We start from the raw sequence: 72,089 nt of genomic DNA, 5'->3' as shown, positions 1-72,089 counted from the left end.
GGCGGCCCAGTCCACCCGGATGTGGTGATCCTCGCAGAAGTCTAGGAACTTTCTGCTGGTGAACTGGGTGCCATTGTCGATAATGATGGAGTTCGGGACCCCAAAGCGATGGACAATGTTGGTGAAGAACGCCACCGCCTGTTCGGACCTGATGTTGTTTAGGGGTCGGACCTCGATCCACTTGGAGAATTTGTCGATGGCGACCAGCAGGTGCGCGTAGCCCCTGGGTGCCTTCTGCAAGGGACCAACGAGGTCTAGACCCCACACAACAAACGGCCAGGTGATGGGTATTGTCTGCAGAGCCTGAGCGAGCAGGTGGGTCTGCCTTGCATAGAATTGACACCCTTGGCAGGTGCGGACAATTCTAGTGGCGTCGGCCACCGCGGTCGGCCAGTAGAGACCTTGTCGGAAGGCGTTTCCAACAAGGGCTTGAGGCGCTGCGTGATGACCGCAAGCCCCCGAGTGTATTTCTTGTAAGAGCTCCTGGCCTTCGGTGATGGATATGCATCGCTGGAGGATGCCTGAGGGGCTGGGGTGGTAGAGCTCCTTCCCGTCCCCCAGCAAGACGAATGACTTGGCGCGCCGCGCCAATCGCCGAGCTTTGGCTCGGTCGAGGGGTAGCTCTCCTCGGTGGAGATATTACAGGTACGGGGTCTACCAGTTTCGATTAGACGTGACCCCGCTCCGCTCTTCCTCGACGCGCAGTGCCTCACCCTCGGGGGCCGAGGGTGCCTCGGGCTGGGCCAAGGCCTTCTCGGGCTCGGGCGTGTCGTCGGTCTTGACTGGGGGTTGATGTAGGTCTCGGGAGAAGACGTCCGGGGGAACCGTTGTTCGCCCCGAGGCTATCTTAGCCAGCTCGTCCGCGGTCTCGTTGTATCGTCGGGCGACGTGGTTGAGCTCGAGCCCGTAGAACTTGTCTTCCAGGCGCCGAACCTCGTCGCAGTAGGCTTCCATCTTCGGGTCGCGGCAGTGGGAGTTCTTCATGACTTGGTCGATGACAAGCTGCGAGTCACCGCGAGCGTCGAGGCGTCGGACCCCTAGCTCGATGGCGATGCGCAACCCATTAACCAGAGCCTCGTACTCGGCCACGTTGTTGGACGCCGGGAAATGGAGGCGCAGCACGTAGCGGAGGTGTTTCTCGAGGGGTGAGATGAAGAGCAGGCCCACACCCACTTCTGTTTTCATCAGCGACCCATCGAAAACCATGGTCTAGAGTTCCGGTTGGATCGGAGCCGCTGGAAGCTGGGTGTCGACCCATTCAGCTACAAAGTCCGCCAAGACTTGGGACTTGATGGCCTTCCGAGGGGCGAACGAGATTGTCTCGCCCATGATTTCCACCACCCACTTTGCAATCCTACCCGAGGCCTCTCGGCACTGGATGATCTCCCCCAGGGGGAAGGATGACACCACAGTCACCGGATGAGACTCGAAATAGTGTTGCAACTTCTGCCGCATTAGAATCACCGCGTACAGCAGCTTCTGAATTTGTGGGTAGCAAATCTTGGTCTCGGACAGTACCTCACTAATGAAGTAGACCGGCCTCTGGACGGGCAATGCATGCCCCTCTTCTCGTCTCTCAACCACGATCGCGGCGCTGACCACCTGAGTGGTAGCGGCGACGTAGATCAAGAGGGCTTCTCCGGCAGCGGGGGGCACCAAGATGGGTGCGTTCGTGAGGAGCGCCTTCAGGTTCCCGAGGGCTTCCTCGGCCTCAGGGGTCCAAGTGAAGCACTCGGCCTTTCTTAAGAGGCGATACAGGGGTAGACCTCTTTCGCTGAGGCGCGAGATGAAGCGGCTCAGAGCCGCAAGACATCCCATGACCCTCTGTACGCCTTTCAAGTCCTTGATGGGCCCCATGTTGGTGATGGCCACGATTTTCATCGGGTTGGCCTCGATGCCTCGCTCAGAGACGATGAACCCCAAGAGCATGCCTCGGGGTACTCCGAAGACGCACTTCTCGGGATTGAGTTTTACGCCTTTCGCCTTGAGACACCGGAATGTCGTTTCAAGGTCGGAAAGGAGGTCGGAGGCTTTCCTCGTCTTGACTACGATGTCATCGATGTAAGCCTCGACCGTTCGACCGATGTGTTGGCCGAACACGTGGTTCATGCACCTTTGGTATGTCGCACCCGCATTCCTCAAACCAAATGGCATAGTAACGTAGCAGTACATGCCGAAAGGTGTGATGAAAGAAGTCGCGAGCTGGTCGGACTCTTTCATCCTGATCTGGTGATACCCTGAGTAGGCATCGAGGAAAGACAGAGTTTCGCACCCAGCAGTGGAATCCACGATTTGATCGATGCGAGGCAGAGGGTAGGGAACCTTTGGACATGCTTTGTTTAGACCAGTGTAGTCTACACACATCCGTCATTTCCCTCCTTTCTTTCTCACAAGCACAGGGTTGGCAAGCCATTCGGGATGGAATACCTCTTTGATGAACCCTGCTGCCATTAGCTTGTGGATCTCCTCGCCTATGGCTCTGCGCTTTTCTTCATCGAATCGGTGCAGAGGCTGCTTCACGGGTCGGGCTCCAGCTTGGATATCCAGTGAGTGCTCGGCGACCTCCCTCGGTATGCCAGGCATGTCCGAGGGACTCCACGCAAAGACTTCGGCGTTTGCACGGAGAAAGTCGACGAGCACCGCTTCCTATTTGGGGTCGAGCTCAGAGCCGATCCGGATCTGCTTGGAGGCGTCGTTGCTAGGGTCGAGAGGGACGGATTTGACCGTCTCTGCTGGCTTGAAATTGCCGGCATGGCGCTTCACGTCTGGCGCCTCCTTGGAGAGGCTCTCCAGGTCGGCGATGAGGGCCTCGGATTCAGCGAGGGCCTCGGCGTACTCCACGCACTCCACGTCGCATTCGTACGCGTGCCGGTACGTGGGGCCGACGGTGATGACCCCGTTGGGGCCCGGCATCTTGAGCTTGAGGTAGGTGTAGTTGGGGATGGCCATGAACTTGGCGTAGCATGGCCTCCCCAGCACTGCGTGGTAGGTTCCTCGGAACCCGACCACCTCGAACGTGAGGGTTTCCCTTTGGAAGTCGGAGGGAGTCCCGAAGCAGACGGGTAGATCGAGTTGTCCGAGGGGCTGGACGCGTTTCCCGGGGATGATCCCGTGAAAAGGCGCCGCGCCCGCCCGGACCGAGGACAGATCGATCCGCAGGAGCCCGAGGGTCTCGGCGTAGATGATGTTGAGGCTGCTGCCTCCGTCCATGAGGACCTTGGTGAGCCTGACGTTGCCGATGACGAGGTCGACAACGAGCGGATATTTCCCCGGGCTCGGCACGCGGTCCGGGTGGTCGCCCTGGTCGAAGGTGATGGGCTTGTCGGACCAGTCTAGGTAGACTGGCGCCGCCACCTTTACCGAGCAGACCTCCCAACGCTCTTGCTTGCGGTGCCGAGCCGAGGCGTTCGCCACTTGCCCACCGTAGATCATGAAGCAGTCGTGGACCTTGGGGAACTCCCCTGCCTTGTGATCCTCCTTCTTATCATTGTTGTGGGCCCTGCCACCTTCCGCAGGTGGCCCGACCTTGTGAAAGTGGCGCCGAAGCATAGCGCACTCCTCAAGGGTGTGCTTGATGGGCCCCTGATGATAGGGGCACGGCTCCTTGAGCATCTTGTCGAAGAGATTGGCGCCTCCGGGAGGTTTCCGAGGGTTCTTGTACTCAGCGGCGGTGACAAGGTCCACGTCGGCGGTGTCGCGTTTCGCTTGCGACTTCTTCTTGCCTTTCTTCTTGGTGCCGCGCTGAGTGGACGCCTCGGGGACATCTTCCGGCTGGCGGCCCTGGGGCTGCTTGTCCTTCTGGAAGATGGCCTCAACCGCCTCCTAGCCAGAGGCGAACTTGGTGGCGATGTCCATCAGCTCGCTCGCCCTGGTGGGGGTCTTGCGACCCAGCTTGCTCACCAGGTCGCGGCAGGTGGTGCCGACGAGGAACGCGCCGATGACATCCGAGTCGGTGACGTTGGGTAGCTCGGTGCGCTGCTTCAAGAATCGCCGGATGTAGTCCCAGAGAGACTCTCCCAGCTGCTGGCGGCAGCTTCAGAGATCCCAGGAGTTCCCAAGGCACACTTACGTGCCCTGGAAGTTGCCGGCGAAGGCTTGGACCAGGTCGTCCCAGTTGGAGATCTGCCTCGGAGGCAGGTGCTCCAACCAGGCTCGAGCGGTGTCGGAGAGAAACAGGGGGAGGTTGCGGATGATGAGGTTGTCATCGTCCGTTCCACCCAGTTGGCAGGCCAGCCGGTAGTCCGCGAGCCACAGTTCCGGCCTCGTCTCCCCCGAGTACTTTGTGATAGTAGTCGGGGTTCGGAACTGGGTCGGGAACGGCGCCCGTCGTATGGCCCGGCTGAAAGCCTGCGGACCAGGTGGTTCGGGCGAGGGACTCCGATCCTCCCCGCTGTCGTAGCGTCCCCCACGCCTGGGGTGGTAGCCTCGGCGCACCCTCTCGTCGAGGTGGGTTCGACGGTTGCAGTGGTGGTGCTCGTTGCCGAGGCGACCCAGGGACGCAGGCGCTGTGTTGCGCGTGCGCCCGGTGTGGACCGAGGCTTCCCGCATGAATCGGGAAGTCGCGGCGCGATGCTCCGAGGGGTATCCCTGCCTTCGGGAGGCAGAGCTTTCGGCCCGTCGGACCGCGGCATCCTCCAGGAGATTCTTGAGCTCTCCCTGGATACGCCGCCCCTCGGTGGTTGATGGCTCCGGCATCGCGCGGAGAAGTATCGCTGCTGCAGCCAGGTTCTGGCTGACCCCACTGGAAGCCGGTGGTGGCCTTGCCCTGACGTCGTCGGCAATGCGGTGCTGGATGCCCTGGGGTGGATGACGCGCTTCTCCGGCCGGAGCTTGGTCTGCCCATTCCTGCCCGATGTTCCGCCGGAACGGCTCAAGTGTTCCTGCTCCCTCGTCGAGCCTGGCCTGCATCTCGCGGATTTGCTCGAGCTGTGCGTCCTGACCCCCCGCAGGGACTGGGACCACAGCTAGCTCCCGAAGGATGTCAACGCGAGGCGCGGGCCTAAGGGGATCACCGTTTTCCGGTATACCAAGATGGTTGCCTTCGCCGGGCCCCCTAGATCGACGTGGAAACATTCACGACTTGGGCCGCAGTCCTCGTCGCCGAGGCTGCGACTACCGTCGGAACAATCGGAAAGGCAGTAGTCGCATGCGGTCATGAAGTCCCGCATGGCGCTGGGGTTACCGAGTCCGGAGAAATCCTGTAATACCCAAAATGTGTAAAGTTATACCATATTGGATCTCCATATTTTGTGTGCCATCTTTGCATCATAAAAAAGCATACATATAATTAAGAGTGATTAATTAAAACACATGATACAAAATAAAAGAATGGTGCATCATGTTGGATTTTAATTGCTTGTGCATTTAATAATAAAAATAATTATAATAAAAACACATTAATAACGAAAATGAGGTTTGACCTAATTTAAAGCTTGGAATTTGGAAAAGAGAGAAAAGAAAAGAAAAAGAAGGGAGTATAAAATATAAAGGGAAAAATATAAATATACTTTTAAAATTGGTATTTGGTAACATGAGTTTGAACTTCACACAAAAATGGATTCAAATTTGAAATCTAAATTTGAAAAGGAGAGAAAGGGAAACATAAAATAAAAAGAATAAAGAAAACAGTGAACAACCTTACCTGGGCTTCGGCTACCATTTTGGCCCACCAGGGAAAACCCCTCTGCGCAGCCCATCTTGCTCCGCAGGCGTGCGCCGACACGCTGGGCCCACCGGGCAGTCTAACGTGCTCGGTTGTGATCTCTTTCCCTCGCTGCTCTGCGGGCCCCATACATCAGCCACTCGTTGTCCGCGGCTCAGCGCGTGTTGCGCTCGGTCACTGAACTCGGGACCCCACCTGTCACCCCCTTCCTTCGCACGGCTGCGTCAACAGCGGTCGCGTGATCCGCGGAGAGCACCTTCCGGGGATCTCGCCGACGTCGTTGCAGCTGCGGCTCAGCCCACCCCTATATCTGTGGCCACGATCCATTGCCTCTCTCCGTTCCACAGTTTCCCCTAGGTCCATCGCCCTAATTTCCAGTGCCGCCCTATCGCCGAGTGTAGAGAAAGCGCCGCCGCGACGAATTCGCGGAAGTCCGGCCCGGCCGTTGCGGCACTGCCCCCGTACGCATCCATATAGGTGCCACGACCCCGGACCCCCCGATTCCACCTCTTGTCTTGCCTTGCGACCACCGCTAACCTCACAAATCGCCGCATCCGCACGGTGGGTGCCCGCCGTCGGTGACTCTCCCCTGTACACGCGCTCGGGTTCGCGCGTGCGGTTGAGGGCGTTCGTCGGGGACCCGTGAATCTGACCGCGCCATCAATTTGAACTGCAGGGCCTCGGGGCGACTGTAATCGCTCGCCGTAGTTCGACTTCTGCCGCGTATCCGCCTTGCGTCGCGGGCAGTGAGGTCGTCGCCTCTAATTCCGGTAAGAAAACCGTCCAAATGATTCGTCTTCATCTATTCGTTGTGTAGCACCCGTCAATTTTGGGCTTGGGGCATTGGGGCGTCGAATCGCGGGCGCGCCGGCGGGTCTCCGCCGCAAACACTGCGCGGCGCCACCGCGCCTCGGGTCGAAGGGGGGAAGAAGGTTGTGCACCGTCCGATCCACGTCAACGGCCACGATTAGATGTTGGATACCGTTTCGGTTCAACGCCACGGAACCGTCCGATCTAAATCGTGTGCACAGGAGAAGAGCAGGTGGTTCAGGAGGAGCCACAAGGCGAGGAGTATGATCTGATCTAGGTGGCGTATCTCAGTCGACATTGGCGCCGACGATCCTTAGTTCGTTTTATATTCATTATTTTATTTTGTAATAAGTCTTCCGCTATGTAATAAATACTCTGATGTTTTATGTCATTTATCTCTATACACTCTGTTATTATATATGTTGTCTTCTTGGCGCATGTATGAGATGCACCCGGCTTTGTTCCTTAAAGCCCGGGTGTGACAAAAGTGGTATCAGAGGAAATGTTGACTGTAGGACGAAACCTAGATAGAAATGGACTAAACCCTTCAATACTTACCTTACTCTGATTCATTCTATACTTACCTCGTCTTGAATTGATCTCATCTTTTGCTTCTCTACTCTGATTACTCTTATCCTTTCTACTCTAAGACAAGATGGATTTCACACCTTGGAATCCTATGACTATGATCTTCTTAAGAGATAGGGAACCTAAGACAAAATTAAAACTATTTTCTTTGTTTAAAAATGTTGTTTGATTGTTCTGATGATAAATGTCTGATTTGCTTCTTTGATTGATTGAAGTATTATATATATATGGACATCCTAGCATGTACCACCATAAGGTAATGTATTAGCTTTAGTAGATAACACACTAATCTACTTAGCTAATAAATCCCCTGCAGTAACATTTCTCGTAATTACTCGCCTTGTCTACAAATCTTCCTTTCTTACCCTATGTTTCTAACCTAGATGAGCTACCCCTATAGTGTTAGAAGAGAGCACTATAGACGTGATCCTTGGTATGTCATGTTAATAAAGGCAAAGGCAGTATATACACTGTGCTAAGGGAACCGTAGAACTCACCAGTTCCAAAGGACAAAGATTTGAAGTTGAAGTTGCATATCAATTAGAGCTGCCCAATCATCTTGCGGATGTACATGATGTATTCCATGTATCTCAGCTGAAGAAGTGCCTCAGGGTACCTGAGGGGCAGCTACCAATGGAGGACCTTAGTTTTCAAGGTGATTTGACTTACACGGAGTATCCGATCAAGATTCTTGACACTTTGACTCGAGTTACAAGAAATAAGGTGATAAAGATGTGCAAATTGCAATGGAGTCACCATGGAGAAGATGAAGCAACATGAGAAACAAAAGAAGAGCTTCACATAGACTTTCCCCATCTTTTCCCTAGATCTTCTTAAATCTCGAGGACGAGATTCTTTTTAAGGGGGGTAGGATTTGTAATACCCAAAATGTGTAACGGAGTATCCGATCAAGATTCTTGACACTTTGACTCGAGTTACAAGAAATAAGGTGATAAAGATGTGCAAATTGCAATGGAGTCACCATGGAGAAGATGAAGCAACATGAGAAACAAAAGAAGAGCTTCACATAGACTTTCCCCATCTTTTCCCTAGATCTTCTTAAATCTCGAGGACGAGATTCTTTTTAAGGGGGGTAGGATTTGTAATACCCAAAATGTGTAAAGTTATACCATATTGGATCTCCATATTTTGTGTGCCATCTTTGCATCATAAAAAAACATACATATAATTAAGAGTGATTAATTAAAACACATGATACAAAATAAAAGAATGGTGCATCATGTTGGATTTTAATTGCTTGTGCATTTAATAATAAAAATAATTATAATAAAAACACATTAATAACGAAAATGAGGTTTGACCTAATTTAAAGCTTGGAATTTGGAAAAGAGAGAAAAGAAAAGAAAAGAAGGGAGTATAAAATATAAAGGGAAAATATATACTTTTAAAATTGGTATTTGGTAACATGAGTTTGAACTTCACACAAAAATGGATTCAAATTTGAAATCTAAATTTGAAAAGGAGAGAAAGGGAAACATAAAATAAAAAGAATAAAGAAAACAGTGAACAACCTTACCTGGGCTTCGGCTACCATTTTGGCCCACCAGGGAAAACCCCTCTGCGCAGCCCATCTTGCTCCGCAGGCGCGCGCCGACACGCTGGGCCCACCGGGCAGTCTAACGTGCTCAGCTGTGATCTCTTTCCCTCGCTGCTCTGTGGGCCCCATACATCAGCCACTCGTTGTCCGCGGCTCAGCGCGTGTTGCGCTCGGTCACTGAACTCGGGACCCCACCTGTCACCCCCTTCCTTCGCACGGCTGCGTCAACAGCGGTCGCGTGATCCGCGGAGAGCACCTTCCGGGGATCTCGCCGACGTCGTTGCAGCTGCGGCTCAGCCCACCCCTATATCCGTGGCCACGATCCATTGCCTCTCTCCGTTCCACAGTTTCCCCTAGGTCCGTCGCCCTAATTTCCAGTGCCGCCCTATCGCCGAGTGTAGAGAAAGCGTCGCCGCGACGAATTCGCGGAAGTCCGGCCCGGCCGTTGCGGCACTGCCCCCGTACGCATCCATATAGGTGCCACGACCCCGGACCCCCCGATTCCACCTCTTGTCTTGCCTTGCGACCGCCGCTAACCTCACAAATCGCCGCATCCGCACGGTGGGTGCCCGCCGCCGGTGACTCTCCCCTGTACACGCGCTCGGGTTCGCGCGTGCGGGTGAGGGCGTTCGTCGAGGACCCGTGAAGCTGACTGCGCCATCAATTTGAACTGCGGGGCCTTGGGGCGACTGTAATCGCTCGCCGTAGTTCGACTTCCGCCGCGTATCCGCCTTGCGTCGCGGGCAGTGAGGTCGTCGCCTCTAATTCCGGTAAGAAAACCGTCCAAATGATTCGTCTTCATCTATTTGTTGTGTAGCACCCGTCAATTTTGGGCTTGGGGCATTGGGGCGTCGAATCGCGGGCGCGCCAGCAGGTCTCCGCCGTAGACACTGCGCGGCGCCACCGCGCCTCAGGTCGAAGGGGGGAAGAAGGTTGTGCACCGTCCGATCCACGTCAACGGCCACGATTAGATGTTGGATACCGTTTCGGTTCAACGTCACGGAACCGTCCGATCTAAATCGTGTGCACAGGAGAAGAGCAGGTGGTTCAGGAGGAGCCACAAGGCGAGGAGTATGATCTGATCTAGGTGGCGTATCTCAGTCGACATTGGCGCCGACGATCCTTAGTTCGTTTTATATTCATTATTTTATTTTGTAATAAGTCTTCCGCTATGTAATAAATACTCTGATGTTTTATGACATTTATCTCTATACACTCTGTTATTATATATGTTGTCTTCTTGGCGCATGTATGAGATGCACCCGACTTTGTTCCTTAAAGCCCGGGTGTGACAAATCCCAACACAAGTCGGGCTCGTCATCTTCCTTGGAACCCGAGGGTCCGTAGGTCGAGACGGCCGTCAGCCGGTCCCAGGGTGACCGCATACCGTACCCCGGAGGGTTTGGACACGCCTCTATGAAGGCTTCCACCGAAGCGAAGTCGCTTGGTGGGTCGAGGCTGAATCCAAAAGGCACGAGATGGGAATCGGTCGGTACCTCCTGGTCGACGGGCGGTGACGAAGTCGCGTTAGGGGCAGACTGCACCATTGTCTCGGGTACGAGGGTGACGCCCAGCAAGTCCTTTGCGAGCGTGCTGGCGTCGTCCGTCCGCTTGGAGTTGGCGTGTTGCGGGGAAACGGCGCTCGTCTTCGTCTCAGACGTGAGGTCGATGCTCGACGTGTCCCCCGTTGGGGCGCCGGTGCCGTCGACTCGCTCGACAGCCGACGAGGTGCCGCCTCCTGCTTGGCCTTGGTTGCCCCGCCTCCTCCTCCGTCGGCGGGGGAGGCGACGGGACAAACCCGAATGTTGTTCTTCCGCCACGTGGGGAAGACATCGTCGATTCCGCCGCCGGCGGGCGGGTTGTCGGCCGCCATTGTCGTTGTCGCGTGGCGGAGGAAGGAGTATCATGTCGTAGCTGCCGTCGAGGGACATGAACTCAAGACTCCCGAAACGGAGCACCGTCCCGGGCTGGAAAGGTTGCTGGAGACTACCCATCTGGAGCTTGACGGAAAGTTGTTCGTCAACACGCAGCAGGCCCCTACCTGGCGCGCCAACTGTCGGCGTTTCGACCCCGGGGGGTCCCTGGACCGACGAGTAAATTGTCGCCGCGTGTCCCAGCTCAGATGGGTCGGCGCGAGACGGAGCACGAAGGGGGGAAACAAGGAGACATGCGTAAAAGGGGAAACCCGCGGCCTTCGTGTTTGTCCTGCGCCCAGGTCGGGTGCGCTTGCAGTAGGGGGTTACAAGCGTCCGCGTGGGAGGGGGCGAGAGGCCTGCACGCGCCGTCCCGTCCTCCCGCGCGGCCAACCTTCTCATAAGAGAGCCCTGGACCTTCCTTTTATAGGCGTAAGGAGAGGGTCCAGGTGTACAATGGGGGGTGTAGCAGTGTGCTAATGTGTCTAGCAGAGAGGAGCTAGTGCCCTAAGTACATGCTGTCGTGGCAGCCGGAGAGGTTTTGGCACCCTGTTCATGTGATGTCGTGGCCGTCGGAGGAGCGCTGGAGTCTTGCGGAAGGACAGCTGTCGGGGCTGTCGAGTCCTTGCTGACGTCTCCTTGCTTCCGTAAGGGGCTGAGAGCCGCCGTCGTCACGGAGTACGCGGGGCGCCATCATTATCTGTTCACCGGGGCAAGCCAGATGGGACGCTGGTCTTGTTCCCTGTAGCCTGAGCTAGCTAGGGGTAGGGTAATGATGGCCCCCCTATGACGTGGTCGGTCCGAGCCTTGGGTCAGGCGAGGCAGAGGCTCCTCCGAGGTCGAGGTCGAGTCTGTCTTCCAAGGTCGAGGTCGAGTCCGAGCCCCGGGTCGGGTGAGGCGGAGACCATCGTCTGAGGCCAAGGCCGAGTCCGAGCCCTAGGGTCGGACGAGGCGGAGTTCATCATCTTCCGGGGCCGAGGCCGAGGCCGAGCCCTGGGGTCGGGCGAGGCGGAGCTTCCTATGGCACATGAGGCCGGACTTGGCTGCTGTCAGCCTCACTCTATCGAGTGGCACAACAGTCGGAGCGACGCAGGCGGCACTGTCTTCTTGTCAGGCCGGTCAGTGGAGCGGCGAAGTGACTGCGGTCACTTCGGCTCTGTCGACTGAAGAGCGCGCGTCAGGATAAGGTGTCAGGCGATCCTTGCATTAAATGCTCATGCGATACGGTCGGTCGGCGTGGCGATCTGGCCAAGGTTGCTTCTCGGCGAAGACTGGGCCTCGGGCGAGCCGAAGGTGCGTTCGTTGCTTGAGGGGGCCCTCGGGCGAGACGTGAATCCTCCGAGGTCGGCTGCCCTAGCCCGAGGCTGGGCTCGGGCGAGGCGAGATTGCGTCCCTTGAGTGGACCGAGCCTTGACCTTAATCGCACCCATCAGGCCTTCGCAGCTTTGTGCTGATGGGGGTTACCAGCTGAGATTAGGAGTCTTGGGGGTACCCCTAATTATGGTCCCCGACAAGTACACCCTTGAAAGCTAATGAACCATCACTTCTTCTAAAGACAGACACATCTACATTTGTGAATAGACAGTTATATCCCATATTACAAAGTTGACTCACAGACAACAGGTTATATGAAAGCGACTCAACTAAGAACACATTAGAAATAGAGTGCTCGGATGAAATAGCAATTTTTCCTAACCCTTTCACCTTGCCTTGGTTCCCATCACCGAATATGATTGAATCTTGGGGATCCTTGTTCTTGACGTAGGAAGAGAACATCCTCTTTTCCCCCGTCATGTGGTTTGTGCATCCGCTGTCGATAATCCAGCTTGAGCCCCCGGATGCATAAACCTGCAAGGCAAATTTAGGCTTGGGTCTTAGGTACCCAACTCATGTTGGGTCCTACAAGGTTAGTTACAATAGTCTTAGGGACCCAAATGCAAGTCTTGTCTCCCTTACATTTGGCCCCTAATTTCCTAGCAATTACCTTCTTATCCTTTCTACAAATAGCAAAGAAAGCATTGCAAGCATAATAAATTGTAGAAGATTCATTCATTACTTTCCTAGGAACATGAACAATATTTCTTCTAGCCAAATTTCTATCATGCATAATAGAAGAACTAGAAGCAAACATTGCATTTGAATCATAAGCATGTGAAACAACATCATTGCAACTTCTATCATGATGAACTTTCCTAGAATATCTCCTATCATGGTATAAGAAAGCATGGTTCTTTTGAATACTATTTGCCATAGGGGCCTTCCCTTTCTCCTTGATGGAGATGGGAGCCTTATGACTTGTCAAGTTCTTGGCTTCCCTCTTGAAGCCAAGCCCATCCTTAATTGAGGGGTGTCTACCAACCGTGTAGGCATCCCTTGCAAATTTTAGTTTATCAAAATCATTTTTGCTAGTCTTAAGTTGAGCATTAAGACTAGCCACTTCATCATTTAGTTTAGAAATGCAAACTAGGTGTTCACTACAAGCATCAACATTAAAATCTTTGCACCTATTGCAAATCATAACATGTTCTTCACGAGAGTTTGTTTTACTAGCTATTTCTAACTTAGCATTCAAATCATCATTTATGCTCTTTAAACTAGAAATAGAGTCATGACATGTAGACAATTCACAAGAGAGCATTTCATTCCTTTTAGTTTCTAAAGCAAGGGATTTTTGTGCCTCTACGAACTTATCATGTTCTTCATACAAGAGATCCTCTTGCTTTTCTAATAACCTATTTTTATCATTCAAGGCATCAATTAATTCATTAATCTTACCAACCTTAGTTCTATCTAGGCCCTTGAATAAACATGAATAGTCTATTTCATCATCACTAAATTCTTCATCACTTGAGGAAGCGTAAGTACTAGTATTATGAGTGCTTACCTTCTTTTCCCTTGCCATGAGGCAGGTGTGATGCTCGTTTGGGAAGAGGGCCGACTTATTGAAAGCGGTGGCGGCGAGTCCTTCGTTGTCGGAGTCGGACGACGAATAATCCGAGTTGAGAGCACCTAGAGGGGGGTGAATAGGTGATCCTGTAAAACTTAAAACTTAAGCCACAAAACTTGGTTAAGTGTTAGCACAATAATCACCAAGTGGCTAGAGAGAGGATCTTGCACAATACGATAACCACAAAGAGTTCAACACAGAGATGACGCAGTGGTTTATCCCGTGGTTCGGCCAAGTACAAAACTTGCCTACTCCACGTTGTGGCGTCCCAACGGACGAGAGTTGCACTCAACTCCTCTCAAGTGATCCATTGATCAACTTGAATACCACGGTGTTTTGCTTTTCTTTTCTTATCCCGTTCGCGAGGAATCTCCACAACTTGGAGCCTCTCGCCCTTACACTTTTGATGTTCACAAAGAATCACGGAGTAAGGGAGGGATGAGCAACTCACACAAGACACACAAGACCCAGACTTGAGCTCAAAATACTAGCACACTAGAACGGGGCTCAAATCACTAGAATGTCGAACAAGTGCGCAAGAATGGAGTGTGAGTGATCAAGAATGCTCAAAGGATGCTTGGTGTTCTCCTCCATGCGCCTAGGGGTCCCTTTTATAGCCCCAAGGCAGCTAGGAGCCGTTGAGAGCAATCTGGGAAGGCAATTCTTGCCTTCTGTCGAGTGGCGCACCGGACAGTCCGGTGCACACCGGACACTGTCCGGTGCCCGATTTCTTTCCTTAACTGGCGCAGCCGACCGTTGGCCGCCAGAGAGCCGTTGGCGCACCGGACATGTCCGGTGCACACCGGACAGTCCGGTGCCCCCTTCTAGCCGTTGGCTCGGCCACGTGTCCCGCGCAGATCGCGCGGCCGACCGTTGGCTCGGCCGACTGTTGGCTCACCGGACAGTCCGGTGCACACCGGACAGTCCGGTGAATTATAGTCGTACGTCGCCGGGAATTCCCGAGAGCGGCCACTTCGCTCGCACCAGCCTGGCGCACCGGACACTGTCCGGTGCACCACCGGACAGTCCGGTGCTCCCAGACTGAGCAGAGTCTTGGCTGCTTGAGCCAAGACAATTCCAATTGGATTTTTCCTCTTTCCAGCACTTAGACATAATAAATTAGTCCATAAAACAATGTACTAAGTCTGAGAAACACACCTTTATCCTTGGTTTGTACTTTGTCTACCATTTTACATTTTAGCACTTGTGTTAGACACTAAATCACCAAAATACTTAGAAATGGCCCAAGGGCACATTTCCCTTTCAATCTCCCCCTTTTTGGTGATTTATGCCAACACAACATAATGCAAGTAGAACAAGTACAAAATCACTTCAAATAAGAACTCAAATTATTTTGATTCAAATTTGATATATATGGATCACTCTATGCCACCACTTGGTTTGTTTTTGCAAATCAAACTCAAATTCCTATCTCTAAGTCAAAACCACTTGTAGAGACATAAAGAAGGGTTTTCCAAAGAAATTTGATCAAGGATTCCAAAAACTCCCCCTTTTCCCATAATCAACACTTCTCCCCACAAGAGGCCAACTTTTGACATAAGAGACAATAAAAGAGTTTTGACAAACCAAAAGCTCAAATCTACTATTTTCAAGATTTCTCAAGTGGTAGCTGATCCATCTATTGCTTTGGCCTTTATTTTCTCCCCCTTTGGCATCAAGCACCAAAACGGGATCAATCTTGGCCCTTTAACCCCATTGCCTCACCAAAATCATCAAATGAGAACACAAAGGCAATAGGAGCATAAAGATGAACTTGGAAAAGTTACTCTTTTCATCGGAGTGCAGTGGAAGTCTTTCATGGTCCAAGTCCACCTTTTCCCTTTCAATCCTCCTTTGAGGCTAAAACAACCAAACTCAAGTACATGGTTAGTCTCAAAGGGTCAAGTTGTAGCACAGCTCCCCCTAAATATGTGCATCACTTGCAAAAAAGACTTGTGAGGTCCAGGGAGTGTTTGTACAACTTGAGCACCACAATAAGCAACAAAATGCAGAATGAACATGATCAAAGGCATAAACACATGTATGCTACAATTCAATCCAAGTTCCGCGAATCTAGGACATTTAGCTCACTACGCAGCCTGCAAAAGGTCTTTTCATCTAAAGGCTTAGTGAAGATATCGGCTAGCTGGTTCTCGGTGCTAACATGAAACACTTCGATATCTCCCTTTTGCTGGTGGTCTCTCAAAAAGTGATGCCGGATGTCTATGTGCTTTGTGCGGCTGTGTTCAACAGGATTTTCCGCCATGCGGATAGCACTCTCATTATCACATAGGAGTGGGACTTTGCTCAGATTATAGCCAAAGTCCCTGAGGGTTTGCCTCATCCAAAGTAGTTGCGCGCAACACTGTCCTGCGGCAACGTACTCGGCCTCAGCGGTGGATAGGGCAACGGAGGTTTGTTTCCTAGAGTTCCATGACACCAGGGACCTTCCTAAGAATTGGCACGTCCCCGATGTACTCTTCCTATCGACCTTACATCCAGCAAAGTCGGAATCCGAGTACCCAATCAAGTCAAAGTTAGACCCCTTTGGATACCAGATCCCGAAGCAAGGCGTAGCGACTAAATATCTAAGAATTCGCTTCACAGCCACTAAGTGGCACTCCTTAGGATCGGATTGAAACCTAGCACACATGCATACGCTAAGCATAATATCCGGTCTACTAGCACATAAATAAAGCAAAGAACCTATCATGGACCGGTATGCTTTTTGATCAACGGACTTACCACCTTTGTTGAGGTCGGTGTGTCCGTCGGTTCCCATCGGCGTCTTTGCGGGCTTGGCGTCCTTCATCCCAAACTTCTTTAGCAAATCTTGCGTGTACTTCGTTTGGGAGATGAAGGTGCCGTCCTTGAGTTGCTTCACTTGGAACCCAAGGAAGTAGTTCAACTCGCCCATCATCGACATCTCGAATTTCTGCGTCATCACCCTGCTAAACTCTTCACAAGACTTTTGATTAGTAGAACCAAATATTATGTCATCGACATAAATTTGGCATACAAAAAGATCACCATCGCAAGTCTTAGTAAAAAGAGTTGGATCGGCTTTCCCGACCTTGAAAGCGTTAGCAATTAAAAAGTCTCTAAGGCATTCATACCATGCTCTTGGGGCTTGCTTAAGTCCATAGAGCGCCTTAGAGAGCTTACACACGTGGTCGGGGTACCGTTCATCCTCGAAGCCAGGGGGTTGCTCTACGTACACCTCCTCCTTGATCGGCCCGTTGAGGAAGGCGCTCTTCACATCCATTTGGTACAACCTGAAAGAATGGTGAGCGGCATATGCTAGCAAAATCCGAATTGATTCTAGCCTAGCCACAGGAGCAAACGTCTCCTCAAAGTCCAAACCTGCGACTTGGGCATAACCTTTTGCCACAAGTCGAGCCTTGTTCCTTGTCACCACCCTGTGCTCGTCCTGTTTGTTGCGGAACACCCACTTGGTTCCCACAACATTTTGCTTGGGGCGAGGCACCAGTGTCCAAACTTCATTGCGCTTGAAATTGTTGAGTTCCTCCTGCATGGCCAACACCCAGTTCGGATCTAGCAAGGCCTCTTCTACCCTGAAAGGCTCAATAGAAGAGACAAAAGAGTAATGCTCACAAAAATTAACTAATCTTGAACGAGTAGTTACTCCCTTGCTAATATCACCCAATATCTGGTCGACAGGATGATCCCTTTGAATCGTCGCTCGAACTTGGGTTGGAGGTGCCTGAGGTGCTTCTTCCTCTTCAACTTGAACATCCTGTGCTCCCCCTTGATCATGCGCCTCCACTTGAGGTACCTGTTCGTCATCTTGGGTTGGGGGTTGCACCATAGTTGAGGAAGACGGTTGATCTTGCTCCAATTGTTCCTGAGGCCGAACATCTCCAATCGCCATGGTGCGTATCGCGGCCGTTGGAACGTCTTCTTCATCTACATCATCAAGATCAACAACTTGCTCTCTTGGAGAGCCATTAGTCTCATCAAATACAACGTCGCTAGAGACTTCAACCAAGCCCGATGATTTGTTGAAGACCCTATACGCCTTTGTATTTGAATCATAACCTAATAAAAACCCTTCTACGGCTTTGGGAGCAAATTTGGAATTCCTACCCTTCTTCACTAGAATGTAGCATTTACTCCCAAATACACGAAAGTACGATACATTGGGTTTGTTACCAGTCAGCAGCTCATATGAAGTCTTCTTGAGGAGGCGGTGAAGGTAGACCCTGTTGATGGCGTGGCAAGCCGTGTTCACGGCTTCCGACCAAAAGCACTCGGGGGTCTTGAACTCTCCAAGCATAGTCCTCGCCATATCTATGAGTGTCCTGTTCTTCCTCTCTACCACACCATTTTGCTGTGGTGTGTAGGGAGCGGAGAACTCGTGCTTGATCCCTTCCTCCTCAAGGTACTCCTCCACTTGAAGGTTCTTGAACTCAGACCCGTTGTCGCTCCTTATCTTCTTCACCTTGAGCTCAAACTCGTTTTGAGCTCTCCTTAGGAAGCATTTGAGGGTCCCTTGGGTTTCAGACTTATCCTGCAAAAAGAATACCCAAGTGAAGCGGGAACAATCATCCACAATAACTAAACCATACTTACTTCCCCCTATGCTTAGATAGGCGACAGGTCCGAAGAGGTCCATATGTAGCAGCTCCAGGGGCCTTGATGTGGTCATCACATTTTTGCTGTGATGTGCTCCTCCCACCTGTTTGCCTGCTTGACATGCTGCACAAGGTCTATCTTTTTCGAATTGCACGTTAGTTAAACCTATCACATGTTCTCCCTTTAAAAGCTTGTGAAGGTTCTTCATCCCCACATGTGCTAAGCGGCGATGCCACAGCCAGCCCATGCTAGTCTTAGCTATTAAGCATGCATCTAGACCGGCCTCCTCTTTTGCAAAATCAACTAAATAAAGCTTGTCGTCTAATACACCTTTAAAAGCTAATGAACCATCACTTCTTCTAAAGACAGACACATCTATGTTTGTGAATAAACAGTTATATCCCATATTGCACAATTGACTAAAAGATAGCAAATTATATCCAAGGGACTCAACTAAAAACACATTAGAAATAGAGTGTTCATTTGAGATTGCAATTTTACCTAACCCTTTTACCTTGCCTTGGTTCCCATCACCGAATATTATTGAATCTTGGGAATCCTTGTTCTTGACGTAGGAGGTGAACATCTTCTTCTCTCCCGTCATATGGTTTGTGCATCCGCTGTCGATAATCCAGCTTGAACCCCCGGATGCATAAACCTGCAAGGCAAATTTAGGCTTGGGACTTAGGTACCCAACTCTTGTTGGGTCCTACAAGGTTAGTCACAATTGTCTTAGGGACCCAAATGCAAGTTTTATCTCCCTTGCATTTTGCCCCTAATTTCCTAGCAATCACCTTTCTATCCTTTCTACAAATTGCAAATGAAGCATTACAGGCATGATAAATTGTAGAAGGTTCATTAACTTTCCTAGGAGTATTGACAATATTTCTCCTAGGCATATGATGAACAACATTTCTTCTAAACACATTTCTACCATGCATATAGGAAGAACTAGAAGCAAACGTGGTATGAGAGTCAAAAGCATTATAAGCATTACAACTCCTATCATCATGAACATTTCTAGAATATTTTCTATCATGGTACATGAAGGCATGGTTCTTTTTAGCATTACTCGCCATAGGGGCCTTCCCTTTCTCCTTTGTGGAGATGGAAGCCTTATGGCTTGTTAAGTTCTTGACTTCCCTCTTGAAGCCAAGACCATCCTTAATTGAGGGGTGTCTACCAATTGTGTAGGCATCCCTTGCAAATTTTAATTTGTCAAATTCACTTTTGCTAGTCTTAAGTTGGGCATTAAGACTAGCAACTTCATCATTTAATTTTGCAATAGAGGCTATGTGTTCACTACAAGCATCAATATCCAAATCTTTACATCTATTGCAAATACCAACATTTTCTACACAAGTTGTTGATTTACTAGCTGTTTCTAACTTAGCATTCAAATCATCACTAATGCTCCTTAAGCTAGAAATTGTCTCATGGCAAGAAGATAATTCACAAGAAAGCATTTCATTTCTCTTAACTTCTAAGGCATGAGATTTTTGTGCTTCTACAAATTTGTCATGTTCTTCATACAACAGGTCCTCTTGTTTTTCTAAAAGTCTATTCTTATCATTCAAGGCATCAATCAATTCATTGATTTTATCTACCTTGGTTCTATCTAGGCCCTTAAATAAACATGAATAATCTATTTCATCCTCATCACTAGATTCGTCCTCACTTGAAGAAGCATAAGTAGAGTTTCGAGTACATACCTTCTTCTCCCTTGCCATGAGGCATGTGTGACGCTCGTTGGGGAAGAGGGATGACTTGTTGAAGGCGGTGGCGGCGAGTCCTTCATTGTCGGAGTTGGAAGAGGAGCAATCCGAATCCCACTCCTTGCCTAGATGCGCCTCGCCCTTTGCCTTCTTATAGTTCTTCTTCTTTTCCCTCTTGTTCCCTTGATCCTGATCACTATCATTGTCGGGACAGTTAGCAATAAAATGACCAAGCTTACCACATTTGAAGCATGAACGCTTCCCCTTTGTCTTGGTCTTGCTTGGCTGCCCCTTGCGACCTTTTAGCGCCGTCTTGAATCTCTTGATGATGAGAGCCATCTCTTCATCATTAAGTCCGGCCGCCTCAATTTGTGCCACCTTGCTAGGCAGCGTCTCATTGCTTCTTGTTGCTTTGAGAGCAAGAGGTTGAGGCTCATTGATTGGACCATTCAATGCGTCATCCACGTATCTTGCTTCCTTGATCATCATTCGCCCGCTCACGAACTTTCCGAGTATCTCCTCGGGCGTCATCTTGGTGTACCTGGGATTCTCACGAATATTGTTTACAAGATGAGGATCAAGGACAGTAAAAGACCTTAGCATTAGGCGGACGACGTCGTGGTCCGTCCATCGCGTGCTTCCATAGCTTCTTATCTTGTTGACGAGGGTCTTTAGCCGGTTGTACGTTTGAGTTGGCTCTTCTCCCCTTATCATAGTGAATCTCTTGAGTTCGCCTTCCACCAACTCCATCTTGGTGAGCATTGTGACATCATTCCCCTCATGAGAGATCTTGAGGGTGTCCCAAATTTGCTTGGCGTTATCCAAGCCGCTCACTTTGTGGTATTCATCCCTGCACAAAGAAGCTAGAAGAACAGTAGTAGCTTGTGCATTTTTATGAATCTGCTCATTGATAAACATGGGACTATCACTACTATCAAAATGCATTCCATTCTCAACTATCTCCCATATGCTTGGATGGAGAGAGAACAGATGACTACGCATTTTGTGACACCAAAATCCATAGTCCTCTCCATCAAAGTGAGGAGGTTTACCAAGTGGAATGGATAATAAATGAGCATTTGTACTTTGCGGAATACGAGAGTAGTCAAAAGAAAAGTTTGAATTAACCGGTTTCCTTCTCTCGCAGTCGTTGTCGTCGTTGTCCTTTTGGGAAGAAGTGGACTCATCGCTGTCGTCGTAGTAGACGATCTCCTTGATGCGTCTTGTCTTCTTCTTCTTCTCATCTTTGCGTCTGTGGCCCGAGCCCGAGTCGGTAGGCTTGTTATCCTTCGGCTCGTTGACGAAGGACTCCTTCTCCTTGTCGTTGATCACGATTCCCTTCCCCTTAGGATCCATCTCTTCGGGCGGTTAGTCCCTTTCTTGAAGAGAACGGCTCCGATACCAATTGAGAGCACCTAGAGGGGGGGTGAATAGGTGATCCTGTAAAACTTAAAACTTAAGCCACAAAACTTGGTTAAGTGTTAGCACAATAATCACCAAGTGGCTAGAGAGAGGATCTTGCACAATACGATAACCACAAAGAGTTCAACACAGAGATGACGCAGTGGTTTATCCCGTGGTTCGGCCAAGTACAAAACTTGCCTACTCCACGTTGTGGCGTCCCAACGGACGAGAGTTGCACTCAACTCCTCTCAAGTGATCCAATGATCAACTTGAATACCACGGTGTTTTGCTTTTCTTTTCTTATCCCGTTCGCGAGGAATCTCCACAACTTGGAGCATCTCGCCCTTACACTTTTGATGTTCACAAAGAATCACGAAGTAAGGGAGGGATGAGCAACTCACACAAGACACAAAGATCACAGCAAATACGCACACACAAGACCCAGACTTGAGCTCAAAAGACTAGCACACTAGAACGGGGCTCAAATCACTAGAATGTCGAACAAGTGCGCAAGAATGGAGTGTGAGTGATCAAGAATGCTCAAAGGATGCTTGGTGTTCTCCTCCATGCGCCTAGGGGTCCCTTTTATAGCCCCAAGGCAGCTAGGAGCCGTTGAGAGCAATCTGGGAAGGCAATTCTTGCCTTCTGTCGAGTGGCGCACCGGACAGTCCGGTGCACACCGGACACTGTCCGGTGCCCGATTTCTTTCCTTAACTGGCGCAGCCGACCGTTGGCCGCCAGAGAGCCGTTGGCGCACCGGACATGTCCGGTGCACACCGGACAGTCCGGTGCCCCCTTCTAGCCGTTGGCTCGGCCACGTGTCCCGCGCAGATCGCGCGGCCGACCGTTGGCTCGGCCGACTGTTGGCTCACCGGACAGTCCGGTGCACACCGGACAGTCCGGTGAATTATAGCCGTACGTCGCCGGGAATTCCCGAGAGCGGCCACTTCGCTCGCACCAGCCTGGCGCACCGGACACTGTCCGGTGCACCACCGGACAGTCCGGTGCTCCCAGATTGAGCAGAGTCTTGGCTGCTCGAGCCAAGACAATTCCAATTGGATTTTTCCTGTTTCCAGCACTTAGACACAATAAATTAGTCCATAAAACAATGTACTAAGTCTGAGAAACATACCTTTATCCTTGGTTTGTACTTTGTCTACCATTTTACATTTTAGCACTTGTGTTAGACACTAAATCACCAAAATACTTAGAAATGGCCCAAGGGCACATTTCCCTTTCACGAGTCCCACTCCTTTCCAAGGTGTGCCTCGCCCTTAGCCTTCCTATAAGCCTTCTTCTTTTCCCTCTTGTTCCCTTGTTCTTGGTCACTATCATTATCGGGACAGTTAGCGATAAAATGACCAATCTTACCACATTTGAAGCATGAGCGCTTCCCCTTCGTCTTGGTCTTGTTGGGATGCTCCTTGCGACCCCTTAGCGCCGTCTTGAAACGCTTGATGATGAGGGCCATCTCTTCCTCATTGAGCCCTGCCACCTCAACTTGCGCCACCTTGCTAGGTAGCGCCTCCTTGCTCCTCGTTGCTTTTAGAGCAATGGTTTGAGGCTCTTGGATTGGGCCATTCAACGCATCATCAACGTATCTAGCCTCCTTGATCATCATCCGCCCGCTTACGAATTTTCCAAGTATCTCCTCGGGCGTCATCTTGGTGTACCTAGGATTCTCACGAATATTGTTCACAAGATGTGGATCAAGGACATTAAAAGACCTTAGCATTAGGCGGACGACGTCGTGGTCCATCCATCGCGTGCTTCCATAGCTCCTTATTTTGTTGACGAGGGTCTTGAGCCGGTTGTACGTTTGGGTTGGCTCCTCGCCCCTGATCATTGCGAATCTCCCAAGTTCGCCCTCCACCAACTCCATCTTGGTGAGCATGGTGACGTCGTTTCCCTCATGTGAGATTTTGAGGGTGTCCCAAATCTGCTTGGCGTTATCCAAGCCGCTCACCTTATGGTATTCATCCCTGCACAATGAAGCTAGAAGAACAGTAGTAGCTTGTCATTTTTGTGAATTTGCTCATTAATGAACATGGGACTATCCATACTATCAAAGTGCATTCCATTTTCTACTATCTCCCATATACTTGGATGGAGAGAGAACAAGTGGCTACGTATTTTGTGACTCCAAAATCTGTAGTCCTCTCCATCAAAGTGGGGGGGTTTACCGAGGGGAATGGAAAGCAAATGAGCATTGGAACTTTGCGGAATACGAGAATAATCAAAGGAAAAGTTTGAATTAACCGTCTTCTTTTTCTCGTAGTCGTTGTCATCGTTCTTTTGGGAAGAGGAAGATTCGTCGCTGTCGTAGTAGACTATCTCCTTGATGCGCCTTGTTTTCTTCTTCCTCCCGTCTTTTCTTTTGTGGCCCGAGCCTGAGTCAGTAGGCTTGTCATCCTTTGGATCATTGACGAAGGACTCCTTCTCCTTATCATTGACCACCATCCCCTTGCCCTTAGGATCCATCTCTTCGGGCGATTAGTCCCTTTCTTGAAGAGAACGCCTTTGACACCAATTGAGAGCACCTAGAGGGGGGTGAATAGGTGATCCTGTAAAACTTGAAACTCAATGCCACAAAAAACTTGATTAGGAGTTAGCACAATAAAGCCAAGTGGCTAGAGAGGAGTTCTAGCAAGACACGATAATCACAAGAAGATCAATCACAGATAGACACAGTGGTTTATCCCGTGGTTCGGCCAAGTTCAACACTTGCCTACTCCACGTTGTGGCGTCCCAACGGACGAGGGTTGCAATCAACCCCTCTCAAGCGGTCCAAAGACCCACTTGAATACCACGGTGTTTTGCTTTTTACTATATCCCGCTTGCGAGGAATCTCCACAACTTGGAGCCTCTCGCCCTTACAATATGATGTTCACAAAGAAGCACGGAGTAAGGGAGGGATGAGCAACGCACACAAGACACAAAATCAAAGCGACAATACGCACACAAGTCACAACACGAGCTCACAACACAACCCAAAGAGTTCTCTACTAAAATGGAGCTCTAGTTGCTATCACAAAGAATCGAATGCGCGGAATTGAAGTCTTGGTGCTTAGGAATGCTTAGAGAATACTTGGTGTACTCCTCCATGCGCCTAGGGGTCCTTTTTATAGCCCCAAGGCAGTTAGGAACCGTTGAGAGCATTCCAGGAAGGCAATTCTTGCCTTCTGTCGTCTGGCGCACCGGATAGTCCGGTGCACCACCGGACACTGTCCGGTGCAGATTTCTTTCCTTCTTTGGCGAAGCCGACCGTTGGCGGTTCAGAGCCGTTGGCGCACCGGACACTGTCCGGTGCACACCGGACAGTGCGGTGCCTCCTTCTGACCGTTGGCTCTGCCACGCGTCGCGCGCGGATTACACGGTCGACCGTTGGCCCGGCCAACTGTTGGCTCACCGGATAGTCCGGTGCACCACCGGACAATCCGGTGATTTATAGCCGTACGCCGCCGTCGAAGTCCCGAGAGCAGCCAGTTCGCTAGAGCCAGCCTGGCGCACCGGACACTGTCCGGTGCACCACCGGACAGTCCGGTGCACCCAGACTGAGCAGACTTTTGGCTGCTTCGAGCCAAGCTTTTCCAATTGAATTTTCTCTGATTCTAACACTTAGACAAACATGTTAGTACACAAAAACCAATGTACTAAGTCTAGAATCATACCTTTATATTGATTTGCACCTTATCCACAATTTGGCATAGTTTATCACTTAAGCACTTGTGTTGGACACTAAATCACCAAAACACTTAGAAATGGCCCAAGGGCACATTTCCCTTTCAGGTTCACGACACCGTAGATCTTTCCGGTCACTGTACCATGGCTATCTTCGTCAGTCCTTCTGTCCGAGCAACTTGCAGGGCCTTGTTCTCCTATTTTTGTGTGGCAACTCACTCACCTGCCTGTATCAAAGTTGTTTCCAATGTACCGGCTACAACTTTGGTACAAAGACCTTGCTCAAACATCCACTAAATCCCCCGCAATTCGATCTCAAAGTTCATCCCATTTCACTGTTGGTCAAGATTTAGTCTAAAAGTTAACTGACAGTCCAACTTCATGCCTATTTTTCTCCAAATTTTGTACAACACCAATGCTTAGTCACTTAATCAAACTTGTACCCCTATAGTAGCTCTACAAATTTGCTGTATTGACCTAGTGCAAAATCTTCATGGATTAAGAAATACAAAGTCCCAAACTTGGCCTAATTACACTGATTTTTCAGAGTTAACCACATAGATGCTCTTGAGGCTTTTTGCAATTAAGTCCAATTTGTTCCACATTACTTGAAAATCCTCCAATGTAAAAGTTGTTTAGTTTTTTATACTTTACCACTTTGATATATGCATTTTGGTCCAAAAGTGTATAGAAATTGAAATCACTCCATAGGGCACAAATTAGGGTTTTCTAGGGTTCCTCTTAGGGTTTTGAGCACTCTAGGGTTTTTGTGCCACTCAAATTCATCAAACTTAATCTCTTGTGAACATTTCCAATAACCTTTGAGGTAATACTCATTTTGGCCTCAAATTCACCCCTGTACCCCAAACACAGGGTTAAGTACCCTACTCTAGGGTTAAGAACACATCAAGTCACCACATCACACTTGTTTTGAAGTTTTAACTAGTGGATGCATTATAGGTGTAACAAACATAATGACATGTCAATGCATATGATGCCATGCTCAAATTTTAGTTCTAGTAACACTAGGGGTGTTACAACTACAAGTAGATATATTAACAACAATTTTTAGTACATCACCAGCTGCATGTTTTGTGTGCTAAAAAAATCTCTTGGATGTGGGCAAAAAGTGTAGAAATCTGAAATGATTGCTAGTCATGCGATCCTAGATTTTGAATTTGAAACAGAGAACCCTCAAAACTTGTTGACAAGAGGAATCCATCCAGTGGGCCCGCACATTTGAGTGCATTCCAACATGACCGTCCCTCACTCCCTCTTTTGTCAACCGACGAAGCGCCAGAACAGGTTCGAGGCTCTCTGGGCCTACTCGTCATGGTGGAGCTGTCGTCCATGTCGCGGAAGGAAAGGAGGAAACCCCGCCAAAACCCCCGCCGCGTCTTCCTTCCTTCCACTCCCGTCCTCCCGACCCCTGTCCGCCTCGCTTGCAAAATGCAAACCCTAGTTCGTTCGTCTCTCCCTGCTTCATCGTGGGCGGGTGCAGGTACCCCCTCCCTCCTAACACCCTGACTCTCGTGAATCTCTCTTCCATCGTGTCGTGGCCTCGTGGGTCGCGCATGCAGTTGCGATTCGATCCCGGTTTCGTTGTGGGCTTGTTGTGGCTATTTGGTAAGCGTAGCTCATTCTAGCGCGTGAGGTTTGGCGATGTTCTCTTCAGGGAATTTTGGGGGTCCAAGCGGCATCGTTAGATTGGACGGTGAGGTGTGCCGGTTCTGCATATCAGCATATGCACCCCGCTGCCGTGCAGCAGTGACGCAGCGATTCTTCATTAGCTTCATTAAGGTTTTGTTTGGATACTCTAATTCAATCCACACGTGTTGAAATAGATTGAGGTGTAAATTAGTTTAAGTTACACCTCAATCCACCACAATACAAGTGAATTAATGTCAATACTAGAGTATCCAAACTAGACCTAAGTTGGTTTACATACCTGGTGTTGGATTGGATCCGCTGGATTATCCCGTCCTTGTTGATCTGCTGGCTGACCCATAAGCAGTAAAAGGGAAATGCCATGGCGTGTCAAGGCGGTTACTTGGTGTCGTGGTGTCCGTGTGCCTCTGAACATGACTTAACTACTCTGGTCTCTGGATCATTCACCTGCATACATATCCCCTGTGTTGTCGCCAGGAACCACTGAGATGTTTAAATTTAGCCATTTAGATGTGTGCGCTTCGTATTTTGTCCCTCAGTGTCGTAGTCCTTCCTTTAGCTCAGGCAAGCCATGTATGGGTTCTGACCTTTTCTTCTGGAACAGATGTGTGCTGTTGAATTTGAATCTGCCGTAGTGTCTCACTGATACTACCTGCAGTAGTCCGACAGTTGTGGATTACCTTTTGGCTTTGCCGGCTTGTCCCCTCGTGTGGTATTACTGAAATAATGAGACAGCTAGCGTGGCTAATTAAATAATTTTGTCTCAGCAAGGACATGTCAGCTATCAAGAAGCTACAAATGATCGTTCTTATAATGGCTGATCGAGTGTAGTATTTCGTCTTACTATGCTGATTGGCTTGCTTTTATGTTGTGCTTGTGTGAATTTGCTTGCCGTACTTGTTGGATTCACTCTTGGATTGCGAGGGCACCATGTTATACTTGGAAGAAAGCACGGGAAACCTAAGATTGTTGACGATGATGTTATGCAACAAAATAGATATAACTCATATCTTGCTAGAAACCATGCTATGTAGTGGCACCCCTCCATTAATTTATCATACAGGCTTTCATTTGTTTAGATAAGTGTTTTCATTTTGTTGCAAGTATCAAATCCAAATCCTTTCTTCGATCAGCTGCTACAGCTGACCAGCCCAATGCAGCTCCTTGACTTCTCTCCTACATGTTGTGATTCTGCAGTGGTGTTAATTGATATTGTCTGCAACAAGGCAGCAGCTATTGTTTTTTAACCTTCGGCCTGGTTATTACAAGTGCTCTTAGTCAGCGTTAAGGAAATAAGGAATAGCATTTCAACACAAATGCGTCAGCTGTCAAGAAGCTGCCAGTGATTTAACCAACCTGATGTTTCTTATAATGGCAGTACTAATTCATCAGTGGCCAGCAATGTGGTTTGCTATGCTGAATGGTTTGTTTTGATGTTAGGCTGGTGGCAATAAGCTTGCAGACCTTGTAGACTGAATGGGCTGAAACTGTGCAATGGTTACCTAAGGAAGGTGGTTATGGTAACAAAAAAATAACTTATATCACGCTGAAAATCATGTTATGCTTAGCAGTTAGCCCTCTCAAAGTAAAAAAGAAGTTATGCACTCTTCTGATAGGATATGGTGCACGTCGGGTGATATGCCTTCCACAATAGCTAAATATTACTACAACTTCTAGGCATATTGCTATGTATGTTTAATGTACATGAATTCTTCATTTTTTTTACATATTATTGAATTGTACTTGAGTCCTGACACTGAGATTGCATCAGTTACATGGTAGTTTGGTTTGTTTCTTCTTAATTTTCGTGCTTATATTGAATTCTATTTTTTTCGGGGGGGGGGGGGGGGGGGGGGAACGGTCCCCACCTGAGAATTTAGATTGATAGAGTGCTAAAAAATAGTTTTAGGGGTACATTTTCTTTGGTGGTGGTTGGGGGGGGGGGGGGTGCAAGGTAAGAAGGAAAAAGAAAAACAAAGCACCGAGGTTTACATAACGTTGAAGGTGTTACACCAGATCAGCGCCATTGGTGCCGCCTTTGATCCTGACCCTCCAAAGTCGAGCTTCCTCTAAACATTTGCGTCGAAGAAATTGGACGGATGCGGGGGCACCTCTGAACACTACCTCATGCCTGTGTTTCCAAAGTAGCCAGCAACAGAGGTGGATGAGAGGGTTCTTATGGCCTTCGGCAATGGAGGCTGGATGGTTAACCTCCCAGGGTCTGGATGCCGTGAGATGGGTTGTCGGTGAGCGCCGAGGCTGTGCCAGGAGGACACAAATGGGCACTTGAAGATTATATGGTCACTGTTCTCATTGGCATTGTGGCATAGGTCACAGATCGAACTACTGATCACACCTTTTTTTAACCAGATTTTCCTTGTGGTTGATTTTGTCTTGGATGAGGATCCACATGAAGACTTTGACCTTGGGAGCGTAGAAAGAGCTCCAGACAAAACTTGGGCTCCCAGTCTGTGGTTCAGTTGTAGACTGAATCAGCTTGTATAGTGCTCCAGTTTTCAGATTCCCAGTCGGTCAGGTTGTTCAGAGAGGGATACTTCAGCTAAGGCACTGCGAAGGGTGGAGTGATCAAGCCTTGCACTCGGCTGAGGCGTGGCTATAGATGATTGTCAATACCATCCTGAAGGACCTGTCGGACAGTAGCTTCCATGTTGGTCGTGTTGCTGGCAAGAGCAGGAAGGCGACCAGTAAGTGGACCAAGATCAAGCCAGTCATCAAGCTAGAAGGACGTGGCTTGGCCATCTCCAAGATTTACCGACGTGTTTGCATAGTACAACGGGATCAGCTTTTTGAGTTGAGTCCAGTGGTAACCTGCAGGTTTTGTTCTATCTTCAGACTGAATCCAGGATATCCATGGGGAGCAGGGAGCCTGGTGCAGTCTATGGACTAGTTTGATCAGCAGACAAGTGTTTTGGGTCTTCATATGCCTGGCCCCCAAGCCTCCATGGTCCTTTAGATTTGAGTTGAACCCCCAAGCATATCTATTTTAGATTTTAGAAATGAATGTCTGTCTATCTTAAAGAGTGAAATGGTACTATCATGGCTTGTTGCAATTATAATGATGATTTGAGTTGAACCTCTATACTTTGAATAAACATTAGATCTTTAAGCTAACCATGACCCCGATAAGAGGTTTAAAATGGACATTTCAACACTGCTATATGGTTAACTCGAGAATCAAGTAAAAGTATATTGGAGCTATAGGCAAGCAGCTGCTAGGACCAGTGCTTTTGCTAGGATGAGATGATTGTTTTGGTGTAAAAGGAAATACATTTTTTATACCATCTATAGGTATAAAAGAGAAACAAAACCTATCTTTTTGCAGGTGGTTTAGTAGCTGGTGCTATAGAGGCAATCTGGTGCAGATAGTTGTAGAGAAACAGATGTGGACTAAAAAATATGTTCTGTATATATGCTCTGCTTTTAAAGAGATCTCTGCATGCCTATCGTATGGGCTTTGTTTCTGTACTAATCACTTCAACGCCACATAATAAGGTTTCTGATTTCAACAGTATGATACCTACTCTGTCTGGGGACTGCATGATTTTAATTTTATGCAGAATGTGAAGAGTGAAACGGTGATAATCTCCTAACCTTTGAACTCATTACTTGTACAACCACTGCCATCAGAGCAGAAGTCAGGTTATGCCTAGAATTCCAGATAAAGTGTAGGAATAAACAACCTGCACGAGTTATCCTTCTTGCAACTGGGCTAACAGAAAATAGATGGATGAGAGAAGATACTCTGGATGCAAAAAAAAAACATCTTCAACCACCATACTTGTTACGCTTTCAGTTTCTGGGGCCTGATGTGCTGTAGCAATATATTAACTATTTAAGCAGCGTTGCGTTGTTTGTATATAGCAGCAATTCCTGTTGCTAATTTGGTACTTGCTTTCTTGTTAGGCAGCTGTTGAAGTGGGGATTGACATTGATGATGGCTCTACTCTTTTGAAGCTGGCATCAAAAGTTGATTCCATCATAGAATCTCTTGAGAATGATAAGCAGAAGGTAGGAGAAGGAAACCATCATGCCTGAACTCATCAAAGCTATTATTTTACCAGTTCTTGTTTATCTTTAGGTGTAAGCTATGTTTGTAGTTGTAGCCACCAAACAGTGAAATATTGTAAAATGTGTGTTACCAATCCATATTACCTTCTGTAGGTCGGGGTTGGCGCTGAGATTTCAAGGGAGGCTCTGAACCATCTGCTTAATTTGATTTCAAAGAAGATGATTGTGTTAACTGCAGTGCTGTCTGTGAACTTGGCATACCTTCTCGTCGATGGTTGCGGCTTAGCTGTATATAAGATCTGAAAACTATCTTTGCAATCAATCAGTGGTTCTGCCAGTGGCGGCTTGAAGTATGGATATAGTGCTGGTAAGTACGAGGACTTGATCGCTTCGCTGGTGGAACTATTGGCCCCACTAAGGTATGCCATTATATATAATGGGAGTTTTGGTTACCGGTACTTAAACAAAGATAAATCATCTCTGCTTTCTTTTTAAATTGTGGACTAACTAACACCCATAATAATAGATGTCCTTCTCTACGGATTAACTCTGCTGCCACTTACATACATACATCTGCTTGAAATGAGAAAAGAAAAGGAAAAAAAAGGGGTCAAATGCTCCTGGAAACGAACAACAATAGAGCTAGAGAGGAAATGAGCTCCAAGCTGAATTCCTTCAGTTCAGTTCGTTTGTTTTTAGATATCGGCGCTTGGGTTTCTGGGACACGCTGCACCGCTACTGCTGTTGGGGGCGTGGTTGTTGAGTAAGCCAGTGGCCAGCGCTGCATGCACTCTGGTGCCTAGCTAGCCTCTGCAGACCTGCAAGCTTTTTTGACCGCTCCAGTGTTCTTAGTATTTTGTCTAGTAGGGCGGGGTCACGATCGCCGGTCCTTGGATTCTAAAAGCTGCGCTCCGGATTTGTTCTCGATGATGGGCAATCGGACGGACGAAAGAGGAGGAGGAGGAGGAGGCGCCGTGCAACCCAGCTTCTGTATCTGTTCTCCTCTCCTGGCTGCTACGTACTCCAGGTATGCATGTCATGTGACTGGGGTGGAGGAGGAGAGCAACGGATAGAGGAGCAGGCATCATGACGCGCGCCCATCGGATGCCCCTGCCCTGCACCTGCGCGCGTGGCAGTTTGTTTTGTGCTGGCGTGCAGTGCGCTGCGATCTTTTGGCAAATCCAGTGGACGAGGGACCTTCAGTCTCTCTTGGGTCTCGTCCAGCCAGCAACCGGAGGGAGGAGGGCAGAGGCAGCACCAGCAAGGACTCCTCCCAGCCGGACAACAGCGGGTGACCCACTTTGAAACCGTCCGTCCGTGCCGTTGCCGTGTTTGCCCAGCCATCGTCCGGGGATCTACTAGAGGGAGAGACCCCCAGAGCAGAGCCCAGACGCCACCCCCAGCCACATCCCACAGACCACTGTGCTGCCCTGCATGGAAAGCTGTGAACTGTCTGTCGCTCGCTCGCTGGCTGCCGCATACTATACTACTACTGGCGTGTCGACGTGCAGCCGCAGCCGGCAGCGGCGCACGCACGCCTGCTGCCTGCTCCGATCATCGTCTCCGCCGCGTGTTGCGTGTAGTGCAGCCGATCCTCCCCGCTTCAACACGCTAGTAAGATGCACAACAATATGCTTGTCTTATGTTGGTTTCGCAAGGCGTTGTGGTTTTTTGGATGATCCATGTAACGAACCCTTCTCTGTTAGATTATCTGATAACCTAGGCAGATGTCCCTCGTAGGGTTGGTTCCGAACACTTTGCTATGCGTGGTTTTCTAGTTTGATATATCTGGACATGTTGTATTTCTAGTTCAAAAAAAAAAAGATGCACAACAATATATATATAGGGGATAATAAAGAGAAAAGATTCACGGACATGGTATTCAGATTTCAGAGCACGGACGACACCTTGCATTGGGAGGATAGACTAGAGACACAGCTGGGGCATGATGACTACTTGTCCAGCTTAAACTAACCTCGTACCCTAAACGCAAGCAACCATGCCAGACAGCAGTAGTACCTTCCTTTCCTTTCAAGGCAGCGCAGCCACAACCCATAGCCACTGCGGACTTTGCAATGGTAGCTGCAACGTCTTTATTCGCACAACACACACAGTTGTTGCATTGCATGCATCCGCCTGATTCGTGTACTGTGTTGTACGTACGTATTGCTTCTTTCAACTCATTCGGCACTGTACTGTACACGTCGCCACAAGGATTTCGAGATTATTGCCAACCATGCCGGCGGCCCCTATGATATGATGGATGGATATACGAGATGCGGAGAAAATCCAATCCCTCTCTCTCGGCCACCTTTTGCGCAATGGCTGCTGCTGCTGAGTTGGTGCTATATCCCACTCATGTGTCACGTTAGCATTCTCTTTCCTCCTATATCTCCACGCTCTACAGCGGTCCCCCATATATCAAACCTTTATACCCTACCACACCAATACTATATACATTCATCTTCAACTAACTCAACTACCTTTCAATTTTTCTTTTATTTTTATTTGCTCTATGAACAGTGCGCGGCCACACCTTAGTACAAAATTAATTAGCAAACTTGGTAATTAGTATAAATACGTTAGTAACAAATCGTTGTAATTATATGTTTTTTTCGAAATTTGATTTATTTGACGCCGGTTGGAGATGGTGTCAGCGGCTGCTGCAGAACAACGATGGCGCCGTCCACCAGTTGGCTGTCGGTGTTGCGCTCCTCCACTAGGGGTTGCGAGTTTGTCCGGCTCAGAAACTGTCGTTGCCGAACGGGAAGCTTCTAGGCGCCGGCGCGCAGGGAAGAAGCCAACGAACGACGTCGGGTAGCGTTCCCCTTCATCTGGCGTGAGAGAGAGTGTTGCTGCTGGATAGAGGAGAGGGGAGGGGGGCCGTTGCAGTAGATAGGGGTCTACTGTATCTGCTAAAGGATCTACAGTAATAGGGGAGGGGACACTCACGACAACCGTTGAAGACAATCTAATACAATACACGCTGGAGTACCTATCTACTAGGTCCCTGTGCTTGCTTTTGATAGTCTTATTTTCAAAATTGAGTTTTTTTTCATTTTTTTGGTAGTCTTTTTTTTTATTTGAGTTGTGGTCCCAAATCTGATATAAATGACTGCTTAGCTTAGGTCCCAATAACTCATCTAGAAGGAAAAAAAGGAAAAAAAAAGAGACCGGTGCATGCATGTATATGAAAACATCAAAATACCAAAAACAAGGAGTGTTTGATGATGTAATTAATTAGATTATAAGCTGTCCCGGTTAAACTGAGATAAAGGTCATTGGGCTCTCTCAAAATATCTAGACTGGCCTGGGAGATTTAGGGTCTGTTTGGTTCACTACCTCAAGGTACCACAGGAGCACCCCCCCCCCCCCCGCTCTCTCAAAAAATACCCCAAGGTACCCTAACCCGATCACATGGCGTTGGGTGGGTAATTGAGATAAAGGCCTATATATCTCGCCAGTTTTGGCCGTTTGAAACGGACAAACACGGCCACGTACTAGTAGATGCAGTTGTTATGTTTGTTTACCTGCTGTAGGCTGTAGGAGGGAGAAGGAGGACGGAGCGCGCTCTTGAGCGAGCTGCAGTCCAAGAATTGGTCCGGCCTTCTCCCATTTGGTTGCCTGGTTGGGTGCCCTGCCGCATGACTAGCAGCAAGCAGGCAAGCAGCCATCATCGCGGCCAGGCCAGCATGTAAAAAATGTAGTGCTTGTCCAGCTCAAAAAATGTCCACCTGCCGTCCGGGGAAGGGAAGTGACCGACTGAAAACCGCACACACTGTGCTCGAGTTTCCAACGATAGTGGAAGGAAAAAAAAAACAAAGAGAACTACTCCATTGAACCTTTTTCTGATGTATTTAAGATAAGAAAGAAATACTACAAGCCAGCTGGTATTTCATTGACAGCTGCAAGGGCGCGATTGTTGCAACGCAGATGCTGGCCTGCTAATAAGCTATGGAGATCGAGGGGGTCTCCTCTGTCCTCTCCTCTCCTGGGGAACAGCAACACCAGCTGTCATTGCCAATATAATGGCCAGCATATCATTAGCAGTGCAAATTGCTAAGTACTACGTAAAGCTCTTCCTCTTCTTTACGACTGGCCCTGCCGTCTGTCTGACTGACTGAGAGATGAAGAGGGGGGCCCGGGAGGGAGTCAAAAGGGCCGCCCGGGAAAGAGAAAGCAGCGGGCGTGCCGGCTGCCGGCATCATTGCGCAGCTGCCGGCGGCGCCCTTTTCCCCTTCTCCGCCCTAGTTGGAATCCAAGACGCGCGCGGCGGGGGGCTTCATCTCATGCTCTATGATATAATACAGGTAATTAGTATATTATTGCAGCAGCAATGGTTTGAGGTGGTAGATGATGGATGAGAGGGCGAGTGGCAGCCAGGCAGGCATTTCTAGCTGCCTGGGTGTCCATCTCCTCTCTCTCTCCCCCTTCTTTCTTTCCATCGTCGTCTTTGTGCCGCTCCAGCTCTCCTTGCATATATCACTCACTAGTCACTACTGCTGCTGCTGTTGTGAGTTGCCTCGTTCTCCCAAAGCCGAGAGAGCAGCTGTATATTGCAGGTAGGCCTGAGAGAGAGTAGCATGCATGTGACCATGCTTCTTGGAGCTGCATGGGGGCAAAGCCTCTCACTACCACTACCAGTTAGTACAAGTGTTTACACTCGCATGGCACGGAGAGATCGAGGAACATAACGGAACGGAAACGACCGGGCCGGCCGGCTGTAGTGCCCTGTCGTGTCATCGTCTGCGATTCGTCGTTTTCACGCAAATCCTGGCCTTATCTAACGGTTGCATCTTGTTCACGCCAACGGGCCGCTGAGAGCGCATTGCACGCCTGTGCTGTGTGCCTGTGAGGGCCTGCATCGCCTGGCCTCATGGAAATAGAATGGAAAATGAAATGTCGGTCCGGGTGGTGAAGGGATATGAACAGGGACGGAGGGTGGTAGAAAATTAAGGGAACATATGCATATATATATATATATATATGGTGTATATGAATTAACAAATTTTTCAAAAAAAATCTGAAATAAAAGCATACATTTTTTTCATCCTACTCCAATTATATAAAAATTATCAAATTCAAATTCATTATACTTAACTTTTTTTTTTATAAAATTGGCTAAAATATTCTCTCTTTTTTAATTACAGATAAAGTATAACGAATTTAAACTTAATTTTTTGTAAATAATTGAAGTATGATGAAAACTAATTTGTATGTTTTTTTGCTAAAATTATTATTAATTCATGTGCATCGTCAAAATCTCATGTAAATGAGATATGTTTCTCGGTAGAAAAAACAAACCGATGCGAACAAAGTTTGCGATTCTCAAAGCGCCGATGCGGTCCACCACCACCTCTGCTGCAACGGCTCGGCTGGGGAGCAGAGCACGGCAAGCGAAATGTGAGAGCTAGGGAGTATCCAAAGGCCCACCACCACAGATACACACATGCCAGGAACTGCTTGCTACAGGTCCCCAACCCCACTCGAGGACAGTACGCCCTGCTGTGGTAACAGTACTAAAATTTGCTGTATTTCTCGCAGAATTTGTGATGTTATATGCGTCATGTATGGTACTTAGGGCGGGGTAGAAAGGAAAAGGTTATGACAACAAAACCTTATTCCAAGCGAGGTCGAAAACTACAATACCAACTAAACTTTTAGGGTTAGTTTGGTGGACAGGAAAATAAGGTTTTGTCAAGAAAATCTATCCCTTACCATTTAATTTTGAATAATAAGGGAATCTATCCTCGTAAAATCCCCTTCATTTTTTTCCACCAAAGGGACCGTTATCTTGCCCTGTGGTCACCGTTCTAGAGCGTACAAGAACGCCAAACCTTTTGGGTTATCTCATACGAATGTTTTGTCAAGTATGTGGATTGCTTACTTACTATTTATGCTCGTGACATGCTACATGGCTGGATTCACACAAAAGAACAGCATGGCCTGGATTTCCATATTGACTCGCTTGTGAGCGTCATCCGGAAAGGAACAGATCATTTTTTGTGTGCGCGGGGGGCATCGGGCCAAACCAAAAGCACGGACACCAACCAAAGGCCAACTCATGAACACCAACAACTAGTGTAGTGTGTAGTTGTGTGCACGCTGGCTTGGTCCCCGTAGCAGAGAACCCCACCCCCATAAAAGCTCCTCTCCATTGGCCGAACGCCGAGAGCACCACTCCCTCCCTCCGGCTCCCAACCCCAGCACAGCGCAGCAGCAGTCCTCTCTCCTCTCACTCTACTCCTCCAGCTCCCCACCCCTCTCCCAAAACCTCAGTTCAATCCCAGGTTTCAAATCCGCCACCTTTTGGACACACACCACACTTGCCTACCCCCAGAGCTGAGCTAGCTAGCTGCTCTCTCTCTCTCTTTTCACCTAAGCGAGAACAGAGCCCAAGAGGCCTCAAAAGAACCACTGCACTTCCTCCGCATAGCTCGTCGCCCTCTCTCTCCTATCAGTCCTCCCAGCTCCAGCTACCACAGCAGCCCTCTCGCTTAAAGGAGGAGGGAGAAGAGGGCGGGGCGAGCAATGTCGGAGCAGCAGCAGCCATTGCCGCAGCCTCGGAGCAGCATGCGGGAGGCTCTGGAGAAGGAGGACAAGGAGAAGGCGGCGGCTGCTGCGGCGGCCAAGGAGAAGGCGGCCGTCCCCAAGAACGGCAACGGCAACGGCGGCAAGAATGGCGGCGGCGCCGGCAGCGGCAACGGCGGAGCGCCCCCGCAGTCCGGGGAGGAGACGGCCCGCGAGATCCAGGTGGTCAGGGAGGCGTACCGCCGCGAGACGGCCGCGCCGGCCTACGTCATACCCGAGGAGCCGCCGGCCGTGGTCGAGCTCGTCGGCTGGTACATCTACGGCTTCTGCTCCTACTTCATCACCCACCTGCTGCTGCCGGTCCTCTTCCCGGCCATCATCACGCAGGTCGCCTTCCCCAACTCCGACTTCACGCCCGACCCCAAGTACACCCTCAAGGGCGTCACCTGCTCCGTCCACGAGATGTCCATGTAAGACACGCAGCACACTCCTCCCTCCCCCGCCCTGCTTCCTTAAATCTTGTGGTTTTCCCTTTATTTCACAACCTTTATTTCTCTCTTTTCGCGCCATCCCTTTTTTGAGTTATTTTTTTCTTTTTAGGGGGAGGCTAGACGGTGTTTTTGTTTGTTTCTAGGAGGTTTAGTGATTTGTTTGTGTTGTTTCTTACTGTATTTTTTCGGAGGTTTAGTGATTTGTTTCTTTCTTACTGTATTTTTTCTGTCTCTTTTCCGTTGTCCAAGAACCATGGGTTACTGAACAAGCCAGATGTGTTCTCCAGATTTATTTCTACCTCTTTTTTTTCAAACTTTGAGCTACTGTAGTGAGTTTTCCTTTTATTTTCTTCTTCTCCTGTGTGTAGTGTTTACCCACTTCCCTCTCTTGTCTAAGCGGTAAGAGCTCTAAGCTGGTGTCTTGTTTTGGGGTTTCCCCACCTGATGCCTTCTTAAAAACACATCTTGTTTTGTTTAGCAAACAAGGAAGCATACGTTACACCCTTCACTCCAAGAAAACAAGCTTTTTTTGCTTTTCTCCCAGCTTTGTTTTTGTTGGTCCTATTCATCTTGTGATGTTGAACATGGCTGCTCTTCCATCTTCTGCCGAGGCTATTTACCTACCCCGTGCCCTAAACGTGAAGAAGAAGCTCAATCGAAGAAAAAAGACTAGATTTTTCATGGCTTAGTCGATATATCTTGTATATGCAGAAGAGAAGAAAACCTAAAAGAAAAAAAGGACCCTGATTCCTCAGAGATTCCTTGTTTCCGTGGTGTCAATTATTGGTAGCAGATAAGAGATTCAGGAGCAAAGCTCCAAAAGATGCTACTGTTTCGTCCTATCTAGCTGAGAGTACTAGCAGATTAGCGACGCATATCATACCCACCCATCTCTCTTTTTTTCTGTTATTATTCTTATTTTTCTCTAGACATGGACACATTGGATTTTTTTGTCATTGTCATCAGATGAGGATGGTCACAGTATTTCTTGGGAGGATAAGGTCAAACAAACAGTTCCTAGGGGTGTGTCTGTAAAATTTATTTAAAATCTTTGGCAACGTTGTGGTGAAATTGAAATGGGGGGTACTGCTGAGATGGGAAAGGGGCAGAGGAATTTATGAGGTGCCAAGAGGAAGCCTGTGCTGTGCGTCTCATTAAATTGCGCAGAAAAACCCTGAACCATATTTCAGATAGCTTCTAGCCGTCGCATCAGAATTGTGAGGGGATGCAATGCTCACCACATTTTTTTTGCATTTACTACTCATCCTAGCAGTAATTTTCTTTTTGCAATCTACGCATCTGTTGGCTGATAGATCTAGCTGGCATAGAGGGGAGGGGTACATTGCTTGTCTCACTTTTGATGGAACCGAGAGAAAAAGAGAGCACAAAAAAAGCAGGTCCATGCTTTGCTGCCTTCTCTTTGGTCTTTGGCCCCTTTCCCTTTTGAACAGGAAAAGAGCCGTTGCTTGCAATTACATGACCGCTCTCTGCTTTTAACCCCCAATAAACTGTTGGTGGCCAACTGCAGGTCCAGCCAACTGGTAGGTGCTACAGCAAGGCATCCTTAAAAATGCACCAGGCCAACTAACTGCTCTTGATTGCAAAGGGGGAGGGGATTGTTGATTCTTAAATGCGTGTATATTGACGCCCCAACTCACAAACGTTGTTTCTTAATCTGTTAATCTATACTACTAGTCTGTAAAATTTTATATTTGCATTTCTGTCCATTCTCTTGCATCTACCATTCAGAGTTCACGTCATGCAGCCAAACATACATGATGCTCACTCCAGATTTACTCATTGTCCAGGTACCAGAGGCTTACCAAGCACTCCATTGTGATCGATGGATCCCGGATGTCACCATTGGGCTGGAGTGGACTGTCGTGGGCAATCGGCATCCTCATCGTGGCGCCGCTCCTCACCCAGACCGCTCACCATCTCGACCGTGGCCAGTACCAGTCGCTGATCCTCATTGCCGCCACGTCCTTCGGGTCCTTCTTCTGCCTGCTAACAGGCTTCTTCAAGACGGTCTGGGTGTTCCTGTTCTACATCCTCTTCATCGCTGGCTCGATCATCGTCGCTGAGGCGGTGCACACCCGCAACCTTGGGCTGATGATCCGTGGCCTGGCTGCGCATGACTCGGGCAAGCACCTTGTCCTTCGCCGCCGCGCTGCTGCCAGCCAGCTCAGCCTGTACTGCACTGCCATAGGAGGCATTGGAGCTGCCCTCATGGCAGCTTTCATGTACCACATGCTGCGGCGCACTGACCAGCTCACTGGCCTCTGGGTCGTGTCCATCTTCTGTGGCCTTATCTGGTTCATCGGCATCTGCCATGGCCTCTTCACAAACAGGCCCAGCAGCTCGTCACCCACCACCGCATTCGAGCCCAACTTCTTCACCAAGCTCAGCTACAGCATGACCCTCCTCCGTTACCCGCAGGCCATTGGCAGCCTGGTTGCGGTGTTCCTGTCCTCTTTCGCCACAATGTGCATCTTCACCAGCGGCACGCTCTATGCTATCGGTGGTGTCTGCATCAAGCCGGTGCTCGTGCTTGCGCTATGGATCCTCTACTTTCTGTTCCCCTTGATCTCGCTCCCGCTCCTCCACCCGATCCAGATCATAATCCGCGCGGACGCCGTGCGCATGCAGCTGCTCGGGTTCATAATCTGCCTGTTCGTGTCCGGTGCCGGGTTCTACTTCAAGAGCCACAGGTGGAGGGCTGCCCACATCATCGTCATCGCCCTGGTCCAGAGCACCGCCAATGGCATACTGTACGCGTTCGGCCGCATCCTGCTCCTCGATGCCTCGCCGCCGGGGAAGGAGGGTGCGTTCTCGGTCTGGTACGCGTTTGTTCGTGTCACCGGTGCCATGATCGGCTTCGCTGCCTCCTCCGCTGGCCCTGGGCGCGCGGGAGGGTCCTTTGCTGCTGCGTTCCTCGGGAGCTTCCTGGGCATCATCGTGCTGATCTTCGGCAACGTCAGCAACATCGGGGCGCTGAAGGCGGCCGGGCACCTCAAGGGGATGGACGACGAGAAGAGGATGGGCGGTCTCGGGATGGAGAAGGGCGAGGGCATGGGTAGCGCCGTCGCTGATTCTGGCGAGAGCAGGGGGAGGGTATGATGATGACTATTCGTGACAGTGAATTCCTGGGAGGTGGGGGAGAAAAGGATTGCGTCCTGTGGAGGTTGTGCTTGTGAGAAGGATTTGTTCTCTCTTTTTTTTCTTGTTTCTTTGGCCGTGTTTCAGTGACACTGTTGATGGATCCCAGTGCTTCGCCCGTTTGATGCATCATGGTGGTGGTGGTGATGATGGATGACATAGTGGTAGGGGAGTGTGTGCTAGTTGTTAATGTGTTATTTATTCTTTTGCTTGCAAGACAATTGTAACTGATGATCGTTAGATCATATGGTTCTTCCTTCGTTCTTCACCCGCCCCCAAAGTCTCTTGCAGTAAAGCTTCATTCATGATTCAGCCTGTGTCCGTGTGGGGAAAAAAATGTGATGGTGGCATTGTGTAGACAGAAGTAAAACATCTGTAAACTCACTTGTAGCGATCATTCTGTTCTCTCTGATGCCAGATGCTCGTATGCATTTGAATCCGCCGCAGTGCCGACCTGTGTTCAGAGCTTCAAAATTCATGCCATGTTTCTAAACGCTCTTGAACTGTGAAGTATACGATGAAACGCCTAACGACGAGTGATTTCAACAGCATGCGACGTAATTTCTTCTGACTTTATCCGCTCGTCATTTTCTTTCTTTCATGCTACGAGCATCTGACACAGACTGCGCTGTGCTGCCCTTTTAGCACAACAACAAGCCCACAACGGCTATAAAACAGCATCATGACGCCATTGCATTTCTTTTTTGTTTTTCCCGCTTGCCTTGTCCTCACCTGTCACCTGCCCCGAGAATCTCTGGCCTCATCAGAATTCAGAAGTCAAGAGACGACTCCGACCAAAAAGAAAAAAAAATGCATCCAGTTTACGTCGGAACTAAAACCAACACGGATGCTGGTATAGATCAATGGTGCATACATACAGTGCACGGTGGCAAGCAAGTAGACTGAGGTCTACGGAGACGTCTACATCCAGGCCGCCTCGACGTCCACGCCCCGGCGCAGTGCAGGTCTCGCCGTCAGCGCTACGGCATGTAATCCCATTTCTAATCTGGCTTGTGCTGCGAAGGGTCAACTGAACTGCCAGTTCGTCATCTCAGAGGCAAGCGAACCGAGCACGGTTTTCTCATGGCCTCTGCAGAACTCCAGTGGCCGTCAAGAAGGAAGAAACCGGCGCTGAATGAATTTTATGGAGGGGGCGTGCTGGATGGATAAGGTGCAGTACTAGCAGTTGGAATTTGAGGTGCACAAGGTGCGACTTCTTTTTTTTTCTCTCTCTCTCCCTTTGCACGCGCTAATAATTCAGTTGCTGATGCTTTTTGATGGGGTGGTGGTGGTTGGACTTTTGGACTCTCGATGATGTGTTTACAAAGACTAAAAAAGTACAGGTTAAGAGGGCTAGTGGCACCATAATATGGTGTGTTCTTTCCTTTGTCAATGGGGGAAAAAGAGAGTGTGATGTGGTAGGTTTTGTGATCTTGGGTGGGTGGGTGGGATGGTATGGTCTCCGGAAAGCGTTTACTTTGGACATTTTTCAGGTTGTTGTTTTGAGCAAATATGCGGATGTCAACTATAAGCTTGTCCGGCTGTCCTTCAACCGCATTCGAACTCCTGCACCTGCAATCCATAAAGACAAAATACTGTATAAGCCGTAACCACATCTAGATTAAAGCCATAGCAAACTACAGCAAACAAGCCGTAGAGCAAGAAAAAATCAGAGGAATCTTCATATCCTCTAGGTTGTTTAGGTTGTAGCCACTAGATCATATATATGGTGATCCAAAAACACTATTTTGTATTGCATAGGATGTGGGATAAGTAAGACCGCTAGAGGCAGCCTTATAAAGCTCGATGCTGACGCCTATAGTAGAGTAGAGTAGTTATCCGTTTGCAAATTAGTTTAATTTTTTATATGTTTTCTTTTTTTATCGAGCTGTATCATTGAGAGTCATCTTCCTACACACACCACCACCACCATCATCATTGTGTTGTGTCATGTTTCGAGAGGAGGGTATAATAAGGGGGTCGCAAGGTAGGGGAATGGATGTATGATGGTGGTATTTGGTTAACCTCAGTAGGATTTTTGTGATGGTGGGTATAGTGATAACCACATCACATCATCCCATATATTTATATAGGCTAAAATAGTAGTAGGCAGGAGGGGGTGATGCTTGAAGAACGCCTCAGACTCAGAGCATCTTGAACCGTCTGTTGAACACCAAAAGTAACGGACGGTCCGACCCAAAGGCTCGGATGGTATGTGCCCACGTGATCAGATTAAATCGGACGATTATCCTTATTTTATACGTGGTTATCCATCTAATCACGTAAGATTTGTTAGTTATCGCCTAGGAACAGGTCCAGACCTCCCCTATATATATGAAGGGGTACGGTCGATTGAGAACCCCCGAACACATTTCAATAAAATCAATTACTTTCTTTATCATTCCTGCCTTAGGAGTAGATGTAGCATAGTCTAGTTATAGCTTTCTGCATATTCACCTCCACCCCTATTCGACTCTACGTCGTCTAGATCCGTCTTGGGTGGCCTGCCGACCCCAAGACGATCCTAGGATGTTGCCCCTCCTGGGGGACAAGATCTGGTTGTCTACTCAAGGTCTCTTCCTCGAATTGATCTCTTAATTTGTAGTTGACTCTACATCGTCTGGGGACGCCCCGGGTGACCTATCGACTCGGAGCGCCCTAAGATCTCTCCCGAGGGGGCGAGATGTAGATTCCAGCGAGGAGGAAGACGACCCTGCGACATCGCGGACCGTCCGGTGCGACACAGGGAAGGCGCCACTCCTGTGCCTAGAAAGCAGACCGTCCAGCCCAGAGCTGCGGATGGTCCACGCCGCCACAGATGGCAACGCCAGGCGATACACCCCTAGTGATTAGCGCTGCCCAGATCGGCGCCAACAACGTCTTTCTAGATTTCACTCTATAAATTATCATTTGTAGAGTTATTTGCATAAAACTACTTGCTACATCTTTTTCAATCTCGAACAACATTTGTATATATATCTTGTTTGCATTCTAGAAAACCATTCACGTTTTCTATATTTGGCTATCGAGAACCCCGGAATAGAAGATAGCTATATTTAGATAGTCATTTAGATAAACTGTTGGAAGATGTTTTTTTACTAAAATATCTATTTAGAAAACATATCTGGTGCACATATTAAATCATCAACACTTATCTTAGATCTAACGTCTCTAATTGTTTGGTATATTTTGCTAAGGACACCCTCTGACGTAGTTGGGCGTAGTGGTGAAAGGTGTTATTTATAAATTACAATGATCAATCAGAGACGTTGCACTAAGCTTCTATATGCACCGGATATGTCATGTCGGAGGGGGCATTTAGAGTTGCTCTCACTCAGTCCAGAGATGGGCCGTGTTGTCCCTTGTCACCCTTTTGTATTTTGCGTTCCATTTCCATGCCCCCTCTGATATTTGTGGTGAGAAGAGAAGATGATGGGCATGTTTGGTTTGATGGCTAACTTGCCACACTTTGCCTAACTTTTGTGCCTAAGGTTAGTTCTTCAATTCGAACGACTAACCTTAGGCAAAGTGTGACACATTTAGCCACGAACCAAACAGCCCCGATATGTCATGTGTGTGGCCTGCTGCTAATAGGGCGATGATTGCCGTCTCATGTGCAGTGCAGCGGAGGCCCCACTGTCATTGAGAAGCAAGCAAGTAAACAACAAAGCCCAAGGGCCGAGGCCGCCTTGGCCCCCGCTCCTGCCTACCGACAAAAAGAGGCGGCCTCCTCCTCTTTTTACCGTTGCCACTGTACTCACTGGCAGCGCATTCAACCAGCTGCTGCCGAGAGCCCAAGACTGTAAACAAACCTGATGCATTCAGAGAGTGGAGGTGAATGCCATGCATGGAGGTGGAGGGAGAGACGAGACGAGACGAGACGAGGGAGATGCAAGTGCAAGTGCAAGTGCAAGCTAGAACTAGAGCTGCAGGAAACAGAATCCCGTTCCAATCCAAGCGTAACGTTGACCCGTTCCTTGTCCTTCGTCTGCAGCACAGCAGGCCCAACGGCCATATTTTGCGTACACGTACGGGGTGCCATGCATGTGCAGGAGAGAGAGAGAGAGAAGTGGAGAACTGTGCGTGATTACAACTAATTACTAGCCACTAATGACACACGCTCTCTCTGTCCCCTGAAAAAAAGCACAAAGCCGTCAGCAAGCAACGGATGGGTGTGCGTCGGCCGAGGGAAGAAGGGGAGTAGTTGACCTCCGCGCGCGCCGTCTCATCCTCACCTAACAGCTTGTTGCTAGGCTTTAGCATCATTCATGCTAATGAATTGGAGCCTGCAGGTCCACAGTTTTTTTTACAGTAGGCTGTAGTATAGGAACTGACAGACAGCCCTTGCTGGCTTCGTGCAGCCCTACTAATCGCCTCATCGACGTGCTTGTGTGGTGCTCAACCTAACCTAACCTATCTAACCTAACCAGACCAAGCAGCGCTGGAAGCATGTGTCTGCTGCGTTGTTATCTTGCTAGCTGATGCATGGTGGTGGTAGCTTGCCTTCCTCTTTCTGCTGCGAGGATAGTGAGCCTCCACCTGACACTGCACAAGGTTCTTGCCTGCTTCCCTCTTTAACCAACTGGTAGGAGCAAGCAGGAAGGAAGACATGGTATCTGGCTATCTGCACTGGGGTTAAGGCTAGCTATCTATCCGACCAGGTCCCCTATTTCAAATTTCATTTCCCAAACATTATTGTCATCTCTCTCTCTCTCTCTTTTCTCCCCTGGTTCTGAGGATTGGCCGCGCTCGCTCAGATTGCTTTACCATGCATGCACTTTGCACTGACCAGATCATCAAAGAACACGAGCGAGTGCGCCAGCTCCTTTTGAACGGCGAAAAAGAAAAAGAAAAGATGCAAACTTTTCAGTGCTGGATTTAGGGAAAACCCAGCAGAGAAAGTAGCATCACTAGTGACAATGTGAGATTCATCTTGTTCCTAACGACCTTGACCTATCTTTTTCTAATTTCCCGTTGGACCAAAGATTAGTAGTACGGCCGCAAGTCACTAGTAGCTAGCACCCCCCTCCTTTGTCTTCTTCTTTCTCTTCTCACTGAAATATGAGCGAAGAGAAGATTGATAGGGAATGTATAATGGGAAGTCACAAATATCTGATCATGGAGTTGCTTTATGCATACAGACTTTACATACATGAGTTAACCAATTCAAGCAATGTCATGCAATACTATTAAATAGTAATCTACTACATATATATATCTATATATTTAGGAATGGATTTTTATTTCATTAAGATAATGAAGTAAAGCATTCAACCAACTAAATCAGAACACAGAAAAACCAAAAAATTGTCATGCAAGACAATGTGCAAAGGAAAGATTATAGAGTTTTGCCATAAGATCTTTTCAACTTAAGACTGTATCCTATTGCTAAACTTCCACCCATTCCTTACGAAGATATATAGCAAACAAATCTCCATTTTCAGGCACATAGCCTTGATCCTCTGTTACTCCTCCTTTCCCCTAAATTGCTCCAAAATCTGAACCAATAGGTGCTTCTGTATATAACCTGCATAGGAGAAAAAAATGAAAGCATTCTTGAAGATATAATCATTTCTACAAAGCCATATGGACCATAAAACAGCAGCTCCACCCATCCACATTAGTTTTTTAACAATGGATTCAGCTTCCTTAGTCCAATGACCGAAATAGTGTGCAACATTTTGAGGAGCCCTAATTCCAGTGCAAATCTCAACTAATCTCCAAATGAATCTAGCAAAGGAACATTTGAAGAAGAGATGATCAATGCTCTCATTGCAGTTACAATAACAACATTTTAAACTACCCTTCCATTTTTTCTAGCTAGATTATCTTTGGTGAGTGTAACTCCTTGATGAATAAACCAAAGAAACACCTTGATTTTCAGGGGTACCTTTGTTTCCAAATTGATACCTTTTCAAGTACAACATCAAGATTACACAATCTATCATACATAGAACCCACATAAAACTTGCCATTTTTTGAAGAAAGCCAAAAAAGGAATCCCTGTTATTGGTAAGCTGTATAGGTTGTAATCTAGCACATAGATGTTACCATTCAGCCTCAATTCTTCCACTATTGCCCTCCTGAAATTTAAATTTGGTGGATCATAACTCACTACTTCAGCCATAGATGCCTGTTTTCTAAAGGTTATATTATATAGACTTGGATACTGAATTTTTAGAGCTCTTCCACCAAGCCAGATGTCACCCCAAAACCTAACTTGCTCCCCTTCTTGGAGATCATGACGACAAAACTTTAGAAACTGGTCTTTAACCCCCAAAAGTGCAGACCAAAACTAGGAATCACCCTTTTTACATTGTACTTGTGAAATTGTATTCCTAGTGAGATACTTTTTCCTAATCATATTCTGCCGCAGACTATCCTCATTGAAAAGCCTAAACAACAATTTACTAAGGAGACATGTATTATATAGTCTTAAGTCCTTTATTCCCAAACCACCCTGCTCAACTGATCTACACATAATATTCTATCTTGCTAGCCTATATTTTTTCTTTGTTGTTCGAAGAATCTTGATCTAAAGAAATGAATTCTTTTCAAGACCTCTTTAGGAATTTTAAAGAAGGAAACCATATAGACCACCAAATTGCTCAATACAGAATTTATTAGTGTCAACCTTCCTCAGCTCCATAGGTTAAGTATTTGGCTTTCCAAGAATTTAGTTTTCTTTCAAGTGCTTGTTGTTTAGTCTAGTATGATGCATAGGAATTCCCAGGTAACGAAATGGATATGCAAACTGCAAAGTGTGCAGCCTCAAATCCAGCTACCTCGACAAATAACTCTTGACTCTCTCCCCCGTGTCCTGGTTGCCCCCGCGTCGGGCGACTCGGACGCTCCCCATAATCCCTAGCAGCCGCCGCCCCTTCGTGGGCCTCTCCCTGTCGTACCGCTGCCTGAGCTGGCCGCCGGAAGGTCCGGCTGCTTGCGGGGAGGGCGGCGGCGGGGCATCTCCATTGAGAGCACCTAGAGGGGGGGTGAATAGGTGATCCTGTAAAGCTTAAACTTATAGCCACAAGAACTTAGTTAATCGTTAGCACAATAATTGCCAAGTGGCTAGAGAGAAGCCAAAACACAATAACCACAAGAAATTAATCACAGAGATGACACTGTGGTTATCCCGTGGTTCGGCCAAGTACAAAACTTGCCTACTCCACGTTGTGGCGTCCCAACGGACGAGAGTTGCACTCAACTCCTCTCAAGTGATCCAAAGATCAACTTGAATACCACGATGTTCTTCTTTACTTTGATCTTTTCCCGTTTGCGAGGAATCTCCACAACTTGGAGTCTCTCGCCCTTACAACTGAATTTCACAAAGAAGCACGGAGTAAGGGAGGGAAGCAACACACAAATCCACAGCAAAATGCGCACACACACGGCCAAGAAACGAGCTCAAAAGACTATCTCAAAGTTCACACTAGAACGGAGCTCGAATCACTGAGAATGACAAACGAATGCGCAAAGACTGAGTGTGGATGATCAAGAATGCTCTTAGGTTACTTGGATATCTTCTCCATGCGCCTAGGGGTCCCTTTTATAGCCCCAAGGCAGCTAGGAGCCGTTGAGAGCAAATCTGGAAGGCCATCTTTGCCTTCTGTCGTCGGGTGCACCGGACAGTCCGGTGCACATCGGACACTGTCCGGTGCCCGATTTCCTTCTTAAAATAGCACTGCCGACGTTGCAGATCTGGGAGCCGTTGGCGCACCGGACATGTCCGGTGCACACCGGACAGTCCGGTGCCCCCTTCCGACCGTTGGCCCGGCCACGTGTCTCGCGCAGATCGCGCGGCCGACCGTTGGCTCACCGGACAGTCCGGTGCACACCGGACAGTCCGGTGAATTTTAGTCGTACGCCGTCGGCGAATTCCCGAGAGCGGCCTCTTCAGGCTGAGTCAGTCTGGCGCACCGGACAGTCCGGTGCTCCAGACCGATCTGAGTCTTGGCTGTACACAGCCAAGCTTTTGCACCTCTCTTCTTTTCTTCTTCTTTCTGTTTCTAACACTTAGACAAGTATATTAGTACACAAAACTAATGTACTAAGGCTTAGAAACATACCTTTACTCGTGATTTGCACTTTGTTCATCCATGGGCATAAAATCACATTTAAGCACTTGTGTTTTCACTCAATCACCAAAATACTTAGAAATGGCCCAAAGGCACATTTCCCTTTCAATCTCCCCCTTTTTGGTGATTTATGCCAACACAACATAAAGCAACTAGAACAAGTGCAAAATCACTTCAAATAAAACTCAAATTCATTTTGATTCAATTTTGGCATATATGGATCATCCTTTGCCACCACTTGGTTTGTTTTTGCAAATCAAACTCAAATCTCTGTCTCTAAGTCAAACACACATGTTGAAGCATAAAGAAGGTCATTTCAAAAGAGATTGATCAAAGATTTCAAAAAACTCCCCCTTTTCCCCATAATCACTACTTCTCCCCACAAGAAGCCAACTTTTGACAACCAACTTTTGACAAAAGAGACAATGCAAGCGTTTTGACAAAACAAAAGGCTCTATTTTACTATTTTTAACATTTCTCAAGTGGTAGCTGATCCATTTATTGCTTTGGCCTTTATTTTCTCCCCCTTTGGCATCAAGCACCAAAACGGGATCAATCTTGGCCCTTTAACCCCATTGCCTCACCAAAATCTTTAATTAAGAGCAAATGGCAATAAGAGTTCATGAGATGAACTTGGAATAAGTTACCCTCTCATCGGAGTGCAGTGGAAGTCTTTCATGGTCCAAGTCCACCTTTTCCCTTTCAATTCTCCTTCGAGACTAAATCAAGCAAACTCAAGCATATGGTTAGTCTCAAAGGGTCAAGTTGTAACACATCTCCCCCTAAACATGTGCATCACTTTGCAACGGACTTGTGAGGTCCAGGGAGTGTTTGTACAACTTGAGCACCACAATAAGCAACAAAATGCAGAATGAACATGATCAAAGGCATAAACACATGTATGCTACAATTCAATCCAAGTTCCGCGAATCTAGGACATTTAGCTCACTACGCAGCCTGCAAAAGGTCTTCTCATCTAGAGGCTTGGTAAAGATATCTGCTAGCTGGTTCTCGGTGCTAACATGAAACACTTCGATATCTCCCTTTTGCTGGTGGTCTCTCAAAAAGTGATGCCGGATGTCTATGTGCTTTGTGCGGCTGTGCTCAACAGGATTTTCCGCCATGCGGATAGCACTCTCATTATCACATAGGAGTGGGACTTTGCTCAGATTGTAGCCAAAGTCCCTGAGGGTTTGCCTCATCCAAAGTAGTTGCGCGCAACACTGTCCTGCGGCAACATACTCGGCCTCAGCGGTGGATAGGGCAACGGAAGTTTGTTTCTTAGAGTTCCATGACACCAGGGACCTTCCTAAGAATTGGCACGTCCCCGATGTACTCTTCCTATCGACCTTACAACCAGCATAATCGGAGTCTGAATATCCAATCAAGTCAAAGGTAGACCCCTTTGGATACCAGAGCCCGAAGCAGGGCGTAGCAACTAAATATCTAAGGATTCGTTTCACTGCCACTAAGTGACACTCCTTAGGATCGGATTGAAATCTAGCACACATGCATACGCTAAGCATAATATCCGGTCTACTAGCACATAAGTAAAGTAATGACCCTATCATTGACCGGTATGCTTTTTGATCAACGGACTTACCTCCTTTGTTGAGGTCAGTGTGTCCGTCGGTCCCCATCGGAGTCTTTGCGGGCTTGGCGTCCTTCATCCCAAACCGCTTCAGCAGATCTTGCGTGTACTTTGTTTGAGATATGAAGGTGCCGTCCTTGAGTTGCTTCACTTGGAACCCAAGGAAGTAGTTCAACTCGCCCATCATTGACATCTCGAATTTGTGTGTCATCACCCTGCTAAACTCTTCACAAGACTTTTTATTAGTAGAACCAAATATTATGTCATCGACATAAATTTGGCATACAAACATATCACCATCACATGTCTTAGTGAAAAGAGTTGGATCGGCTTTCCCAACCTTGAAAGCATTAGCAATTAAGAAATCTCTAAGGCATTCATACCATGCTCTTGGGGCTTGCTTAAGTCCATAGAGCGCCTTAGAGAGCTTACACACGTGGTCGGGATACCGTTCATCCTCGAAGCCCGGGGGTTGCTCTACGTACACCTCCTCCTTGATTGGCCCGTTGAGGAAAGCGCTCTTCACATCCATTTGGAACAACCTGAAAGAATGGTGAGCGGCATATGCTAGCAAGATACGAATTGATTCTAGCCTAGCCACAGGAGCAAAAGTCTCCTCAAAATCCAAACCTGCGACTTGGGCATAACCTTTTGCCACAAGTCGAGCCTTGTTCCTCGTCACCACTCCGTGCTCGTCTTGTTTGTTGCGGAACACCCACTTGGTTCCCACAACATTTTGCTTAGGACGAGGCACCAGAGTCCAAACTTCATTCCTTTTGAAGTTGTTGAGCTCCTCTTGCATGGCCAACACCCAGTCCGGATCTAGCAAGGCATCCTCTACCTTGAAAGGCTCAATAGAAGAGACAAAAGAGTAATGTTCACAAAAATTAACTAATCGAGACCGAGTAGTTACTCCCTTGCTGATGTCACCCAGAATCTGGTCGACGGGATGATCCCTTTGAATCATCGCTCGAACTTGGGTTGGAGGTGCCGGTTCCGCTTCTTCCTCCATCACATGATCATCTTGTGCTCCCCCTTGATCACACGCCTCCTGTTGATGAACCTGTTCATCGTCTTGAGTTGGGGGATGCACCATAGTTGAGGAAGAAGGTTGATCTCGTTCAACTTGTTCCTGTGGCCGAACTTCTCCAATTGCCATGGTTCGTATAGCGGCCGTCGGAACATCTTCTTCATCTACATCATCACAATCAACAACTTGCTCTCTTGGAGAGCCATTAGTCTCATCAAATACAACGTCGCTAGAGACTTCAACCAAACCTGATGATTTGTTGAAGACTCTATACGCCTTTGTATTTGAGTCATAACCTAACAAAAACCCTTCTACAGCTTTGGGAGCAAACTTAGAATTTCTACCCTTCTTCACTAGAATGTAGCACTTGCTCCCAAATACACGAAAGTAAGATACATTGGGTTTGTTACCGGTTAGTAGCTCATACGACGTCTTCTTGAGGAGGCGATGAAGCTAGACCCTGTTGATGGCGTGGCAAGCTGTGTTCACGGCTTCCGTCCAAAAGCACTCAGGGGTCTTGAACTCGCCTAGCATCGTCCTCGCCATATCGATGAGCGTCCTGTTCTTCCTCTCTACCACACCATTTTGCTGTGGTGTGTAGGGAGCGGAGAACTCGTGCTTGATCCCTTCCTCTTCAAGGAACTCCTCTACTTGAAGGTTCTTGAATTCGGTCCCGTTGTCGCTCCTTATCTTCTTCACCTTGAGCTCAAACTCGTTTTGAGCTCTCCTTAGGAAGCGTTTGAGGGTTCCTTGGGTCTCAGACTTATCCTGCAAAAAGAATACCCAAGTGAAGCGGGAAAAGTCATCAATAATAACTAGACCATACTTACTTCCTCCTATGCTCAGATAGGCGACGGGTCCGAAGAGGTCCATATGCAGCAGCTCCAGTGGTCTTGAGGTGGTCATCACATTCTTGCTGTGATGTGCTCCTCCCACTTGTTTACCTGCTTGACAAGCTGCACAAGGTCTATCTTTTTCGAATTGAACGTTAGTCAAACCTATCACGTGTTCTCCCTTTAGAAGCTTGTGAAGGTTCTTCATCCCCACATGTGCTAAGCGGCGATGCCACAGCCAGCCCATGCTAGTCTTAGCTATTAAGCATGCATCTAGACCGGTCTCTTCTTTTGCAAAATCAACTAAATAAAGTTTGTCGTCTAATACACCCTTAAAAGCTAGTGAACCATCACTTCTTTTAAAGACAGACACATCTACATTTGTAAATAGACAGTTATATCCCATATTGCATAATTGACTTACAGATAGTAAATTATATCCCAGAGACTCAACTAAAAACACATTAGAAATTGAGTGCTCATTTGAGATTGCAATTGTACCTAACCCTTTTACCTTGCCTTGATTCCCATCACCGAATATAATTGAATCTTGGGAATCTTTATTCTTGACGTAGGAGGTGAACATCTTCTTCTCCCCCGTCATATGGTTTGTGCATCCGCTGTCGATAATCCAGCTTGAACCCCCGGATGCATAAACCTGCAAGGCAAATTTAGGCTTGGGACTTAGGTACCCAACTCATGTTGGGTCCTACAAGGTTAGTGCAAATATCCTTAGGGACCCAAATGCAAGTTTTGTCTCCCTTGCATTTTGCCCCTAACTTCCTAGCAACTATTTTCTTATCCTTTCTACAAATAGCAAAGGAAGCATTTAAAGCACAATAAATTGTAGAAGGTTCATTCACTACTTTCCTAGGAGCATGAATAATGTTCTTTCTAGACACATGATGAATAGCATTTCTCCTAGACATATTTCTATCATGCATATAGGAAGAACTAGAAACAAACATGGCATGGGAGTTAAAATCATTATAAGCATTATAACTCCTATAAGTATTTCTAGTTTGTCTCTTATCATGATACATAAATGCATGATTTCTTTTAGTACTACTTGCCATCGGGGCCTTCCCTTTCTCCTTGGCGAAGATGGGAGCCTTATGGCTTGTTAAGTTCTTGGCTTCTCTCTTGAAGCCAAGTCCATCCTTAATTGAGGGGTGTCTACCAATCGTGTAGGCATCCCTTGCAAATTTTAGCTTCTCAAAATAACTTTTGCTAGTTTCAAGTTGGGCATTAAGACTTGCTACCTCTTCATTTAATTTAGAAATGCAAGCTAGGTGTTCACTAAAAGCATCAATGTTAATATCTTTACACCTAGTGCACGTTACAACATTTTCTACACAAGAGGTAGATTTACTAGCAATCTCTAGCTTAGCATTCAAATCATCATTAATGCTCCTTAATTTAGAAATTGTCTCATGGCATGAAGATAATTCACAAGAAAGCATTTCATTTCTTTTAACTTCTAGAGCATGAGATTTTTGTGCTTCTACAAATTTATCATGCTCTTCATACAATAAATCCTCTTGTTTCTCTAAGAGTCTATCCTTCTCATTCAAGGCATCGATTAATTCATTGATTTTATCAAGTTTATTTCTATCTAATCCCTTGAACAAGCTAGAGTAATCTATTTCCTCATCGCTAGACTCATCATCACTAGAAGAAGCATAAGTGGTGTCTCGAGTACTCACCTTCTTCTCCCTTGCCATAAGGCAAGTGTGACGCTCGTTGGGGAAGAGGGTTGATTTGTTGAAGGCGGTGGCGGCAAGTCCTTCATTGTCGGAGTCGGAGGAGGAGCAATCCGAATCCCACTCCTTTCCGATATGCGCCTCGCCCTTGGCCTTCTTATAATGCTTCTTCTTCTCCCTTTTGTTTCCTTGGTCCTGATCACTATCATTGTCGGGACAGTTAGCAATAAAATGACCAAGCTTACCGCATTTGAAGCATGAGCGCTTCCCCTTTGTCTTGGTCTTGCTTGGCTGCCCCTTGTGACCCTTTAGCACCGTCTTGAAGCGTTTGATGATGAGAGCCATCTCTTCATCATTTAGTCCGGCCGCCTCAATTTGTGCCACCTTGCTAGGTAGCGCCTCCTTGCTTCTTGTTGCTTTGAGAGCAAGAGGTTGCGGCTCGTTGATCGGTCCATTCAAGGCGTCGTCCACGTATCTTGCTTCCTTAATCATCATTCGCCCGCTGACAAATTTTCCTAGGACTTCTTCGGGCGACATTTTGGTGTACCTGGGATTCTCACGAATATTATTCACCAAATGAGGGTCAAGAATGGTAAAGGACCTTAGTAATAGTCGGACGACGTCATGGTCCGTCCATCGCGTGCTTCCATAGCTACTTATTTTGTTGATAAGGGTCTTGAGCCGGTTGTATGTTTGGGTTGGCTCCTCGCCCCTTATCATCGTAAACCTTCCAAGCTCGCCCTCCACCAACTCCATTTTAGTGAGCATGGTGATGTCGTTCCCCTCGTGAGAAATCTTGAGGGTGTCCCATATCTGCTTGGCATTGTCCAAGCCACTCACCTTATTGTACTCGTCCCTGCACAAGGAAGCTAGCAACACAGTAGTAGCTTGTGCATTTTTATGAATCTGTTCATTAATAAACATAGGGCTATCCGAGCTATCAAATTTCATTCCATTCTCTACAATCTCCCATATGCTTGGATGGAGAGAGAATAAATGACTACGCATTTTGTGACTCCAAAATCCGTAGTCCTCCCCATCAAAGTGTGGAGGTTTGCCAAGAGGAATGGAAAGCAAATGCGAATTCGAACTATGTGGAATACGAGAATAATCAAATGAAAAGTTCGAATTGACCGTCTTCCTGTAGTCGTTGTCGTCGTCCTTTTGGGAAGAAGAGGATTCGTCACTGTCGTAGTAGACGATCTCCTTGATGTGCCTTGTCTTCTTCTTCTTCCCATCTTTGCGCTTGTGGCTTGAGCCCAAGTCGGTAGACTTGTCATTCTTCGGCTCGTTGAAGATAGACTCCTTCTCGTTGTTGTCGACCACCATCCCCTTTCCTTTAGGATCCATCTCTTCGGGCGGTTAGTCCCTTGTGAAGAGAATGGCTCCGATACCAATTGAGAGCACCTAGAGGGGGGGGTGAATAGGTGATCCTGTAAAGCTTAAACTTATAGCCACAAGAACTTAGTTAATCGTTAGCACAATAATTGCCAAGTGGCTAGAGAGAAGCCAAAACACAATAACCACAAGAAATTAATCACAGAGATGACACGGTGGTTATCTCGTGGTTCGGCCAAGTACAAAACTTGCCTACTCCACGTTGTGGCGTCCCAACGGACGAGAGTTGCACTCAACTCCTCTCAAGTGATCCAAAGATCAACTTGAATACCACGGTGTTCTTCTTTACTTTGATCTTTTCCCGTTTGCGAGGAATCTCCATAACTTGGAGTCTCTCGCCCTTACAACTGAATTTCACAAAGAAGCACGGAGTAAGGGAGGGAAGCAACACACAAATCCACAGCAAAATGCGCACACACACGGCCAAGAAACGAGCTCAAAAGACTATCTCAAAGTTCACACTAGAACGGAGCTCGAATCACTGAGAATGACAAACGAATGCGCAAAGACTGAGTGTGGATGATCAAGAATGCTCTTAGGTTACTTGGATATCTTCTCCATGCGCCTAGGGGTCCCTTTTATAGCCCCAAGGCAGCTAGGAGCCGTTGAGAGCAAATCTGGAAGGCCATCTTTGCCTTCTGTCGTCGGGTGCACCGGACAGTCCGGTGCACATCGGATACTGTCTGGTGCCCGATTTCCTTCTTAAAATAGCACTGCCGACGTTGCAGATCTGGGAGCCGTTGGCGCACCGGACATGTCCGGTGCACACCGGACAGTCCGGTGCCCCCTTCCGACCGTTGGCCCGGCCACGTGTCTCGCGCAGATCGCGCGGCCGACCGTTGGCCCGGCCGACCGTTGGCTCACCGGACAGTCCGGTGAATTTTAGCCGTACGCCGTCGGCGAATTCCCGAGAGCGGCCTCTTCAGGCTGAGTCAGTCTGGCGCACCGGACAGTCCGGTGCTCCAGACCGAACTGAGTCTTGGCTGTACACAGCCAAGCTTTTGCACCTCTCTTCTTTTCTTCTTCTTTCTGTTTCTAACACTTAGACAAGTATATTAGTACACAAAACTAATGTACTAAGGCTTAGAAACATACCTTTACTCGTGATTTGCACTTTGTTCATCCATGGGCATAAAATCACATTTAAGCACTTGTGTTTTCACTCAATCACCAAAATACTTAGAAATGGCCCAAAGGCACATTTCCCTTTCATGCATCTCCCTCCGGCGGATCTGGGCGGGCGCGGCCGCCAAGGTCGCCATGAGTTGCTCGTCGACGTGGTCGGCCCCGGCTTAGCCCCCTCGCGACTCGGGCGGCTGCCAACTCCCCTCCCTCCCCATCTCTTTGCCTTGCTGCCACCGGAGCTAGCTGGCGGGTTGCTCGCACGGCTAGCGGTGAAGGCGTCGGGCGGGTGCTTGCTGCCTTGTCGCGCGTCCAGCCCACGGTGGCGGTGTCCGCCCACTCAGGCAACGGGCCTGTGGCTGGGTGCGCTTCCGCGAGGCTGGCCCGGTGGTGGCGTCTGCGCGCCGCGATGGCAATCGCTGCTACTCGGGGGTTGGAGGTGTGCCTGGGCTGTGTGCTCGCGTACCTGATGCGCGTAGGGCTGGATCTGGCGCCCCCAGGGGGAGCGGCGTCGGCGCGCGGAGGGTTGGATCTGGCGCGCGAGGTTGGCGGCCTCTGCATGCCATCCGTCGGAGGCGCCGATAGGCTGGTCCCGGACTAGCGCATGAGCCAGGGTGGAGGTCGGGTCCCGGGCTAGCGCATGAGCCGAGGTGGAGGTCGGCGTTGGTGCGCCGGCAGGCCTGCGCAGTCGGCCGGAATTGCGGTGGCGGGACCTCCTCTCGTCTGGGGCAGCATCGGCTAGTGGATCGGGCTAGCGCAGGGTGGTCGTGGCGGCGGCAGGCCCAAAATCTTCATCATTTGTGTGGTACATCGGGGTACCGGCGACGGCGGAGACAGCTTGCTGTGTCTTGAGGTTTCGGCCAGACGTTGTGTTGGGGGCTCTTGGGCAAAAGTCTCGGCGACGGTGACGCCCAAGGGCGTCGCTTCCCCTGTTGAGGGCGTCGCATCCCCAGCTCTATCTTCCTTGGGTGAAAGCCCGGTCCATCGCGGACAGGTGACGGTGGCGTCACAGTGACGTCACTCCCTTCCTGAAGGCGTCGCTTCTGAAGTTCGTCTCGGCCAGGACTTTGCCTTCGGCTGTTGCTTCGCTTCTCGGTGTCTGGTACGCGAGTGGAGGTGGGGGTTTTGCAACGTGAAGTCGGAGCTGCTACGTCAGAGGATGTGGCTCGGCAACGATAACACGAGGCGGACCTCCCTTCTTCGTGGTCCAGAATGTTTCGAAGGTCGGGCAAAAACCGGAGGTAGGGTGGAGGGTCAAGATTGGAAGTCGGAGCTGCTCTGTGCCTGAGCCCGGCAACGATGACTTGTTGACACCTTTCGCTTCGGGCTGTCTGTCTGCTTTTTGTTTGGTTCGCCTGTTGGCTGCTTTGGGAAGTCGGAGTTGTTGGATGATCTGCATCCTTGCTTGATATCGATGACCTTTAGCAGTTTTGTGTGCTCTCGTGTGGGGTTGCCGCTGCCTGTGTTGTTTGGGCACTCTGTGTCGGCGGTGAGTGTGGTGTCGTGTTGATGTCCCAATCCAACCGACGAGTTGAGTTGTATGGTGTTGGCGTGTTGATGTCTCAATCCAACCGCATGTTGTTTGTTGTTTAGTCCGGTCCGGACCACTTGTTCTTAATTAATATAATCGGCAGCTCTCTGGTTCGTTTAAAAAAAAATCCAGCTACCTCTGAGCACTAACTGAAGCTCACACACTGCTACTCCACTAACTGCTCTCTCAAGGTAAGGATTACTGCCTGCCGTGTTGTCTGTCGACCACTTGATGCTCAAAGATTGTGTAGGCACGGCAGGCAACATTGAGTGGACGATGTTCTCACATGGATTGACAGGGCACCTGGCCTGACCACAAATTAAAGTTGCAGCAGCGGCCAACATCATGATGAGTAAGAACCCCCTAGGTTCACGAAAGCATGCGAAGCAATCTACATGTGTTGGACGTCATCAGTTAACAAATGACATTCTGAATTACAAACAAACAAACAATTGAATGACACTCTTGTCTCTGCATCATATACGTACTACTACTGCTGCTTCATGGCGTACGTAATCAGTTGCTCTGAACTAGACCTGATCAGCAGCCTCTATATATCTACCTTACTCTCGATCAAGTCTCAACAGATGACAGGAAAGGTAGAACGTTTGAGTGCCTGCCTTTTGCCTTCTTTGCAGGCAACTAACTGTTCGGTGTGAACAGTGGGTGGAACTACAAGTACGCATGACGACGACATGTATCTAGAAGTTGGAAGAGCGTCATGTGGAAAAGAGACATGGCACCAAACCCCATTTATTTATACTAGAGCTAGCCAAGCATCCAGACCTCTCAAGGCGAGAAAGGCCAGGAAAGAAACTAAAAAAGAAAGGAGACATGCCATGCGCCCACAGAGTCTGTTATCTAGGTCTGAAATAACGATGCCCTTCTCTTGGAAATCAGATTCTAATCCACTCTCATACACACAATAACCTTCTCTCTATCTATCTCTCAGTGACTGATGTACAAGTCTCTACTCCTGTGTATGGATGGAGACTGCAAGGAAATCTAAGGGTTTCTTTCTTCTCCGATCCTCACAACCATTTGATTCTCTCGCTTCTTTTGGATATATGCAACAGGGATGTGTGTGCTTGTCAGCTTGCCATTTGTTGGTGTATATATGTGTTTTCCTAGTGGATGTGACACCAATTATTTTTTTGATAGGCTGCGTGCGTGGCTTGTAGTTTATTCCTTTTTTAATTACTGAAATTCGAAAGATTAAACACAGTTGGAGAGGACTTCTGGTCGCTCGTTAAAAGTAAGATACAAAGTTACAGACAGCAAAAGAAGAAATGGAGAGTGAGAAAGCACTTTATTTGTCAATATATAAATATTTCTAGTAGTCGGCTAACCAGGAGGAACAATCTAGACGAAGCCAAGACTCTGAAGTTCTGAACTTGAAAACGCATGAGTTTGAAACGTCGCTATGCATGGCCAGGTAGGTGGTGGTGTGTGGAGAGCCATGGATGCTGCAGTGTGCATGCAGGACAGTTCCATCCAAAAGCCACTAAAAGCAGGTCCAATGGTGCTTTCAGTTTTGCACTGCGAGAAAGTCAGCTTTTAGAAAAAGCTGCTTTCTGGATCCAGCCCTTTGGTTTGGCTTTTGGCTTTTAGGGGGCAAAAGCCAAAGCCAAAAGCCAAACCAAACACACCCTAAGTCCAGAGTCATCCCTCCTGTTTTGACATCCTCCTTCCTGGATGGGCATCTGTGTTTTCTCCATCGGTGGCAGACGCTGAGCCATCAGGATGTTGAGGTTCTTGGCAGGGAGGGCTTCTCCAAATGATGGTGATGGATACTGGAGAGCAAGAAAAGTAAGCAGGAAGGGACACAACACAAGTGATGGGTGCTAGTTGATGAAAAGAAATGGCTCGTCTTTTTTTTTCACATTCGTTTTGGATGCTGGGGTGCTGGTGGAGCTCCTCTAGGGCCCAGCCCAAGGAGGCTCCAGGGTCCAGCCCACGCTGGTAACTGGCCCAAATAATACTACCGCCTTGTATTACTAAGTATTATATCTGCCTTGTATTACTAAGTATTATATCTTAAACACTTGTGCATGGACGCGGGGTGCTGAGTGCATCTTGGCTAATAAAAGGTGTTCGGTCAAACTGTCAAAATTCGCCCACAAAAACACGTCAAACAGTTTCAAATTGTTGGCGTGCTTTTTGCTAAACACCAACGATATCTAGAGCCTGCTCGCAAGGAACAGGACCTTGAGGTCCTCTCTACCGAAGCGCGGGCCGTTCATGTGCATCGGATCGTCTCTGCTCTTCTCTGCAGCGCATGAACTGTACATGTGTAGATAGCGGACCGTCCACGATAATGTAGAGGGCTTTATATAGAATTTAGATCTCGTCTCCTAGAGAGATCCCGTCGAGGAGAAAAGATCGTAGGATTGCTTCAGTGTTGATAGGTCATCCAAAGTGCCTTTAGACGACATACCGAAGAGAGGTGAAGATTGATGTTGGGGAACTATAACTAAAGCTAAACCATGACTAGACTACTTCTAGATCTAATGCATAAGGTAAATTTGGTTTGATAGATCGATTGTTGGTTGCTTTAATCAACGGTACCCCTTTATATATATAAGGTATAACGGGAGCCCTGTGCTTCCAATAGTTAAAGGAAGCCCAGGCCGACCACCCTGCAACGTGGTTCAACCCAGCGCGTCGACTCAACCAGGCTGTCGGGTGTGCCACCCGCCCCACGTTTGTGCGCGCAAAAAAGGAATGCATGCATGAGTCAAACACGTTCCCTTGCATGCGCGTAAATTTAGGAAAGATATGTGTGACATTTTCTATTTTTAAATGTTTTATTTTCTCCATAAATTTAAGATCGCTGCAATAGTCATGCAGCTAGACTCGTAAGGACCATTTTATGATATAAACTGATACTAAGGCCCCCTTTGGCAGGGCTCTCTCGGTGGCTCTTTTTCTGGCTTTTCGTGAAGCCGTACCAAACGGTTTTAAAAAAACGGCTCCTCACCAAGAGCCATCAAAGAGCCAGAGCCGTTTTTCTATTGGGAGCCGAAGCACGAGAAAACAAGCTTCTACCGGCTCCTTCTATCCGGCACACAATAATGTTTGATGAAATTACAGTCTCTGCCACCGTCTCCTCGTGAGAAGCTGTTTTGCCAAATGAATTACAAAACGGCTCTGGCTCCTCTAGAGAAGCTAAGAAGCCAGAGGAGCCAGAGCCAAAGCCGTTAGGAGCCCTGCCAAAGGGGGCCTAAATATGCTACAATGTGTAGATAATTATGCAATTTGGTATAGTGCATAAAAATCTGTTAGCAGTTGCATGTGCACGAATTTATGATGGAAAGAATGTGCAATGAAAGGAAATGAATTGCACGCATAGAAACAAATAATCGTATTTAATGTTTTATTTCTTCATAAATATAGGATCTCTCCAACAGCCATGTAGCTAAACACATTAGAACTAGTTTATGATATATACTGATATAAACTATACTACACGGTGTAGGTATTTATGCAATTCGGTATACTGCGTAAAAAATCTGGCATGTTGTTCACTGGTGGACGCATCTTCGGGTTGGAGCGTAAAAACCTTAAGTTTTGAGTATAAAATCCCTCAATTATAAACGTAAATACCGAGCTAATGTGAGAGGTTGATAGCTCTAGTAGGTTGTTATTACGGTCTTATTTTTATGGCAGATCCGAAAACATGGTAGCCACATACATGCGGTTTCTATTTTTATACATATCCAAAAATTATGGCAAAATGCACGCATGTGTCAAACACGTTCCCTTACATGCGCGTAAATTTAGGAAATATATGTGTGACAGTTTCTATTTTAAATGCTTTATTTGCTCCATAAATTTAGGATCGCTGCAACAGCCATGCAGCTAGACTCGTAATGACCATTTTATGATATATACTGATACTAAATATGCTACACTGTGTAGATAATTATGCAATTCGGTATACTGCGTACAAATATGTTACCAACTGCATGCACACGAATTTATGATGGAAAGAATATGCAATGAAAGGAAATGAATTGCATGCATAGAAACAAAAAATCGCATTTAATGTTTTATTTCCTTCATAAATATAGGATCCCTCCAACAACCATGCAACTAAACGCATTAGAATAGTTTATGATATATACTGATACAAATTATACTATACAGTGTAGGTATTTATGCAATTCGTTACACTGCGTAAAAAATATGGCATGTTGTTCACTGGTGTGGACGCATCTCCAGGTGGAGCGTAAAAACCTTAAGTTTTGAGCATAAAATTCATCAATTATAAGCGTAAATACCGAGTCAATGTGAGAGGTTGATAGCTCTAGTAGGTTGTTATTACGATCCTATTTTATGACAGATCCGAAAAATATGGCAGCCGCATGCATGATGCATGTGGTTTCTATTTTTATACAGATCCAAAAATTATGGCAAAATCGTGGGAGTTTCCATTGCATGCGCGCACAAACAACATAAATTAAGGAATTGTCTTTCTAATGTGCATGCAAAAAATATGCATGCAGTAAACTGATATATGAACTCCGTGTTCAAGTATAAATTCGTACAGTTTTAAGCGTAAATAATACATGTGGTAGGCATAAAACACAATAATTGAAAAGAAAATACGAATCGAAGGAGGTAGTGGTTGGAGGACGTCATCGATGACACAAGCACAAATGTAGGTCGTCACTCAGGCCGCCCAAACTGCGCCAAATCGGAGGATGTCACGCGTGATCATCGCTGCGCGCATCTCGTGCCTTCCGTGACACCGCTCGCTCGAACCTCGCGCCTCATGCGCCGTCGTCGCTACTCGCACGTCAACGGGCGCCGCTTGCTCGCTGGCCTTGGAAGTGTCGCCTCCTCGGGGCCTCTGGGACGCCGTTGCTTGCCCGCACAAGGGCCCCGCTGTCGCTCGCCCTCTGGATCGGGGAGCCACCGCCATCGACCTAGGAACCGCCGCCACTACTCCGGATCGAGGAACCTCCGCCACCGCGCGTCGAGGTCATGGAGCCGCGGCCACCAACTGGGGGTCCACCACCACACATGCTCTGGGGCAACCGCCGTCGTCGCACGCGGCGTCGCTAATGAATCGGGGTGGAACGTAAAAAACTGAACCCTAGCACTCCAGAGTCCTGTTTTATAGACGTCCGGACTTGGTCCGGCTCGACCGGATTGCACCGTCTGACCTGGGCTTCCTCTAGTTATTGGAAGCTGAAGGCTCTTAATATATAAACTATATATATATATATATATATATATATATATATATATATATATATGAGGATGTCTGGACTTGTTCCTAGACTAACTCTAATAGTTTCTCCCGAGTTATTAGAGTAAACTCCATATGGGATAAAGACTCTAGCCTAAATTAAATCTATTCATGGACCGTCTAATCCACAAAGTCGGACCGTCTAGGGCATGAACCGTCGGGACCACAAGGTCAGAACATCTAGCCCCCCAAGTGCCACTTTTTTGTGCTCAAATGTAAGGAAAATGGACTCGGCCCATTTGATTAAGGATTTTTGGTGGTTGATGTTTGTGAACTAATATGTTCCAAGTGTCTGTGTTTTGCAGTTCATAGGATGCAATTATATTTTGGACTTAGGCATTGAGGATGCAACACTTCAAAGGAAGATTTTGTGAAGACAATTATTGAAGATATCCAAGTATCAAGCCAAGTCCAAAACTCGAAGAAAATGCAGTCACTTGCGGACAGTCAGCCTTCACTGGGCGGATAGTCTGGTGGCTCACCAGACGGTTCGGTGCCACCCGACAGACTGTCTGGTGCACCAGTGAACACTCGCCCAACAACTAGTTTCTGGTGGCACCTCGGAAGAGAGCCACTGGACAATCTGGTGGCCAGTGCCAAGACTGGACTGTCCGGTGTGGAAGCTGACAATGCCAACGACTACTTTTCCAATGGAAACTTCAATGACTAGTTGCACCGTACAGTCCAGTGTGACACACAGAGCACAACTTTTCCAACAACGGTTATTTCATGTTGGGGCCTATAAATACTTCACCCAATTGTCCATTTGAGTGTGTGGGAGCCCAAGCAACATATCAAGGAAGGTTGTACACATTTCCAAGTGCTCAAACACCCAAGTTAATCACTCGGTGATTAGCGTAGGTGATTTGCAAAGTGCTTAGGTTAGTTGGACTGCTATTGCGCTTGCTCTAGGTGATTCCTAGTTAGTTGAGTGAGTTTAGAAAAACCCACAAAACCCCTCGGCTCTTGCGTGAGCCGTTGTAATTGTATTGAGTGGGGGCGAGAGTCCTACGAGACCACATCAACCGAGTTTGTGGTGTGCCCACCATCGTGTACCGGATGGAACGAGTCCCACGACATTTTGGCCAAAAGCTCGATAGTGAAGACAACAGAGAGCATCTGAGAGGAGCCGAAAGCGGAGCACCACTTGCGTGTGGAGAAAGCTCGTGGTTTTCTACGGATTTACTCGTGTGTGGTGCTTGGCCCTTGCGTGAGCTACTCTTTGTGTAGGGGACACCAAAAAGTATTAGTCGGTGTCTTGCGTGGTTCTAGATACCTCGGTAAAAATACCGGCACCGTCCATAGGAGTTTGTATCTCTACCTTTGCGCTTTAGCTTCCGCATTTACATTCAAGTACTTAAGTTCCTTTATCTCTTTTCCTAGTTTAGAGTTGTTAGGATTAGAACTTAGGTTGCAAAACTCCTTTTGCACTAGAGATAGAAACACTTAGACAAAACCTACTTTGCACATTCTAGTTTACTTATTTGTATAGGTTTTGTTCTAATGATTTATTTGTGGACTAGATTAGCAAAGTTTTTAGAAGTCCTAATTCACCCCCTCTTAGGCGTCTGTGTTCCTTTCAATTGGTATCAGAGCCTGGTTTGGCTCATTTGGAACGTTTTAGCTTCACTGGTATTAGAGCCGGCACTTTTTAGAGTAAGGGGATGGATACCCATAGGCCACCACATTTCGACAACACTAACTTTCCTTATTATGGTGGTAGAATAGCTTGTTACTGTTGGGGGCCTTGTCCTCTGAAGGTCCTCAAAAACGTGATTTAACAATATCTTCCAAGTGTGACATGTGAATAGGTACCTTCGGACTCGGGCTAAAAGCATGTACGATGTAAAAAGCATGATCGTGACGAAGGTTGGAGTTGCTCCGAAGCTATGTGCAGGGGAGCTTCGGCTAAATGGCAGAAAAAGGAACCGACTTAAAGAGGAAAAGGCTATCTAGTCCTCATAGAATTGTCTATAAGTTAATAATAAATGTAAAGGGCATGAATGTAATTTCTCACAGGCTGCGTCCTATGCCTATAAATAGATGAACAGTACCCCCGTATTGTTCACGCTGACTTATACTTGCTTTTGTGTCACGCTTGTACTTTTTGCCTTCTATCAAGCCGAAGGTACCTTTGTAATTCAATATTGTTTCTGTCTTTCCAGGATAATACAATGAATTAATAATGTTATGTGATTGTTTATCTTGCCTCTTATATTTCATATATTTCTTATTTTATTAACATATATCATGTTGATGAAGGTATGTCTTTCATAACCTTCGTCCAAAGATAGTTATATCCTAAGGGAAATAATGCTTCGAAGGACGAAGGACATTAACATTTAACATTTTGTGTTGCCTTGTTCTTAACTCATAGCATTTGAGAACAAGTCCCCAACATTGGCGCCCACCTCCTGTGAACCCTTTTCGACCACCTTCGGCAAGCACTGACCTTCGTCATGCCGTCGAAGAAAGCTTCAGCGACAGGGCTGCTGCACTGCAGCCACTGGACCCAAACCAGGAAACTCTTTCTCTCCGAGAAGCTCAGAGCCAGAAAAGGAAGGCCACCAGTCCAACACTCCAGGAGGAGGAGTTGGACCAAGAGATCAGGGACATGGAGATCATCCATCAACAAGTACAAAGAAAGAAGGAGAAGATGGCGCGACTGGCTGATCTTCAAAGGAGGATTGACGAAGCCACTGAAGAAGTGCGTCATCTTGCCCAAGATGAACAAGATCGAAGGCCCCAACATAGGGAGCTTCGTCAAGAAGGCTTATTCAACGAGGATGGATGGTATGATGATTTTAATCATGATGCCTTTACTTTTGATGATGTTTCTCCCTTAGCAGCAGAACTGCAGGCTACCCCATGGCCCCCATCATACAAGCCACCTCAGCTCCCCATGTATGATGGGCACTCAGATCCAAAGCAGTTTCTGATGAGCTACGAAGCAACTATATCTTCGTATGGGGGCAATACTGTAGTCATGGCGAAGTCCTTCGTCATGGAAGTCCAGAATGTAGCCCAAACATGGTATTCTTCTCTTCGGCCAGTGACTATCACATCGTGGCAGAAGCTTAAGGATATGTTGGTTACCAGTTTCCAAGGTTTTCAAACAAAGCCAGTCACAGCTCAGGCTCTGTTTCAATGCACGCAAGACCACGAAGAATACCTTCAGGCATATGTACGAAAGGTTCTTGCGACTGAGAGCACAAGCGCCTACAGTGCCCAATGAGATTATCATCGAGGCTATGATCAAGGGTCTTCGGCCAGGACCTACTGCTCAATATTTCGCTAGGAAGCCCTCGCAAACTCTGGAGAAACTGCTTCAGAAGATGGATGAGTACATCTGAGCTGACAATGGTTTTTGGCAAAGAAGGGAGGAAGCTTACTGAAAGTCGCCTAGAGGGGGGGTGAATAGGGCGAAACTGAAATTTACAAATATAAACACAACTACAAGCCGGGTTAGCGTTAGAAATATAAACGAGTCCGCGAGAGAGGGAGCAAAACAAATCGCAAGCAAATGAAGAGTGTGACACGCGGATTTGTTTTACCGAGGTTCGGTTTTTGCAAACCTACTCCCCGTTGAGGAGGCCACAAAGGCCGGGTCTCTTTCAACCCTTCCCTCTCTCAATCGGTCCCTCGGACCGAGTGAGCTTCTCTTCTCAAATCACTTGGGAATCAAACTTCCCGCAAGGGCCACCACACAATTGGTGCCTCTTGCCTCAATTACAAGTGAGTGTTTGATCACAAAAAGGAATCAAGAAAGAAGGAAGCAATCCAAGCGCAAGAGCTCGAAAGAACACAAGCAAATCTCTCTCACTAATCACTAGGGCGTTGTGTGGAATATGGAGAGGATTTGATCTCTTTGGTGTGTCTAGAATTGAATGCTAGAGCTCTTGTAGTAGTTGGGAAGTAGAAAACTTGGATACAATGAATGGTGGGGTGGTTGGGGTATTTATAGCCCCAACCACCAAACTTGACCGTTGGCTGGGCTGTCTGTTCGATGGCGCACCGGACAGTCCGGTGCACACCGGACAGTCCGGTGCCCCCGCCACGTCACCAGTGCCGTTGGAAATCGACCGTTGGAGTTCTGACTTCTGGGCCCGCCTTGATGTCCGGTGGCGCACCGGACATGTACTGTAGAGTGTCCGGTGCGCCAGCATGGGCGTGCCTGACCTCTGCGCGCGCTGGCGCGCAATAAATGCGCTGCAGGTAGCCGTTGGCGCCTGAAGTAGCCGTTGCTCCGCAGATGCACCGAACAGTCCGGTGCACACCGGACAGTCCGGTGAATTATAGCGGAGCGGCTGGAATGAAAACCCGAGGCTGGCGAGTTCCTGGGGCCGCCCTTCCTTGGAGCACCGGACATGTCCGGTGCACACCGGACAGTCCGGTGAATTATAGCGGAGTGGCCTCTTGAAATTCCCGAAGGTGACGAGTTTGAAACCTGAGTCCTCTGGTGCACCGGACATGTCTGGTGGCGCACCGGACAGTCCGGTGCGCCAGACCAGAGGAGCCTTCGGTTGCTCCTTTGCATTTTTGTTGAACCCAACACTTGGTCTTTTTATTGGCTAAGTGTGAACCTTTGACACCTGTATAACTTATACACTAGAGCAAACTAGTTAGTCCAAAGATTTGTGTTGGGCAATTCAACCACCAAAATTATTTAGGAACTAGGTGTAAGCCTAATTCCCTTTCAATCTCCCCCTTTTTGGTGATTGATGCCAACACAAACCAAAGCAAATATAGAAGTGCATAATTGAACTAGTTTGCATAATGTAAGTGTAAAGGTTGCTTGGAATTGAGCCAATATAACTACTTACAAGATATGCATGGATTGTTTCTTTCTTATTTAACATTTTGGACCACGCTTGCACCACATGTTTTGTTTTTGCAAACTCTTTTGTAAATCCTTTTCAAAGTTCTTTTGCAAATGGTCAAAGGTAAATGAATAGGATTTTGCAAAGCATTTTCAAGATTTGAAATTTTCTCCCCCTGTTTCAAATGCTTTTCCTTTGACTAAACATAACTCCCCCTAAAGGAGATCCTCCTCTTAGTGTTCAAGAGGGTTTTGATATATCATTTTTGAAATACTACTTTCTCCCTCTTTTGAACACAATAGGATACCAATTGATAAATACTCTTGGAAAACACTAAGTTTTTGAAATTGGTGATGGTGCGGTCCTTTTGCATTGGGCTCATACTCTCTCCCCCTTTGGCATGAATCGCCAAAAACGGAATTATTAGAGCCCTCGAAGTAATGTCTTCCTCTTTGGTCATAAACAAATGAGTTAAGATTATACCAAAGATGAAGTCCTTTTGTTCTCTCCCCCAAAGATGGAGAGTGGCTTGGAGCGACGGCGAAGGATGGGTTGCGGAGTGGAAGCCTTTGTCTTCGCCTAAAACTCCAATTCCCTTTCAATATACCTATGACTTGATTTGAAATAGACTTGAAAACACATTAGTCATAGCATACAAAAGAGATATGATAAAAGGTATATAAATGAGCTATGTGTGCAATCTAACAAAAGAAGTTGCGGGAATCAAGAATATTGAGCTCATGCCTAAGTTTGGTAAAAGTTTGTTCATCAAGAGGCTTGGTAAAGATATCGGCTAATTGATCTTTAGTGTTAATGTAAGAAATCTCGATATCCCCCTTTTGTTGGTGATCTCTAAGAAAATGATACCGAATGGCTATGTGCTTAGTGCGGCTATGCTCGACGGGATTGTCGGCCATTTTGATTGCACTCTCATTATCACATAGCAAAGGGACTTTGGTTAATTTGTAACCGTAGTCCCGCAGGGTTTGCCTCATCCAAAGTAATTGTGCGCAACAATGGCCTGCGGCAATGTACTCGGCTTCGGCGGTGGAAAGAGCGACCGAATTTTGCTTCTTTGAAGCCCAAGACACCAAGGATCTCCCCAAGAACTGGCAAGTCCCTGATGTGCTCTTCCTGTTAATCTTACACCCCGCCCAATCGGCATCCGAATAACCAATTAAATCAAATGTGGATCCCCGAGGGTACCAAAGCCCAAACTTAGGAGTATAAGCCAAATATCTCAAGATTCGTTTTACGGCCGTAAGGTGGGATTCCTTAGGGTCGGATTGGAATCTTTCACACATGCAAACAGAAAGCATAATGTCCGGTCGAGATGCACACAAATAAAGCAATGAACCAATCATCGACCGGTATACCTTTTGATCCACGGACTTACCTCCCGTGTCGAGGTCGAGATGCCCATTAGTTCCCATGGGTGTCTTGATGGGCTTGGCATCCTTCATTCCAAACTTGCTTAGGATGTCTTGAGTATACTTGGTTTGGCTAAGGAAGGTGCCCTCTTGGAGTTGCTTCACTTGAAATCCTAAGAAGTACTTCAACTCCCCCATCATAGACATCTCGAATTTCTGTGTCATGATCCTACTAAATTCCTCACAAGTAGATTCGTTAGTAGACCCAAATATGATATCATCAACATAAATTTGGCATACAAACAAATCATTGTCAAGAGTTTTAATGAATAGAGTAGGATCGGCCTTGCTGACTTTGAAGCCATTTGCAATAAGGAAATCTCTAAGGCATTCATACCATGCTCTTGGGGCTTGCTTTAGCCCGTAAAGCGCCTTAGAGAGCTTATAGACATGGTTAGGATACTCACTGTCTTCAAAGCCGGGAGGTTGCTCAACATAGACCTCTTCCTTGATTGGTCCGTTGAGGAAGGCACTTTTCACGTCCATTTGATAAAGCTTGAAGCCATGGTAAGTAGCATAGGCTAATAATATGCGAATTGATTCAAGCCTAGCTACGGGTGCATAGGTTTCACCGAAATCCAAACCTTCGACTTGGGAGTATCCTTTGGCCACAAGTCGAGCTTTGTTCCTTGTCACCACACCATGCTCATCTTGCTTGTTGCGGAAGACCCATTTGGTTCCTACAACATTTTGGTTAGGACGTGGAACTAAGTGCCATACCTCGTTCCTTGTGAAATTGTTGAGCTCCTCTTGCATCGCCACCACCCAATCTGAATCTTGTAGTGCTTCCTCTACCCTGTGTGGCTCAATAGAGGAAACAAACGAGTAATGCTCACAAAAATGTGCAACACGAGATCTAGTAGTTACCCCCTTATGAATGTCGCCGAGGATAGTGTCGACGGGGTGATCTCGTTGTATTGCTTGGTGGACTCTTGGGTGTGGCGGCCTTTGCTCTTCATCCTCCTTGTCTTGATCATTTGCATCTCCCCCTTGATCATTGCTGTTATCTTGAGGTGGCTCATTTGCTTGATCTTCTACTTCATCAACTTGAGCTTCATCCTCATTTTGAGTTGATGGAGATGCTTGAGTGGAGGAGGATGGTTGATCTTGTGCATTTGGAGGCTCCTTGGATTCCTTAGGACACACATCCCCAATGGACATGTTCCTTAGCGCGATGCACGGAGCCTCTTCAATACCTATCTCATCAAGATCAACTTGCTCTTCTTGAGAGCCGTTAGTCTCATCAAACACAACGTCACATGAGACTTCAACTAGTCCAGTGGACTTGTTAAAGACTCTATATGCCCTTGTGTTTGAGTCATAACCGAGTAAAAAGCCTTCTACAGTCTTAGGAGCAAATTTAGATTTTCTACCTCTTTTAACAAGAATAAAACATTTGCTACCAAAGACTCTAAAATAAGAAATATTGGGCTTTTTACCGGTTAGGAGTTCATATGATGTCTTCTTGAGGATTCGGTGTAGATATAACCGGTTGATGGCGTAGCAGGCGGTGTTGACTGCCTCGGCCCAAAACCGATCCGAAGTCTTGTACTCATCAAGCATGGTCCTTGCCATGTCCAATAGAGTTCGATTCTTCCTCTCCACTACACCATTTTGTTGTGGGGTGTAGGGAGAAGAGAACTCATGCTTAATGCCCTCCTCCTCAAGAAAGCCTTCAATTTGAGAGTTCTTGAACTCCGTCCCGTTGTCGCTTCTAATTTTCTTGACCCTTAAGCCGAACTCATTTTGAGCTCGTCTCAAGAATCCCTTTAAGGTCTCTTGGGTATGAGATTTGTCCTGCAAAAAGAATACCCAAGTGAAGCGAGAATAATCATCCACAATAACTAGACAGTACTTACTCCCGCCGATGCTTATGTAAGCAATCGGGCCGAATAGATCCATGTGTAGGAGCTCCAGTGGCCTGTCGGTCGTCATGATGTTCTTGTGTGGATGATGAGCTCCAACTTGCTTCCCTGCCTGGCATGCGCTACAAATCCTGTCTTTCTCAAAATGAACATTTGTTAATCCTAAAATGTGTTCTCCCTTTAGAAGCTTATGAAGATTCTTCATTCCAACATGGGCTAGTCGGCGGTGCCAGAGCCAACCCATGTTAGTCTTAGCAATTAAGCAAGTGTCGAGTTCAGCTCTATCAAAATCTACTAAGTATAGCTGACCCTCTAACACTCCCTTAAATGCTATTGAATCATCACTTCTTCTAAAGACAGTGACACCTACATCAGTGAATAGACAGTTGTAGCCCATTTGACATTATTGTGAAACAGAAAGCAAATTGTAATCTAATGAATTAACAAGAAAAACATTGGAAATAGTATGGTCAGGTGATATAGCAATTTTACCCAATCCTTTGACCAAACCTTGATTTCCATCCCCGAATGTGATAGCTCGTTGGGGATCTTGGTTTTTCTCATATGAGGAGAACATCTTTTTCTCCCCTGTCATGTGGTTTGTGCACCCGCTGTCGAGTATCCAACTTGAGCCCCCGGATGCATAAACCTACAAAACAATTTTAGTTCTTGACTTTAG

General features: G+C 47.7%; 1 protein-coding gene and 1 pseudogene across 2 annotated transcripts; one reads left to right on the top strand and one right to left on the bottom strand.

Annotated features, from left to right (window-relative positions):
- Nucleotides 1-26,166: 26,166 nt before the first annotated feature.
- On the top strand, nt 26,167-41,064 carry LOC100277773 (uncharacterized). 2 transcript variants are annotated; one of them, XM_035959507.1, is made up of 4 exons: nt 26,167-26,375; nt 30,467-30,571; nt 30,725-37,572; nt 39,402-41,064. In XM_035959507.1, the coding sequence occupies exons 3-4, from the start codon at nt 37,103-37,105 to the stop codon at nt 40,711-40,713; spliced, it is 1,782 nt and encodes a 593-aa protein (XP_035815400.1). In that variant the 5' UTR covers nt 26,167-26,375; nt 30,467-30,571; nt 30,725-37,102; the 3' UTR covers nt 40,714-41,064. The 2 variants fall into 2 exon arrangements, with proteins under 2 accessions (XP_035815400.1, NP_001144729.1); NM_001151257.1 differs by lacking the exons at nt 26,167-26,375; nt 30,467-30,571 and having other exon boundaries at nt 37,035-37,572; nt 39,402-41,019.
- A 5,153-nt stretch (nt 41,065-46,217) lies between these two features.
- LOC109940427 (atherin-like) lies at nt 46,218-57,068 on the bottom strand (annotated as a pseudogene).
- Between the last annotated feature and the right edge of the window lie 15,021 nt (nt 57,069-72,089).

The sequence above is a fragment of the Zea mays genome, chromosome 6 (genome assembly GCF_902167145.1).
Source record: "Zea mays cultivar B73 chromosome 6, Zm-B73-REFERENCE-NAM-5.0, whole genome shotgun sequence".
NCBI classification, from domain to species: Eukaryota; Viridiplantae; Streptophyta; class Magnoliopsida; order Poales; family Poaceae; genus Zea; species Zea mays.
This window is presented reverse-complemented; position numbering and strand designations above follow the sequence as displayed.

Coding starts and splice junctions, on each gene's coding strand:
- LOC100277773 (XM_035959507.1), top strand. CDS start 37,103: ATGTCGGAGCAGCAGCAGCCATTGCCGCAGCCTCGGAGCAGCATGCGG. Junction 37,573..39,401: donor TCCGTCCACGAGATGTCCAT/GTAAGACACGCA, acceptor CTCATTGTCCAG/GTACCAGAGGCTTACCAAGC.